Consider the following 72089-nt stretch of genomic DNA (forward strand, 5'->3'; position numbering starts at 1 on the left):
GGTCAGTTTGGTTCTTTTCTGTTGCAAGATAGTGTTCTGAACATCTTTCTGAACTAAGAAAAGAACTGCAAGTATTATAGTTTCTTATACATTCACATGGGGACATATTTTCTAAAGGGATGGTCACAGATAAATGGTTACAATTAAAAGACTGCATTAGGAAAGGAAAAAAAAAGGAGGAAAGAGGAGAGGGGACAGGAAGGGTAAATATCGACACATTTCAGAAGTATTTGAATTAACTATTGATTTTTTTAAATTACCTTCTGCTAGTCTAAATTTTGTGTTTTGTTTCTGTTTCTCACTGTACTTGGCTAACTCTCATGACTGAGGCCATTGAATGTCTTAAAATGTAACCACCTATCTCTTAAAGACTCCTGTTTTTGAGCCTACTTGGGACAATTGTGAGGTTCAATGTTTCGGATACATGAGGAATGACAAGAAATATTTATGTCAGATTGCTATGAATATTTCTTTTTATTTTTGCTATGAATATTTCTGCATCTAAAGCAAATTAGTCACTTCCAAGTCCTGATTTTTATGTTAATAAGTCTGTAGCATGCAACCCTAAAAAAAAACTATAAAGACAAATCTAGTAAAATATATACGAGATACGTTAAATTACTCTCTCCTCAAAAATGCCATAATATAGAAGCAAACATCAAATACAATCAAATCACCAAAGATTGTTTTACCCATTATACAACAAGAACAAGATTAAATAGTAAATGAAAATCAATTACTTGTTTCCAAGAGACGTTTTCCCCTATCTATAATGTCCTCATTCTGCTCTCTGCATATACCAGGTGTTTTGTAGAAGTTTTTCAGTGCTAATGATTTAATAGGTCGCCTTCTCAACTTCCAGATGCTTTTACATGATTAGCAGTCTTAAAGTGTTGTTTTGGTTCTCCCCAAATTTACATTTCTTCCATATAGTACTTATTTTGGGACACCGAGTTTCACACAAATGTGTTCCAATTCTATATTTGAAGACAAACCTCCCACTTAATTGTTTTTGTTACCCTCATTTTAAGATACACATTTTAACAGGTATGTCAACATAGAAAAAAATGGAATTATGCATACAATGTGGGAGTCAGATGGTATTTATTTTAAAAATGTGTGTTGAGGGCAGCCGCAGTGGCGCAGCGGTTTAGCACTGCCTGCATCCCGGGGTGTGATCCTGGAGACCCGGGATCGAGTACCACGTCAGGCTCCCTGCTTGGAGCCCGCTTCTCCCTCTGCCTGTGTCTCTGCCTCTCTCTCTCTCTCTGTCTCTCTCTCTTTCTGTGTGTGTGTCTCTATGAATAAATAAAGTCTTTTAAAAAATTTAAAAATGTATGTTGAGATTCTGAATGTCATATTTGACGCTTAAACCTCTAAGTAGCCCCCGCCATCCTAGGATAAATTGTTCAATTTATGCTTTCATGTTCCCTGTATAGTAATAATCCAAAGATTATTGTGAAATGTGACTTTTCTACTAATTTCTCTAAGCTGATTCTATGGTTTATGAAGTTCTTTATTAACTTCTTTAACTCTTACATTATCATTAGTGCTACTCAGAGATGCTTGTGCCATCAAGTTAGTTTATACCAAACCCTAAGAACTTAATGGTGAGACAGTGGAATAGATATCATTGTCTATTTAGCCAATACTATGTCTTCCTCAGTGGTACAGAATGAATGTCATAGGAGGCTTGGAAGTGTCCTTCAAGGAAACATTTTTAAAATTGTAGAGAGTACATAAAATTGTGCTACCCCCTTGCTACCATTTGGGATGGAGAACTAGATTAGTGGAGGAAAAGAGACATGAGGATGAGAAAGAGGAGAGTATATGGCAAAAAATAGTTAGAAAAAGAGACAGGTAAGGGAGATCAATAAGAATAATGGAGTCATCTGATTAAGTATCCCTTTGTGTACCTGTGTACACAGTAATCCTCTTGAGTTCCCATAAAATTTCTGTAGTATCTATAGTACATCCACAAACCATACTCTAATTGTCAAGAAAATGGAATTTACCAGTTGTATTAGGGTTCTCCAGAAAAACAGAACCAATAATACAGATGCTGCACATAAAGATAGATACATACATACATACATAGAGAGAATGAGAGATAACAAAAATATAAAACTTTACCATGAGGGACTGGTGTGTGTGATTCTGGAGACTAAGAAGTCCCATAATCTGCTCTTTGCAAGTGAGAAACCCAAGAAAGCCAGTGATATAGTTCCAGTCCAAACCCAAAGGCTGGAGAACCCAATGGTATATGTCCCAGTCTAAGTCTGAAAGACTGAATCCAGGAGCACCAATATCTAAAATCAGATGAAGATGGAAGTTCTAGCTCAAGTAGAGAGCACATTTGCCCTGTCTGCCTTTTTGATCTCTGCAGACCCTCAACAGATTAGATGATTGGTGAGGGTGATCCTTCTTCAGTCTATGGATTCAAATTCTAATCTCTTCTGGAAACACCCTCACAGATCAGACAGATCCAGAATTAATGTTTTACCAACTATCTGAGCATCTCTTAGTCCAGTCAAGTTGAAATACATAGATTAACTGCTTCAGCAGTAGTCCAGATTTACATGGTGTGATGTTGTTTGTTTGCACCTTGTGTAATCTTTTCTGGTTACTCAATACAAACAAAACAGTTCCTGAAAAAGCCTGAAATACAAAAATCAGAGAAAAGAAAAGACTAAAGAAGCCAAGCCAAAGGAAGCAAAGCAGGTATCTAGAAATATTGTTGCAGAAAGTAGATGCAATATATATATATACACATATATATACACACACACACATATATATGTGTATGTAAGTATACACATACATATATATACATATATAACATATATGTAGAATTTATATAGAGAGAGCAAGACATTTTATAAAATTTTATACTATAGTAAATATGTTACATATTACTTATAAAATACATTGTATATTATAAATAAAATTATATGTATGTATATATAAATGTGTTGCTTTTTCCAACGTTTACCTAAAATTTACTGAATGACTAGATTGTAAAGTGAAGTGAAGAAGATAGGCTAAATGTCAGCCTTCTTGGGGATTATTATTTAGGACTTCACTAGCCTCTAGGAAGATGAGATATAGCCACAAAAAACACAAATGCATCTATGGTAAAGATATGCTAAGTTAAAAAGCCAGATGAAATATCTGGCTTAGTGAGAAAAAGAGAACAAGTTGTGACATCAACAAGGTGGTAGAATAGGAGGCCCCAGCCCTCATATTCTCTTGTAAAACACCTATTTAAACAAAAACCTATGGACAAGGATATCTTTATGGAAACTCAGAGGTTCCAGTATCTCAGTAGGTGAAAAATTCTGAGACTAGATACATTGAAGAGAGTAAGAATTTGTTTCACTTTACTTCTTGGTCTGGGAGGGAAAGTGAGAGTGAAGTGCCTGCCCAGCTTCTCCAGCCCATTGAGATGTTGCTCAAAAAGCCCACTTCTGTTTTACCCAACTTAGGACACTAAAAGGATCAGCACAGTTGAGTAGTCTGGAGACAGAGAAGAGGAGAGAAAAGTAGCAAGTTTCACAACACACAGTGTGTGGATCTCAACAAACAGCTGCACATCCTATTAACTGACTTATGGATTCCACCAAGAACCTCATGCACAAAATTTATAAGACTACCTCCCCTGGGGACCTTGCAGTCAGTTGATGAAGGTCCTCAGCACACTTCATGATTCCCCTATGGCAGGTACTGCATAGCCTGCCATAAACACATGACTATGAGCCTCCATGGATGGGATGTCAGCTTGAGATGTTCATAGAAGCAGTCAGCTTGACTTTGCTGGATTGGGAGAGAAGCACAACCTTCAGCCCTTCAGGGTATAGACTGAGGAAAAATAAACTAGAGGCTCCTCAAGCACTAGGTCTGACATTGTGAGACTGAGAGAGAGGCACACAATCCTAAGACTTCCTTCTAAGACAAAATAAGAGGAGTAGAGCTAATACACTTAAAAAAAGTTCTGAGAGACCAATAATTGTACTTACTAGGTAAGAGTTACCAAATACTCTGAACTTATGTAGCTGATACTCTGCTAAGTGTATGCATTACCTTATTGAGTCTTATAAATAACTTTGCGTAAGTGATATGATCTCCCTCATCTTACAGATGAGCAAAATGAGGCTCATAAAAGTGATATTACCAGATAATATTCATGTACCTAAAAAGGGAGAGTATGGAGATTTGAAGACAAACATGAGAATTCAAAATCATTACTTTTAAATTCAGTAACATACAGCTTCAAATAATAGTAAATCTATGTTTGATGAGAGTAGCAAAAAAAGAAGAAACAATTCTGATTAGGCGTGTGTATTGGAATCTTCTATAATGGAATATAGGTAGTTTGGAATTTGTTGTTCAGGTAATGGGAAGTCATTGGACTTTTTTAGACAAGGAGTGGACATAGTAAAGTTTTTACTTAAATAAAGATAATATCATGCCATCATATTTCATCATATGCCAGAAGGTATTAGGGGCATAAGTAATGAAAGTGAAAGAAAGAGGACAGAGAAGATGTTGATAGTGGCAACTGAGGTAGGGAGAGAAATATGGAACCCAGAACCTCATGGGCAGGGCAAAAGAAGGAGAGGATTTCTACTCCCCAGGAGATAATTTTGTTTTTCTTTCAGGTAAACAGCTGATGTAATATGAGACTCCTCTCTTTGATGACTAAAGAAGGTAGTTTATTCTCATCTATGGTATAGTTGTAGTAAATTACTGAGTTCAAAATTAACAAGATTTAGGTCAGGAAAAAAAAAATTGCCTCTTGATTTTATCTGTATCTTCTTTTCCTTTATATTTGTAGCGAGAATTACTATCAAATTGTATTCATTTGGGCCAGAGACCCTTGTGGTGTTAGTGAAAGATTTGCCCCTTATGTAGCACACTACTTATATTTGTGAGTTTATCGACCAGTTTATCGACCAGTAAAACTATCACCTAACTGATATTTTCTGTGACATTTGAAATTAAAGTTCTTAAATCCAAGGAGTTGGGGGAAGAGGCAATATAACGTTATGTTTAAGAAGTTGGTTCCAGATCAGCTTCCTGGTTGCAATCTTCATGGAACCACTTACTAGCTGTATTGTCTTGAGAAGGTTACTGGCTATCTGTAACTTAAGGGGAAATTTCAAAAGGTTGTTGTGAAGATTAAATGAAGTAGTGTGGAACAAGCAGTAAGCTTATTGTTGGCACAGAGTCACAGCCTAAAAATCTTGGAGATACTCTTTTAATATATATGCACACTCAATCTTTTCTTGAGATTAAAATATTGACTTTCAATGTATCAACAACAAAAAATGATATGTTGATTCATTCAACAAATATTTATCAAGTGTCTATATACATAGTGGTCACTAGTAATAAAGATTTTTTTTAAAAGGCAAAAAATCACCCTTATGGTATTATATTTTTATTTCTTGAGTATTTAAAAAGTTAGTCACTGGGACTAAACTCTGGAAGGATTTCCAGAATGGCAGTAAATAATACTTCTGAAAATCCTCTCCTCTTTAAAAACAATGGTAATACTGGCAAAAACTGCCAACATCTACTTTTGGTACTCTGGAAATTAACCAAAAGTTTGTAACAATATGAGAAGCTTCTATTAAAGAAAAACAGCTGCAAAAAGAAGAGTGAATGTCACAGCATTTTAAGCTGCCCTATTTCCATCCTCCCATACCCAATACCATGGCAGTATCAAAAACTATATATGTAAATACATACATACCTACATAAGTACTCAAAAGAACCTGACAATTATAGCATCTGTGAAACCCAGCAGCTGAGCACCATCAGAAGATGAAGAACAGGTTTGGAGCTCCAACAAAAGCCCCAGTCCTCTCAAACTGTCTGTGTGGCTGTTCTTTAGAAATCCCACTTACAGGATGCCTGGGTGTCTGAGCAGTTGAGCGCCTGCCTTGGACTCAGGGTGTGATCCTGGGGGGTGCGGGATTGAGTCCCATATAGGGCTCCTTGTGAGGAGCCTGCTTCTTGCTCCGCCTGTGTCTCTGCCTCTCTCTCTGTGTCTCCCATGAATAAATTAAAAAATATATTTTTTTAAAAAAGAAATTCCATTTACTAGATTTGAACAGTATTTGAACTCTATGGCTATTCTTTAGAAATCCCATTTACTGGACAGGTCTTAATTGATCTGACTCAGACTTTATTCAGCGTGAATCGTCTTTTCCCTGGGCATGTCTTGAAAATAATCATTGGCAATTACCTAACTTTATGGATGTCTGAGGAGGCAATAACAAGATAAACAAGAAGCCTATCAAAAAAGTTAAACTAGGAGAAAGAGATGTCCATACAGGACTTTGAAAAAAGCCAATCACCAAGGGTCATATATATTATGATTCCACTTAAATGAATTATCCAAGGATGCCTGGGTGGCTCAGTGTTTGAGCATCTGCCTTTGGCCTAGGGTGTGATCCTGGAGTCCCAGGATCGAGTTCCACACCGGGCTCCCAGCATGGAGCCTGCTTCTCCCTCTGCCTATGTCTCTGCCTCTCTCTCTGTGTCTCTCATTAATAAATAAATAAAATCTTTAAAAATATGAATTATCCAGAATAGGCAAATCCGCAGAGACAGAAAATGGGTTAAGTGATTTCCAAGTGCTAAGGGGAGGCAGGAATGAGGAGTGACTATTAATGCATATTGGGTTTTTTGGGGGGGTTGTGGTGATAAAAATATGCTAAAGTTAGATAGTGGTGATAGTTGTATAACTTTGAACATACTGAAAAATACTGATACACCTTAAAAGCCAAGATTGATATTTTCGTTACCTCGATATCCTATTTTTTTTAAATAACTATAAAGAAAAGACACCTCAGGGATCATTTTGCTCTGCAGCTTTAATATTTTCAGCATGTAGATTAAAAAGCAAATGCTGCTCAATGCATTTTTTATAGAGTATCCAGTTTAATATTATGTTCACTTTGATTATAAAGGCAAATGTTATGTGGGAGTTTCAATCCTCATCAATATTAACTATTCCATCCTTCCATGATAACCCCTTGGTTCATTGATGAATGACTTACAAATAAGTCAATAAGTACAGAAATCCTTAAATTTTTTGTTCTTAAATCTGACCACTAAATGTCTCTTGGGTCAGAATAAGAGCTGTAATAACTAGGAGTGCCTAGGTGGCTCAATCAGTTAAACATCTTACTCTTGATTTCAGCTCATGTAATGATCTCAGGGTCTTAAGATTAAGTCCTATGTCAGGCTCCAAGCTCACTGGAGAGTCTACTTGAGTTTTCCTCTCTCCCTCTCCTGCTGCCCCTCCCTCCTTTAAAATAATAAATAAATCTTTAGAAAAAAAAAGAACAGTAATAACCATGCTACATATTAATCCTTCCAGTTTATATATTTTTCTGATTGTCTTTTGGGGATTTGTATCATAGAAAAGCAAGTAAAGAGAAGAGTAACTCACTAAGGATTAAGGATCTCAATTTCAAGAAACAAAAACATTCCTAATGCTCCATGATAGGTATACTTAATAGCCAAAAATCTTTCATTACTTAAGGAACATATGAACATAATTTAATTCCAATGCAACTTGGAATTCTGAGAAGGGAAATGTTGGATAGAATCTGGTAAAAGAGAGCATAGAAAGGCACCAGTCCCCTTCTCTCTTATTTCTGTCTATGAATTGGAACATTCTTCTGGACATATTTGGTGATACTGGAAAGTGTAGTTTCTGTCTTTCTCTCAGCCTGATATACAGTGTTTCCTATGGATGAATACTAAAGATGGTGAGACTGGAAAAAGGTTCTATACATACATTTTCTCATTTCTAGCATACTGGCCCGTGATTAGCACATTCAACTAGTACTCCTGTCTTCTATAAAGTAGGCATACTAGAGTCATAGCTGGATTTTGCTTACTGGAGGCAAATCTGTGGGCAAATTTCAATGTTGAGGATCCAGGTGCTATAGGGTAGATATTCCCAGTTATAGTTGAATCTTCTTCAGACACAAAATCTCTTTTATGTGAATTGTCCCAAGATGTAAATTAGAGGAACCAAGGTATTAGCAATGCAGAGGAACTCTACTGACCAGTGGAGAGCCATGTTCTTTTACAGCACTAGCAGAAAACAAAACAAAACAAAACAAACAAAAAACATGCACCTATGTTACAAATGATTTTGCAAATAAGGAGAAGAGGGTGGATATTTTTGAAACCCAAACACTAATTCAATTTAAAAAATAACATTATATTATAAATACACAATTATTGTGGGTATATTGTCTCAGTTCCTGGTAGCAAGAATTTAATGTCCATAAAAAGACCCAAACTTAAGATAATGCTCAGAGTATACATAGACATGCAAGGCGATGCTAGAAACCTAAGTATCTGAAGACATAATTGATCCTCTCTCTTAACAGGCCATGAAGTTTGCCTGACATCTGAACCTCCTTGTAAGAGTCATTTAGTCTTTCATTATTTAAGATCTTTAATCTGAGTTTTTTTTCTTAATTGAAGCAAACTATATCTCAACTGATTCAAAATAAGTTACCATCATGGGGGGGGGGGGGGGTTACAAGCAACAGATTCTAAAATATGCAATTCCTTATGGGGAAAAGTACAACTATAGGCAATAAGGACCTCACAATTCCTGTCTGAGAACTTAGTTGTGAAGTTGATTAGGCTCCTGCATATTCTACATTATTTCCAGGCCAAGAGCCAAACACGACTACAATATTTCTGAAAATGGTAGGAAAATTACAGAATGTTGGCAAGAGCTTACAATTTTCTTGTGTCTTTTGGCAAGTTTGTAAATGAATGGGGCTAGTTTCATTTAAAGGTGTCTATCTAAAAAATGAGAGTACAAAAGGGCGGTTTTGGCAAGAGGACTTTTCTGCCTGTGACTTCAATACAAGTTGACTGAAATTTTCATTATTTAAAAAATATTATGGAGAGGAAAAGCTTGATGGCATCTAAAACAATTGAATCAACAAACATATACTAAAGTTTGCCTGACTTCTGAAATCTCTAACTGGACCTAATGAGATCATTACTTATGAGGCTTCCTTGAGACTGGGTTGCTAACACTGCATTAATAAACGTCTTAATTAATACAAGAACAACAACAAAAATACAACCAAAAAGTTTATCTGCTTACATAGACAAGTTTTAACACTGGGGTTAGACTTCAAAATAATTGAGAGTTACTCCTTTGCCATATTTGCTTTTATATTTCCAGTAAGTCATATGATATTTAGAACATGGTAACTTAGAATATGGTAACATTCAATAAATGGTTGTTTAGAGGATGGATCTGGCAAGAATTTGGCAGAATATTAGAACTTCAGATAAAATGTAGAGGTTCTGTATCACTGAGACATAATCAGCTAAGATGAGGATACAAGAAAGGCTTCACAAGCCCTTCTAAGATGGCATCTGTCCCTTGATGATTGGCTTGGAAAGTAGAGATGGGCCTGTGACATTCAGAACTCATTAACAGATATAGGCCAAGTCAAGACTAAGGCAAGGAAATTGAAGTGTCTGAGACATTTGTGATCTTACCCTGATCTACATATTTAGTCCTACAGCTTTGGGATACTAAGGGTAATTAATCATCCACATTAAACCTTGTTGCAAAGTAGCCTCTACTGACATCCTTAAATAATTAATGCTTCTTGAATTTGCTGCTAGTTGCTATAGACCAGAGAGTACCTGGTCTATACTAAACTTGGTGGCAAGTTTGGCTTCCTATTAAGCACGAGTCCTGAGATACTGACACAACTTTGGCCATCACCAGAACCATGTTCATTGTTTACCACTGGTCTCCTCCCTGTTGCCTTCCCAATGAGGAAAACACTGCTCACACACATGGGCATAATTAGAACCCAGATAAGAAAATATCTTTGGGACAAAAAAGCAGCCCAGACATAAAACAATAGTAAGGGGTGAAAATCGTGTTTTATCAGTTGGCATTACTATTTAGTGAATTAAGTAGACAATGTCATGTGTAATACAGTCCTAAATTCAGGACACCAAACACTATGTCTCCTTATCTTTGTGTGTGTGTTGGCATTAGTGTAAAAAAAATATTTCATTGAAAAAAAGATAACTGGCAGAATGTAATTCTAAAGTGTGTTTTTTTTATTTTAAATTTTTGCTTTTAAATTCAGCTGGGTTAGTATTGTTCCTTTGTATGAGGAAGAGAACACTGTCAGTTTTCATATATTTTTTTTATAGTTCTAAGATAATACAGGCCCCTCTAGTCAGGAATTAAAATGGCTAGACCAATATACTAGTACATATTTTGGATGGTTTCATGTCATGGTTTCTTCTCTACCTTCCCTAAACTACCCCAACCCTTGTTTACATGTGAGTAAGCTATGAAGCCTCATATAGGAAAGGAGTATTAGATACTTCTTCTCCTTTGATTTCTTGCCTTTAGATTTATCCTCCTCTGGATCTGGCTCTGAACCTTTAGAGCTGGAGCATAGAAACAGTGAAGAGACAAGTAGGGAGAAAGTGCACAGCTAACAGAGAGTGTGAACAGCTATCCTATTCTATGACCTGGGGAACTATATAACCCCATGTGCTGATATGACTATTATCATTTGTTCTCAGAAAACCAAATACCAGTTGGGAACCTCTCACTTTCAATTTCCTATGGTTTCTCCCTGGTTCATTCTTTTCTAATGTATTTGCCCCTGTGTATCTAATAATACCTCTAGCTGCTGCTTTCTGGTGAGGTCTGTTCAGATTTGCTATTAGAGAAAATCCTAGATAGCCTCATGCTGATATCACTTGTGACTCATACCAGATTCATAGGCAATGTAAACATATAATCTGCCTTAATAAATATGAAAGTGCAGGATGATGAATCCAACCATCCAAATTTGGTTAATTCCTCAGCTAGACATGAAGCTCACTTGATTTTGGATTTGAAAGTTGAAGGATAGACAGAGTCTCCTTTTAGGAACAAAATTCAAGCTCTATTAATGATTCTATCCAAGTACTTTTTATTGGGCTTATTATGAAGAGCAGGAACAACAAACCATAACCCTCCTTAAAATAGTGAGGCTCACAGCTCAACAAAAAAATAATGTACTTTTTGCCATGCTTCTTTTCTCAGACTTTTCAAACTCTTTTGAGTTATGGTTGGTTGCTGCTGGAGGACAGCTTCCTTTCACAAACTTCAAGCGTAGAAGTCTGTTGACAGGTTTTCTGTCATTAACTTTTTGCAATTCCAGCACAGTGGTCTTAATTGGAATATAGTGTCAATTGTTACCAAGCCTCAGCTGAAACTGATCTTATGTTTCAGAATACATCCCTTTCTCTTTTTCTAAGTGTATATAAGTGAGTGTCTTCCCAAATATGAAATTCATCTTTACTGATATATTTATACCTAAGTGTCCTTAACTTCCTTACTGCCAGGATTCTTATACACACCTATAAAAATAAATGATCAAAGTTTCCAGCCAAGATGGATTGGCATTGTTAAGATTTACCCTTACTTTTGACACAGAAACAAACAAAATGGACATGATGTATAAAGCATGGTTTCAGGTGATTATGCATTAGACAATAACACAATTCCTGAAAAGAGATGAGCCCCAAAATTGCCCTGGCTCACTGCCTTGAAAGAGTGAACCAAGGATGAACCATATCCAAGGGAGGGTGAGCCCAGTCAGAGGCTAGTGGACTCCCTGTTTTGAGGAGATAAAGATGGAAGACAAGACAACTCAAGGTATCTTAAGGTCACAGGGCAGGGTATCAGAGAGGAGAGAGCTACACAGAAAGAACCTTAGAGTAATCAGAGGGTTCCCTTCAAATCTTCAGGTGACTACTTATGAACACATATATGTCAAGAAACTGCTTGAAGTTATGGGATGAACTAGAGAGAGAGAAGGAGGGAGAGGGAGAGAGAGAGAGAGAGAGAGAGAGAGAGAGGGGAGAGATATCATTGGAAATAATACTCAAGTATCTAAGAAGGCCATGAACTGTTTACATTCCTATCAGCCAGGATGGAAAATTTCTTATTTCAGTAGGGTATTTGGCGGAGTACACTAAATGATATTGCCTTAGTAGGGAAACAAAATTAGTCTTGAACTAAAGTGTGTCCTGATCTTACTGAACAAAGCATAAAACAAAATCTGTAAATGATCAAATTGTTCTGAAATTAATACTGTATTTTAAATAAAATATCAATAATATTTATGGAAAAATTTAATGCAGATTAAAACAAATACAAAAAAAATGGAATATAATGTGTAGGATCAGTCATGGATTAATAATAGAACAAGTCATAAAAATTATAATACTCTTCAGGGTTCCTGGATGTCTCAGTCAGTTAAACCTCCAACTCTTGATTTTGGCTCAGGTCATGATCCCAGGGTACTGAGATGCAGCCCCAAGTCAAGCTCAGTGCTCAGCAGGGAGTCTGCTTCTTTTCTTCTCTCTCTCCTCTGTCTCTCCCCCCACTAGGTCTCTCTCTAGCTCTCATAAATAAATAAATAAATAAATAAATAAATAAATAAATAAATCTTTAAAATAAAAGTTAAAAAAATATAATTATCTTATTCAGTCTCCTGTAATTAATACCTCTTTGCTTCATCTTGGGTTTGGAATTTTATGAATTAATTCATTTTCCATTAGAGTTTTAGAAATTCTTATCCAGTTTAGTGTTATATTTTTTTTAAAGATTTTATTTATTTATTTATTTATTTATTTATTTATTTGACAGATTGAGAGAGAGAGAGAGAGAACAAGTAGGGGGAACAGCCGCCAGACGGACAGGGAGAAGCAGACTCCCCACTGAGCAGGGAGCCTGATGCAGGGCTCCATCCCAGGACTCTGGGATCATGACCTGAGCCAAAGGCAGAAGCCTAACTGACTAAGCAACTCAGGTGCCCCTAGTGTTATTATCTTAAAGTTTTCAGAAAACTGTATTCTAGAGTTTAGTTCTTGTTGGGGTCTTTTCTGTGAATATCTTTGATAAAAAAGCATTTTTTCCTCTAATTCATTATAAATGTTTTCAGTCTCCCTGAAATTTTAAAGAGGGTTTGTCACTTACTTCCTGTGAGTGACAAAAGATTTAAAAATAGACATCCAATGAGAGTTTACAAAAAAATGCTGCAGTTGAGAAGAAAATTGTTATTTTTGTGATATACAATATTATAAAACAACTGGAATTATGACTGATATTATACTAAGACCTGGTAGAATTTTAGGAATTTCACATAATGTCTGGAGCACTCATACTAATACTAATACATATAGGCCCATCTAAATATTGCCTAAGAAGGTTAAACATTAGTTTTTATTTGGTAATGTTTCCCATGCAATTTTACATATCAAATAAACCTAAATAACTCACTATTTCTCCTTTTATAAGGAGTGAGAGCATTTCTTTTGAGATCTTCTAGGGAATCTCTGGGCAATCCTAGAGTTAGAGGTCAAATAGACTTCAGTCAAAATTTTAATAAGAGAGATGTTTGTTAAAAATGTCAAGAGATTTAAAGCCATTTGTCAAACAGGACCACAGGTTACGTGAAACAATTTTAGTTATCCACTCAACCAAAGTGACTTAAAAAGATTTAAAAAGCAAATAAAGTTATACAGTTGTAAAAACATAGCTCTTCTAATACTGAAAATACTTAGTTTTTCTAAGTAATCAAAGACCTGATAAAGACAAGATGAAATACAGAAATATTTCTTATGACACAAAATCTTTGTTTCTTAGGCAGATTACAGTAAAGGTTAAGAAAAACCTTTCACAATTTTTAAGAGCAGACCAATAAGCTGAGAAATTTTGTAATTTTAACACAGAGGAAATTAAAACTTAACGCTTCTGAGCTCATTTAAAATCCTTATAAGGAAATATATTCAGTTTTAGCCAGCTTTGACTTTACAATATAAAGTTGATTTTCTACAAACCTTCCATGACTTTGCATACTCATTTAAGTTTTGTCTCCCCCCACCCCTTTCATATTCTGAAACAACCACTCATCTTTTTTTTGTATTTTTTTTATTGGTGTTTGATTTGCCAATATATAGTGTAACACCCAGTGCTCATCCTGTCCAGTGCCCATCACCCAGTTACTCCATCCCCCCACCCACCTCCCCTTTCACTACCCCTTATTTGTGTCCCAGAGTTAGGAGTCTCTCATGTTTTGTCACCTTCTCTAATTTTTCCCACTCATTTTCTCTCCTTTCCCCTTTAATCCCTTTCATTATTTTTTATATTCTCCATATGAGTGAAACCATATAATGATTATCCTTCTCTAATTGGCTTACTTCACTCACCACTATAACCCTCCAGTTCCATCCACGTCAAAGCAAATGGTAGGTGTTCATCGTTTCTAATGGCTGAGTAATAATCCATTGCATATATAGACCACATATTCTTTATCCATTCATCTTTCAATGGACACCAAGGCTCCTTCCACAGTTTGGCTATTGTGAACATTACTGCTATAAACATTGCAGGTGTCTCAGCTTTTCACTGCATCTGTACCTTTGGGGTAAATACCCAGTAGTGCAGTTATTGGGTCATAGGATAGCTCTATTTTACTTCTTTGAGGGACCTTTACATAGTTTTCCAGAGTGTCTGTACCTGTTCACATTCCCACCAACAGTGCAAGAGGGTTCCCCTTCCTCCACATCCTCTCCAACATTTGTGGTTTCCTGCCTTGTTGATTTTCCCCATTTCTCACTGGTGTGAGGTGGTATCTCATTGTGGTTTTGATTTGTATTTCCCTGATGGCAAGGGATGTGGAGTATTTTCTCATGTGTTTGTTGGCCATGTCTATGTCTTCTTTGGTGAAATCTCTGTTCATGTCTTTTGTCCATTTCATGATTGGATTGTTTGTTTCTTTGCTGTTGAGTTTAATAAGTTCTTTATAGATCTTGGATACTAGCCCTTTATCTGATATGTCATTTGCAAATATCTTCTCCCATTCTGTAGGTTGTCTTTTAGTTTGTTGACTGTTTCTTTTGCTGTGCATAAGCTTTTTGTCTTGATTAAGTTCCAATAGTTCATTTTTTGCTTTTGTTTCTTTTGCCTTCATAGATGTATCTTGCAAGAAGTTGTGGCCAAGTTCAAAAAGAGTGTTGCCTGTGTTCTTCTCTAGGATTTTGATGGATTCTTGTCACACATTCAGGTCTTTCATCCATTTTGAGTTTATCTTTGTGTATGGTGTAAGAGAATGGTCTAGTTTCATTCTTCTGAATGTGGCTGTCCAATTCTCCCAGCACCATTTATTGAAGAGACTGTCCTTTTTCCAGTGGATAGTCTTTCCTGCTTTGTCGAATATTAGTTGACCATAGAGTTGAGGGCCCATTTCTGGGTTTTCTATTCTGTTCCATTGATCTATGTGTCTGTTTTTGTGCCAGTACCACACTGTCTTGATGACCAGAGCTTTTTAGTACAACCTGAAATCCAGCATGGTGATGCCTCTGGCTCTGGTTTTCTTTTTCAAAATTCCCCTAGCTATTCAGGGTCTTTTCTGATTCCACACAAGTCTTAAGATGATTTGTTCCAACTCTTTGAAGAAAGCCCATGGTATTTTGATAGGGGTTGAACTGAATCTGTAAATTGCCCTGGGTAGCATAAATATTTTCATAATATTAATTCTTCCAATCCATGAGCATGGAATATTTTTGCATCTTTTTGTGTCTTCCTCAATTTCTTGCAGAAGCGTTCTGTAGTTTTTAGGGTATAGATCTTTTACCTCTTTGTTTAGGTTTATTCCTAGGTATCTTATGCTTTTGGGTGCAATTGTAAATGGGATTGACTCCTTAATTTCTCTTTATTCCCTCTCATTGTTAGTGTATAGAAATGCCACTGACTCCTGGGCATTGATTTTGTATCCTGCCACACTGCTGAATTGCTGTATGAGTTCTAGCAATCTTGGGATGGAGGCTTTTGGGTTTTCTATGTACATTATCATGTCATCTGCAAAGAGGAAGAGTTTGACTTCTTTGCAATTTGAATATCTTTTATTTCTTTTTGTTGTCTGATTGCTGAGGCTAGGGCTTCTAGTACTATGTTGAATAGCAGTGGTGAGAGTGGACATCCCTGTCATGTTCCTAATCTTAGGGGAAAGGCTCCCAGTGTTTCCCCATTGAGAATGATATTTGCTGTGGGCTTTTTATAGATGGCTATTAAGATATTGAGGAATGTTCCCTCTATCCCTACACTCTGAAGAGTTTTGATCAGAATGGATGGACATTTTTTTTCAAGTATCACAATGTTTATTGATAGATACAAGTATATAAAATCAGGGCATGAACATGACTTGATAAATTAAGTAGACTTAATTTCAATACTATAATAAGAGGGACCAATTCAAATTCTCACCGTTTGTTTCACACCCACAAAGCCACTTCAAGGGCATTAACGATCTCTGAAAACTGATCAGTTTTGTGCAAGTAAACCATGTTTCTTTTAAAAAGACTTGTGCACTTGCCCAGGCTCAAGGATATTAAAATCTAGCACACAAAGCCCATTACTAGAGGTAGAAATACAGGCAATATACTATTACGGCAACAACCATCAATTACAGTTAAGAATTTTTCTGTAACAACCAAATGGATAATCAAATATTGCAACAACTCAAGTATTACTGAGCAAAGTGCATTTCTACAGTATTCAGTGTTGCTATTCAGTTTTCTAACTTAAAACAGCCTATGATAACTGGCAGCAAAGAAGGTCCTTGCAATAGACTGCCTCTGCTTGAGAACTTAGGATGTAATTATTGCATGCTGCTAATATACTATCTAAACATTAAAGATACTCCTAAAATATTTGATGGTAGACTATGATTAAGACATTACACTACAGAAAAACCTTATGCAGAAGGAAATCCTAACTGACATGCTTCTGCTTTAAATATTGTGAAAACATTACAGCGGAATGAATTTTCGCAGTGGTTAGGTCAAATGCAGTTACGTCATAGCAACAGTATGTTTTGCACAATTTAAGGCTTTGGCTGATTCTTTAGTCAGCTTCTTCCTCCGACTCTTCTTCTTCAGCAGTTTCTAGCCAGGTTAGCCACTGATTCCCTGGAACAAAGCCTTGCCTTTCCCAGGAAACTCTTGGGTTATATCTTCTTTCCAAGCCAAGAAAGCTTCTTCTTCAATAATTTCCATGTCATAAAAGTGAACAAAAAAGTGGAGTAACATGCCTTTGGGGAAGTTGCTGTTATAGCAGTGCATCTACAGAGCATACAGAGGGCACTCACTTGCAGATCAACGTGATCATGAAGGAATTTCTGCATTACTGGCTTGTCCATTCCTGACAAGCATTTTGTCAAACGCTTTCTCTGAATCTATTGAGAGGATCGTATGGCTCTTGGTTTTTGTCTTGTTGATGTGATCTATCACGTTGATTGTTTTACGAGTGTTGAACCAACCTTGCATCCCAGGGATAAATCGGCCTTGGTCATGGGGAATAATCCTCTTAATGTATTGTTGGATTCTATTGGCTAGTATCTTGTTGAGAATTTTTTCATCTGTGTTCATCACGGATATTGGTCTATAATTCTCCTTTTTGGTGGGGTCTTCATCTGGTTTTGGCATTAAGGTGATGCTGGCCTCATAAAATGAGTTTGGAAGTATTCCTTCCCTTTCTATCTTTTGGAACAGTTTTAGTAGAATAGGTATTATTTATTCTTTAAAGTTTGATAGAATTCCCCTGGGAAGCAATCTGGCCCTGGAGTTTTGTGTCTTGAGAGATTTTTGATGACTGCTTCAATTTCCTTGCTGGTTATTGGCCTTTTAAGGCTTTCTATTTCTTCCTGTTTTAGTTTTGGTAATTTGTGGCTTTCCAGAAATGCATCTATTTCTTCTAGATTGCCTAAGTTATTTGCATATAGCTGCTCATAATACATTTTTAAAATCATTTGTATCTCCTTGGTATTGAACAGTCATCTTATTTTAGAACAAAATTACTTTTTTCTTTAATAAAAACACATTTAAAAAAATAAAAAATAATAAAAACACATTTTTACATACTCTTCATAAAAAAATACATACCATTTTCCCCATACTTCATACAAAAAGTTCTCTCCTTTTGCTCATATTGCTTCTAGTAGTTTGATTTTTACATATTGATGATAAAATTTATTAGTAACCTTACTTTCTAGTGAAAACTGGGAAGCAGGCAATTGTGAAGTTTCTATCACACGTTAGCATCCTGTAGGTTAGCAAAATCATAAATACATAGTTATAAAAGCTTTTAATTTATTAGAGACAGTGTCACAATTTTTAATAGTATATTTTTTGATTTGGTGAAGACAGTATAATAGTCTCTGATATTCATTATCTATGTAAAAATTAAGAAGCCAAAAGTTGATGAATTTAAACCTACATTTAAACTTATTTTCCCATTTCCTTTATACAGAGAGGCAAGTTTACTCCAAAAATTTTAGGTGAGTTTTCCTACCACATTGCATGGGTGTAGCTCCATAACTGAGGTTTGCCTCAACATAAGGCCAAGGAAGAAAAAGTAGAACATCCCTCACCATGTCACACATGCACACGCACAAATGATGGTTCTGCTCCTGTACTGGTGCTGCTACAGCCTTTTTTCTCCTTTCTCATTTCTGTTTCTGATGCTCTGGTAAGAAAGATGGATTCCTTTCCAAGCCTTTGCTAACTACACCTGCCATGCATTTCCCTGGTTTAGCCTGCCCTTGTGTCAAAGCTGGGAGATAATGATGGAAACATAAGCTAGAAACTTTTTGCCACTGTTTTGTCTTGCTCTTCCAATATTAGCTTCCTTTGCAATCTGCCTATTAATATTTGCTTTTCAGAGTCCTTGAGTAGAACCACTTATATAGGTAGGAAAGTACTTTAGTTTTTCATTAAATGCCATTACTACTAGTTACCAATAGTCAAAGACAGGCAATTCAGAGGAATGTGTTCTCCAGGAACTTATTTCCTGATCTCTTCACATTTTTTAAAACACAGTCTTTTCAAGGAAGGCCCTTTTCAAGGGCCCTCTTTATCAGAAAATACTTGACCTCAGCTGTTTTTCATGAGATCTTCCCCACGACTTTATCCCTGGAGATGACTAGAGATCAAAATACCTGGTATGCTTTCTTCTCCCAACTTGGGAGAAGGCAGGGAGGCGGGATTTCACTCGATGAACTGCCTGAGGAAGCATGTGGAATGGAGCTTATTTCCTGAATTAAAGTTAGAGAGGTAAGTAGGTTATTAATTATAAACTACTCTAAACTTCCTATTACGTCACAGTTTCTCTTGTGCTTTACTCTCATGAAAGAAAGTTTATTTCAGTCATTATAAAGTAGTTCTCTTGTTTGTCTTTTAACTTTGTGTGCTTTACATAGTTTGAGTGTATGTTGGGGAAGATGTGGTTACATCTCATTCTGCTGTATAGAATTGAAAAAAAGTAAATTTGAAAATATATCTTAAAGCCTAATATATGTGATGGTTCAAAATTGTTAATTCAATCTAGCATGAGAAAACCGTGATTTAATAAAATGTTAAATGTGGTAATTTTACCACATCAAAATAATTATTGTATATAAATCCAAATACTCAAAATGGGGTTGTAAAAGTGTTTTCTGTCATGAAGCTAACATTATATGCTCTTATTTACAAACTTTTTCTCTAATCGTTGCCAGTGTTTTCTCTCCATATCAGGTAATTAACTTGACTTACTCTGTAGCATTGTGTTTACTGCTTGGTTACTCTTCATTGAACAGTTTTTAAATGCATTCCATTTTCCTTATTGGGATTCAGCAAATTATCCTGTTAAATGTTCTTTCAAAATGACCTTTAAAGGCCTCTAGTATATCAATTTCTTCACTGTATTGATTTTATTATGCATTAGCTGAGCCTACTATTGCAAAGCCATCAAAAACACAGGTTTTTTGTTTATCTGTTTGTTTGCTTTGCTGCTTTAGTTTTGGTATAATCAACAAAAGTATTTCTGCCTTAGAGTTTACTCCAATTATTAAAATTGTCATGATGGTAAGCAATTATTCACTGGTTCTATTAGTTTTTTGTTGAATATATATTTTCTAAGTTAATAGTTTAGGTGAGGGGTGCCTCTGGGTGGCTTAGCAGTTGAGCATCTACCTTTGGCTCAGGACATAATCCTGGAGTCCCAGGATCGAGTCCCACATCGAGTCCTGCATGGAGCCCGCTTCTCCATCTGTCTCCTCCTGCCTCTCTCTGTGTCTCTAATGAATAAATAAATAAAATCTTAAAAAAAATAGTTTAGGTGACCTCTTTTAAATAGGGGAAAAACTAAGATCATATAGACCAAAACTGCATTTATTTTGTTGCTGTAAAAAACTGATCTTAAATATGGAACACAATTTGGAATATGATAATTACAACTGAGTTATATTCTAATCATAAGCACATTTTTTCTGTTCTATAAAAATGAATTTTTATAAACAAATTAATGAATCTAAAAAAATGATGTCAAATGTGTAGAGACTATCTTTCAAAATATGACTGATTAGGATAAATTTGGAAAATGTTCAATATTATAAAACTCCCAACAAAAGAAAACCATAAAAAACACCACTTATTATATCATTATTTATTAAAAAGAAAGAAATGATCAGGACTGTGAAAATGTGAAGAAATAGGCATTATTACATAATAAGAAATTTAAATTTACCTTATTTTTTAAAACTTTTTTAAATTTTAAGATTTATTTAAATTCCAGTTAAGATACAGTTAATATTAGTTTCAAGTGTATGGTATAGTCATCAGCCTTTCCATACAACTCCCTGTACTTATCACAAGTGTACTCCTTAATCCCCATCACCTATTTAATCCACCTCTCCCAACCAAACTCCCTTCCAGTAACCATCAGTTTGTTCTCTAGTGAAGAGTCTGTTTCTTGGTTTTCCTCTTTATTTTCCCCCTTTGCTTACTTTTGTTTCTTAAATTCCACATGAGTAAAATCCTATGGTATTTGTCTGTGATCGACTTATATCACTTAGCATAATACTATCTAGCTCCATCTATGTTGTTGCAAATGGCAAGGTTTCATTCTTCTTCTGATGGCTGAATAATATTCCTGTGTGTGTGTGTGTGTGTGTGTGTGTGTGTGTGTAGTGTATGTGCATGTATATACCACATTTTCCTCATCCATCAGTTGATGGACACTTGGGCTGTTTCCATAATTTGCCAATTATAGATAATGCTGCCATAAACAATGGGGGTGCATGTATCTTTTCAAATTAGCATTTTTGTATTCTTTGGGTAAATACCCAGTAGGGCAAATGCTGGATTGTAGGGTAGGTCTATTTTTAACTTTTTGAGGAAAATCCATACTGTTTTCTGGAGTGGCTATACCAGTTTGTATTCTAGCAGTGCAAGAGGGTTCCTCTTTTTCCACATCCTCACCAACACCTGTTGTTTTTTGTGTTGATTTTAGCCATTCTGACAAGTATGAGGTGATAGCTCATCGTACTTTTCCCTGGGGATCAGTGATGTTGAGGATATTTTCATATGTCTGTTGGCCACCTGTATGTCACCTTTAATAAAATGTCTATTCATGTCTTCTGCCCATTTTAAGTTGGATTATTCATTTTTTTTGAGTTTGATAAGTTCTATATTTACTTTGGACACTAACACTTTATCAGATAAGTCCTTTGCAAATATATTCTCCCATTCCATAGTTTGCCTTTTAGTTTGGCTGATTGTTTCCTTCACTGTGCAGAAACTTTTTATTTTGATGTGGTCCCAATAGGTTATTTTTGCTTCTGTCTCTCTTGCATCAGGAGACCTATCCAGAAAGTTGATATGGCCAATGGCAAAGAAGTTATTGCCTCCATTCACGTTAAGTCTTTCATCTATTTTGAATTTATTTTTGTGTATGGTGTAAGAAAATGGCCCAGTTTCATTCCTCTGCATATTGCTGTCCAGTTTTTCAAATAACATTTGTTGAAGAGACTTTCTCCCATTAGATATCCCTTCCTGCTTTGTTGAAGATTGACCATGTAGTTCTGAGTTCATTTCTGAGTTTTCTAGTCAGTTCTGTTGACCTATGTGCCTCTTTTTGTGCCAGTACCATTCTGTTTTGATTACTAAAGCTTTGTAGTATAACTTGAGTCTGGAATAGTGATGCCTTTAGCTTTGCTTTTCTTTTTCAAGGTGGCTTTGGCTATTCTGGGCTTTTTGTGGTTCCATACAAATTTTAGGATTCTTTGCTCTAGTTCTGTGAAAAATGTTGGTGGTATTTTAATAGAGATTGCATTAAATATGTAGATTGCTTTGGGTAGTATAGACATTTTAACAATATTTATTCTTCCAATCAATGAGCATGGAATTTTTTTTCATTTCTTTGTGTCCTCTTCAATTCCTTTCATTAGTGTTTTATGTTTATTCCTAGGTATGTTACTTTTTTGGTGCAATTGTAAATGGGATTAATTCCTTAATTTCTCTTTTTGTTTTTTCATTATTGACTTCATTGAATTCTGTGACTTTACTGAATTTGTATTTCAGTTCTAACAGTTATTTTTTTGTTGTTGTTGGAATCCTTGGGGTTTTCCATATATAGTATTAGGTCATCTGCAAATAGTGAAAGAGTGGAGAGAGTGGAAAACCTTCTCATTCCTGACAGAGGAAAAGCTCTCAGATTTTCCCCAATGAGGATGATACTAGCTGTGGGTTTTTCACATATAACCCTTACTATATAAGGTATGTTCCCTCTGAATCTTCTTTGTTTAGAGTTTTTATCATGAATGGATGTTTTACTTTGTCCATTTTTTTTGCATTTATTGAAGTAATCTAGTTATTATACTTTTATTAATATGGTGTATCATATTGATTTGCAAATATTGAACCACCCTCCACAACCCAGGAATAAATCCCACTTCATCGTGGTGAAAGATTTTTTTCTACGTATTGTTGGATTTGGTTTGTTAGCATTTTATTGACTTTTACATTAATGCTGATCAAGGATATTGGCTTGTAGTTCTTAATTTGTGGTGTCTTTATCCCATTTTGAAATTAGAATAGTGCTCACCTCATAGATTGAATTTGAATGCTTTCATTCATCTTATACTTTTTGGAATAGTTTGAGGAAAATATATATTAACTCCTTTTTAAATGTTTAGCAAATTTTGCCTGTGAAGCCATCTGGTCCTGGACTTTTGTTCAATGGCAGATTTTTGGTTACTGATTCAAATTCTTTGCTGGTTATTGGTATGTTCAAGTGTTGTATTTCTTATTGTTTTTTGATAATTTATGTTTCTAGAAATTTATCTATTTTTTTTCAGGTTGTCCAACTTGTTGACATATAGTTTTTCATAATATTCTCTTATACTTGTTTTTCTATGATATTTGTAGTTGTTTCTCCTCTCTCATTGTGTATTTATTTGGATACTTTCTCTTTTATTTTTGTCAACTCTGTCTAGAGGTATAGCAATTTTTTTTTTTTTTCAAAGAACCAGCTCCTGGTTTCATTGATCTATTGTGTAGGTTGTTTTTGTTTGTTCTTTAGTTTCTATATCATTTCTGTTCTAATCTTTATTTCCTTCCTTCTACTAGCTTTAGATTTTTGTTAATTTTTTCTAGCTCTTTTAGGTATGAGGTTAGGTTGCTTGTTTGAGATTTTTCTTCTTGAGATAGGTCTGTATTTCTACAAACTTTCCTCTTAGGACAACTTTTGCTGCATCCCAAAGGTTTTGAAGTGTCACATTTTCATTTTCATTTGTTTCCATCTTTTTTTTTTTTATTTCTTTGATTTCTTGGTTGATCCATTCATTATTTAGTAGCATGCTGTTTAACCTCCATGTATTTGTGTTTTTAGATTTTTTTTCCTTGTGGTTGACTTCAAGTTTCATAGCATTGTGGTCAGAAAAGGTGCATGGTATGATTTAAATATTTTCATCTTTTTTGAGGTCTGTTTTGTAACCTAATACGTAACCTATTAAGGAGAATGACTCTCGTGCACTAAAAAGAGTTTATATTCTGCTGTTTTAGGATACAATATTCTGAATATACCTAAGCCAATCTTGTCCAGTGTGTCATTCAAAGCCATTGTTTCCTTGTTTATTTTCTCTTTAGATTTAGTTCATTGCTGTAAGTTGGGTGCTAAATTCCCCTACTATTATTATTAGTTAGTTCCTTTAGGTTTGTTATTATTTTATATATTTGGATGCTTCCATGTTGGATGCATATGTATTTTCTGTTTTATCTTGTTAGATTGTCCCCTTATTAGGAGATAGTGCCCTCTTTGTCTCCTATTACAGTCTTTACTTTAAAGGTTAATTTTTCTGATATAATTGTTGGTACTCTGGTTTTCTTTTGACACTTTTATGATAAATGTTTCTCCATCTCCTGACTTTCTATCTGCAGTTGTCTTTAGGTCTAAAATGAGTCTAAGTAGCATATAATGGGCTTTGTGTGTGTGTGTGTGTGTGTGTTTAAACATTCTGATACCCTATGTCTTTTGATTAGAGCATTTACTCAATTTACATTCAAAGTAATTATTGATAAACACGTATTTATTTCCATTTTATTACTTGTTTTTGTTTCTGGATATTTTCTCTGATTCTTGTCTTTGTCATTTTTGGACTCTCTTTTGCACTCATAGTTTTCTTTAATATCTCTTGCAGGGCTGGTTTTAGTGGCCAAACTCCTTTAGTTTAGTTTAGGGTTTTTTGTTGTTGTTGTTGTTGTTGTTGTTTTTAGGGTTTTATTTATTTATTTGAGACAGAGTGAGTGAGAGCAAGAGCAAAAGAGCACAAGTGAGGTCAGGGGCAAAGGGAGAGGGAGAAACAGGCTCCCCACTGAGAGGGAGCCCACCATGGGTCTTGATCCAGGACCCTGGGATCATGACCTGAGCTGAAGGCATGAAGGCAGACAGTTAACTGACTGAGCCACCCAGGTGCCCCAGACTTCTTTAGTTTTTGTTTGGGAAATTCTATCTCCTCTCCTGAATGATAGCCTTGTTGAATAGAGTATTTTTGCCTCCAGATTTTTCCCATTCAGTACTTTGAATATATGCCACTCTCTTCTGACTAGCCAAATTTCTGTGGATAGATCTGCTGCTAGCCTTATTTGTCTTCCTTTGTAAATTAGGGACTTTTGTCTTGCTGCTTTTAGGATTTTTTTTTCTTTATATTCTGTAAGTTTAACTACAATATGTCTTGATATTGATCTGCTTTTGTTGATTTTGGATAGGAGTTCTCTGTGCTTCCTGGATCTAGCTCCCTGCTTCCTTCCCAGATTAGGAAATTTTCAGCTATTTCTTGAAATATATCCCCCACACACACACTTTTTTTCTTCTTCTGGGAATCGTATAATATGAATGTTATTATATTTGATAGAGTAATTGAGTTGCCTAAATTTATTTTTGTGTTGCATAATTCTTTTGTTCAGCTTCATTGCTTTCCATTACTTTGTCTTCTATGCCATTAATTCTTTCCTTTGATTCTTCCAGTCTTTTGTTTATTTCACTAACTCTGTTTTCAATCTCATTTTTGCATTCTTTATCTCTGATTTTTTTAAACACTTTTATGTCTGTAGTAAGGGCCTCATTGATGTCTTCTATTTTCTCAAACCCAGTAAGTATCTTTATAATTGTTGCTTTAAATTCTTCATCAGACATGTTACTTACATCTATTTCACTTAGATCTTGGGCTGTGGCCTTGTCTTTTTCTTTTGTTTGGGAGAAATTCCTCCATCTTGGCATTTTGTCTAAGTCTCTGCTTTCTCCTGTGTGGTGGAAAAGCCAATTATGTCTCCTGCTCCTGAAATAATGTCCTTCTGATGAAGAGGTCATGTGGTGCCCAGGGCCTGCTGCTTCAGAGATTATCTCTGGTTTGTGCTGAACATACTCTGTTGTTGCATTTTGGTTGCTCTTTCCTTTAGGCCAATTCTTCTCTCCTGTGGGCAGTGTTTGGTCCCTGGCCTGAATACGCTAAGTTTTAACTTGGTGTGCTCTAGTCTGCTTATGAAATGAGATGATCACTACCTCCACTGGAACTAAGGCCCTGTAGTACTCTCTGCTTGGGAGATGTGGTATGGGCAGGGGTTTGTGCTAGTCTTCTGGAGGAGGTTTCCACCTTGCTGGGACTGAGGCAAGCATCACTAAGGTAGGCAGTCCCACCAGAGTGCAGGGGGATGGGGCTCAGTGTAAGCAAGTTAGGCAGCCTTCCAGCAGTTGCCAAGGAAACAGAGGATATAAGGGACAGAAATAGGCTCTTGGGGCTCAACTTTTTCCTTCTGTATCATCCTGGTCTGGGGTCCTGGATATCACCCTCAGTGAGTGCTTGAGGCACCCACTGAGCTGCAGGCCTTGCCCCCTGGCTGTGTGCTGTTGTGTCCTCAGTGCCATCTTCCCCCTGCTGTGCTGCCCACTGTAGGGTGGGGGTTGGGCTCCCAAGCAACATGGACCCTTCTTCCCTCGTCCCCTCCCCCAAAGGGACGTGACTTTTTTTTTAAGTTAAAAATGCTTCCTTTATTACATAAAGCCAATACTGCCACTTCTAGGTTCAACTGCATGCATCTCTATATTGTTCAAAGTGTCATGCCTGTGATGTTAAAGACAATCACTTCCAAGTGTCATCAGGTAGTAGCTTCCTTTGGATGTCATCACAATCCCTGCTCCCTGTTCCACACACATTCAACAACCTGTTCTAGGGAATGAGCAAGTTCTCCCAGTCCCCGGCATAGACATAAACTCAAGGTTCTTCCACACTTTCTTGTGCCAGAAGCACACGACTCTGAAGGAGACACAGTCAAAGATGCTGCATGTGCCCCAGCTGGTCACTACACCATTTTATCATCTTCATTAATGAAGTGTTGTGATCACAATGGAGCCCTAATCTGCATTATAATAACAAGGTATTGCACATTCTCTGAGGACAGACACACCATGATTTTATGTCCAAGATGCAAGGTTACTCTCCGAACTGTCTCCCAGCTAGCAAGTGGAGAGCTCACTACAGGTGCAAGGAGCTGCTTCCTGTATTCCAACTGCATGCTCAAAACAGTGCTTTGCAAGATCAGTGCTAGTTAGAAGTGTGCACAGTTCTGAGGCAGTCAGAGGGGTAGAGGAGGGAACACCTGAAGTTCTAAAGGTCAGCAGGCTTGGCTGGGATAGAGCCCTGGGGGAATTGCCCTGCTCCTGGAGAGAAGGCAGGCAAAGAGCCCAGAGGAAGACAGCATGGGAATAGCTACTTAAAGAATGACTATGGCACACAGTAAGGAGATCATACCCGCTTCTCAAGGCATGTCCCTGGGAGGCAGTATTCATGCAGATGCCTCTCCAGGATGAAGAAACTGGCTAGCACCATTTTCCTTCTCCACCCCTCAGCATAATATTATAAATATTTCTTACATATGATAAATTCTTTGGTCTCTGCCAATCTCCTTTGAGCAATTGATCTCCACGCACTATGAAACCCATACACTTATTTCAAAGGCTGTTCAGTGTAGTTTTAGCCATGGTAAAGATGAGTGAAAACAATATTAATGTCCAATAACAAATAATTGGTTAAATATGGCAAAGATGGTGGTTCTATTATGGACTAATATGAAAAATACTAAGCTTATATTTTAAAGAGCATATACTATAGTAAGAAGTAAAATAGTAAAATTATAAAGCAATACATGCATATGGTATAATAATATGCACTAACATTAACACTTCTATATAAACAAAGTATATATTGCTCATATATTAGCATTTCAATTTAGCTAAGAACTATAACTTTTTAGGTAACTTATTATTTTTTTGTTTGAAGGTTACAATTTTTATTGTCATTATGCATAGCCATATGTTTTTCACGTTGAGGTGAGTTTTTAATTTGAGATAACTGGAATTGAGCTTTCTTTCAAAGTATATCTTCCTTTTTATTCCTCCCAGGAAGCTGTGCCACATGGTTATATGTCACTATGAACTTACATGCATTATCTTCTCAAAATTTTAGTTTCCCTCGGGATTCTCAAGAATGAACTCTTCAAATATTCTATTAATGCTCTCCATTGCTTTGTAGGTATTAGATATCCCATGGACAGTATTTTTCAAAGTACTTCTTCCAAAGTGAGGTCAAATAGAGCCTGGGAACAGTAGTTTTGCCTCTTCTGGCTCTATGGGACCCACCAATTGTCTTCAGTCTGAGACAGCATTCCACTTAGTCAGAACCATGACCAGAAAACATTTGCAATACATCTTCATGAAAGTCTTTTCCTTTATTTTTGAATAAATTTGTCTGCTTCTTATTCACTTAGGAGTATTTCCTTACCTGTGTTATTTCAAATCCAGCCTCTCTTATAAGTTTAAAGATATCCTCTCTTTGTTCCTGTGTTATATGAGGTTTAATCAGTGCTAAAGTATGTTGAGAAGGAAAGAAATACTGTATTTCCCTTTTGGCTTCTTCTAATAAATCACTTCCATACAACTGGTTGATAGGAAAATATTCCATTGCAAATTATGCACATAAACTGGCCATCTTTTCTATAAGGCTTTCAAAATAATCATCATTTTCATATTCCTTGCATGATGTTTGTTCTTCCTCTTCTGATAATATAATTTGTCTTTGCATCAGTATTTTAAAACCTTCATCTTCAATAATCTTCAAAATATCCTCTCTCTTTTCTTGAAAGAGATCCAGTCAAAGTAATGCCAGGGCCTTCTCTAATTTGAGCTTTTTCATGTTTTTAAAATCAGGGAAGGACATATTAATAAAGTGATTAACATCGATTAGATTCTCTTCAATATCACAAAACTGAGATATATATGTTGTCTTTCCAGACATTCTTATAAGATGTCACACTTCTTCCTCACCACTGGAGTCCTGACCACCTCTGGTTATCCTCATATATTTTTTTAGCTTCCATCTCAGGATTGGGTTCAGGTTCCTCCAGGGAAGGCTGTTCTTCACCTCCTTGAGATATAACTACAATATGGCCTAGGCAATTTGTCATAAAAAGACAAAATCTTCAGTCATGCTTATCTGATCTCCGACTACAGAAATCCCTTACTTGTTGTTCTGTGAGGATCTTGTCTTCAATTTCTACAACAAATCCTGCCTTTATCATTCTTTCTTTAATCTCTAGAGATTTTCTAGTAATCATAGCACAGCATATTGTTTGGTAATGGCAATTAGGTATAGTTGTTCAGTACTTTCATAGTGTGCTTCCCCAGCATCATCTGCATCTTAATCTACAAACACAATTTCATGATAGTGAGGGCAAACCATTTCACCTGCTGCAATTTTTTTCTCTTTGACCAAGTTAATAATTTTTTTGATTAACAAGTGGTGCATTTGTACCATTGATCTTTGCAATAATTTTGGCATTAACACTAAAGAGAAAAACAGGTTCACATTTATCTCTAAATGGTTGTAAAGTCACAATGTTGTCAGCTTCTGTTATAACAAATGAAGAAGTTCATCTTCATTCAGCTCATTTTTCAATTTTCTGAATAAAGTTTGCATTGCTTTGCAAGGTCCACACCAGGCTTGGTAAAAATTGATCACTGTTACGCCTTTTTTTTCTGCAACATCTCATCCCACAGTCTTGGACTATTCACGAATGCCTGTAACTGGATCTCTGGCTTTGTGTCTATAATTTAGCCACTGGGTGTGGAACAGGTGCCTGGCTCTACTGTGCTGTCTGCTGGTGCTGACCCCATGAAAGAGGCCAAATGAGCTTAAGTAACTTTTTTTTAGTTTCCATAGCTCCTATTTGACAACAGATGACTTATTAAACAAAATCAACTCTAAATCTACACACACGCATACACATTAAAAATAGCAAGACAGTTAATTTTTTTCTAAGGATAATTTTACCCTTAAAATTTTCTCTAGTTTAAATGCCTAGATAAGAAAAAATTACTGCTAGGATGGGAGATTGCCTTCCTTTCTTTCAATAAGTAGACGCTACAACTATCTAGCTAGAAGAGGTGATCCCACTTTAAAGAAATTGTACTTGATTTTATCAGTTTTTGAAACTCAATGATTATACCCGTTAGACAAAACAACAAATAGAATTCTTGCAAGTGAAAATTGTGTCCCTTTAAGGCTCAAAATGCAAGATAGGGAATGAATATCTCTCTTTTCTGGTATGTAGTGTAGTGATGCTTTATTATAACAAGAATTGCAGCCTCAGGTTAAATGAGTAGGGTAAGAAAAGTGAACCAGTTTTCTGGAGAAGACACCACATTATATTACTCAGAGATGGAGGGCTTCATAGAAAGATACATTAATATGAGAAGCAAAGATGCCATGCTCATTTTGAAGTTGTATCATGTGTCACTAAAGGAAGATACAAATTTGTATGTAAATTGTGATGAGTTCAGGGCAAAGTAAATGTAATTTTTATAAATAGTAGCTTATATACCTTTCAAACATCTAGGAAATTATTAATCTGATTGAATGTGCATTTTCATCATATTCTAAACACACAAGTATATATTAAAACACTTTTAGTTCTAAAAATCTTAGAATTTTTATGGTCAGCATGTTTAAGACACATTTGTAAAGTAGAACTTCAAGGTGGAATGAAGGAATGCAATTTTGATGTTGGAATTATCAGCAATTTAAAAATTAATGTTCTGCATTTTGTGAACTGTAATATATATTTGCTTTATATTATTAGAAAGATGATACTTATTAAAAATAATAATTTTGCAACTTGATTTATTGAAGTTATCACCCTAATTCCCTGATCCATTTTGGATCCATTTTGGATATTAAGCAACTCCTCATTATATTGGTTTAAGGTGCTAAGGATAGAAGTAGCTTGTATAATATCAGCAGCTTCATTCAGTTTTGACTGATGAAGTTTCTTCAACACTAGCTTAAATAATATCAAATATGTGGTGATTTTACTAAAGCAGGGTATATGTTTTATGGAAACATAGAATATCTGAAACTCAGATAAATAAGGGGCATAAAGCTGTGTTCTGTTTTTATTTTTTTTTTTTACTTTTCCCCCACAGCTTTATTAAGAAATAACTGACATGTAACATGGTGTAATTTAAGGTGTACAATGTATTGATTTGATACTTGCATATCAAATGATTACCATTATACCATTAATACCTCGATGTACCTGTATCACCTCACCTCCCACAATTACCGTTTATTTTTTGTGGTGAGAACATTTAAGAGGTCCTATTCTAAGTGATTTTCAAGCATATATAACACAATCACTTTGCTATAATAATATCCCCAGTAATTATTAATTGTGTAGCTGGAAGTTTTTGTTCCTTGACAATATCTTCTATTTCCCTCCCTCTCTCAGCCCCTGGTAACCACCATTTTAGGTTTGTTTCTTTGTATTTGGCTTTTTAAGACTCACATATAGGTGACATCATACGGACATCTTTCTCTGATTATGCTGATTTACCTCAGCATAATTCTCAAGTTCCATCCAAGTTGTAGAAAATGACAGGACTTCCTTCCTTCTCATGGCTGAATAATATCCCTTTGTGTATACCACATCTTAAATCATTCATTCACAATTAGGTTTTTTTCATATCTTGGCTGTTATCAATAATGCTGCAAGAATCATGAGAATGCAGATATTCATTTTTTACCACCTTTGAATATATAACCAGAAGCGGGATTACTGTTTTTAATTTTTTTTAATGTTATTTATTTATTTATTCATGAGAGACACACACACAGAGAGAGAGAGAGAGAGAGAGAGAGAGAGAGGCAGAGACACAGGCAGAGGGAGAAGCAGGCTCCATGCAGGGAGCCCGATATGGGACTCAATCCTGGGTCTCCAGGATCAGGCCCTGGGCTGAAGAAAGTGCTAAACCGCCGAGCCACTAAGGCTGCCCTGTTTTTAATTTTTGAATGTTCTGTTTGTTATTTTTTGAGGAATCTCCATGCTGTTTTTCATAGTGGTTGCAGTGACTTATGTTCCTACCAATAGTGCACAAAGGTTCTTTTTTCTCCATAGCTTTCCCAACACGTATCTCCTATGTTTTTGATGATAGCCATTCTAATTGATATGAATAGCTCATTACAGTTTTGATTTGTGTTTCCCTAATAATTAGTGATACTGAGCATCTTTTCATGTACCCATCTTTTCATGTACCCATTTAGAAGTTTTCTTTGGAAAAATGTCTATTCGGCTCCTTTTTTTAATGTTGCCTGCTATTTGTCTATTGAGTTGTATGAGTTCATTATATACCTTGAATATTAACCCCTTGTAGAATGAATGGTTTGTGATTTATTTTTCTTATCCCAAAAGTTGCCTTTCATTTTGTTGATTTTCATCACTATACAGAAGCATTTAAGTGACAAACATTTCTTCAAAAGAAAAGATGGTTATTAATCACCTTAAAATATACTATATACATTTTTAATTTTAAAAAAGTTACCTAGTTGGTCGTAATTTTTCCTTACAATATAACTTATATTTTATAAATCTGATCACAATTTATCAGTAGATATAAAACTGAAGATATTTCTTTTTTTATTTTTATAAATTTATTTTTTATTGGTGTTCAATTTGCCAACATATAGAACACCCAGTGCTCATCCCATCAAGCGTCCACCTCAGTGCCCATCACCCAGTCACCCCCACCTCCCGCCCAACTCCCTTTCCACCACTCCTAGTTCAGAATGCCTGTATGGGTTGCAGCCGGTTTCCTATTATTGATATCTTACATCACAATGACTCCTTTGTTACAATTCATGAGCTACTAAAGTTGTTATTTTTACCTAATGTCCATTGTCCAAAAATTTTTTTAGCTTGCATCTACTACCCTTACTTCATTCCAGGATTCCAACCATGATACCTCATTACATATTGCCATAATCTCTCCGTAGGCTGCAACAGGTTCTTTATATATATATATATATATTACACTAATTTAGCTCTTTGAAAAGCACTAGTCAAGTACTTCATAGAATGTTCTTTAATTATTTTGCATAGGTTATTTACTTCTTTCTTTGGTAATTTTATCAATAAGAATTAATATATTAATTTAATACATTGAGTCATAATCAAATAATAGCATATTTATTTAGCTGCTCAAATTAGTCCAGCTTTGGCTATTGGAAGCTCTTTCAGTTTACTCCTGTGTTCCTTCAATATATCCCTATCCTGTGGAACACTATTTTTACTGGAGCACTTTACTTTCTGACTGCACAAAATAATCTTGACTAATTTGTATATTATTTGCCCTGGTCCTAGAATAATCATTTCTCCAAAGAACTCTGGTTCCTTTAACTCAAGAGTTGTGTGAAAAACTACTATCTAGGCTCTAGATGTGCTCAGTACTACTGGAATGGAAGCTTTCTCAGCTGAGAGAATAGGGAAATATTGTTTCCCAACCTGTGTTTATATACACATTTATTGATATTTCTGTCTGTAGTCATTTCTATCTAAAGCTAAACTTGAATTCATACTGCTATCTTCAACTCTAATTCATTGGTTGGCAAATGGATCATCAAACACTCCTCCCTCAGCCCTCGGTAACCACCATTAACCCCTGTAACCTACTCAACAAGTCAAAACCTGACTTGTATCATCTGCTATCCTTTTAATTGTTCAGTTCCTATACATATTTATTGTGGTTCAGCCTTATTAACCCCTATCTCCACAAAAAGGGCCTTATCAACTAGAATATGGTGCTTACTTATAATTTCTTTTGAGTCCTATAGATTTTTGTTCTTTGATCTTACAGATTTCATTCATTTATAGAGTAATTATTTCCATAAATTTAATATTTTGGATGTGAGGGACAACTTCCTTGAAGGACACATGCTACCAAAACTCACAAAAGGAGAAATAGAGCTATCCGTAATAGCTCTATAGAGAAGAAAGCAGCAAGCCCAGATCATTTTACTCACATACTCTACCAAATATTAAAAAATATATAGTAGTTCTCAATATTTCAGAAAATAGAAATGAAGGGAATATTCCTAATTCATTCTATAAGGCCATTATTACCCTAACACCAAAACTAGATAAAGACATTGTAAGGGAAAGGAAAACTATAGACCAATATCTCTCATAAGGAAAAATACTCAAGAAAATATTAGCAAATTAAATCCAAGAAGATATATTTTTATTAATTCGTTTCAGTGTTTAAAAATCCTGTCCTTATATCTGCCTGTTTTATCAGTATTTCATTTCTTCCATAAATACGTGAAATCTTTCCTCTATGAAAATATGAAATCTTCTGTGAACTAATTTGGCTATGATACTACCCTCATGCTGCTACATTGTCTGACAACTTAACCCAGGGCTGAGCCCCATTTCCTAAAAGTTTGTTATCTAACAGGCGTTGTCTTGTTACCTGAGCAGAAAACTTGGCATTGTGAGGCAATCACTACAAACTCACCAATCTTTGACTCCTTGGAAATTATACCAATACTCTAATTTTTGCAATTTGAGACTGGCTGCTATTCTATGATATTTGGCATTGTGCAAGACAGATTAATTATTTTATCTCATTTCTCCCCTTTGCTGCTTGTTCTTTTTCATCATTGCTACTGTCTTGATATGTCTTGAAACTAAGACCTTAAATATGATGCCATCCTATTTTTCTAAGGTAACCCAAAACAGTAATTTAATGTACTGTTTTAGAATTTTCTCTCTTTTAGGTTTACTTCTAGGCTTATCAGCTAGCTATCTAAAACTATATTTATTTCATTAAAAAAATACATATATCAGCCATCTTTAGTTTTCTGACACTTATCCTCAGTCCTTCCGGTCTCCAATATTTCAGAGTTTCGTTGATCACACCAAAAAAGTCTTGTTTTTGGTCTTTTGAATTCATGTTTCTTATGAAACATTTTGTTACAGTAATCAATGTAGAAATTTTTACTTCTATTTTTACCTTTTCAAATATATTCAATACTACTCTTAGATTTATATCATAGATGTCCCCTTTAATTTTGAAAACTAATATTTGCAGCCATAATTCTATTTTCCAGGTTAAAGTATCTGGGCTTCTACTCAAAAAATATGATAATTTTGATTAGATATAAAATTTTCTTTTTTCCAAATTTATCACATGCATGTATGTACATACAGCACCACCATCCTGGCCATGTGTCAGGCTCATCAGGGAGTCTGCTTGAGGTTGTCACTCCCTCTGCCCTCCTCTTTCCTGAACTCTCTCTCTCTCTCTCAAATAAATACATAAATAAATAAATCTTAAAAAAAAAACCCACCATCACCAATATGATTTGGATGGCTTACATCTAATAGCCTATTTCAAGAAATTTTAAAGAATCCTCTTGTACAAGACACCTTTTGTTGAATCAGTCTCCTGATAATAGTTTCCTTTCCTGAAGAGATCAATTGTTACCTATTTAATGAATCCAGCTTCTAGCTTTGAACACTAAAAGCTTCATGTTCTTTCTTGAATGCTAAAGGCCTGCCTGGTCCTGCGACACACTGCTGCCATGCCAACAGGCTAGCAAACATCTATTTTCAACTGATAACAGGCACACATCTCCTGCTGATTTTGCCCAAAGCTGTTCAATTCTTTTGATATTCAACATAAATGTATACAATTAGAAATTAATATAACAATTAAGAATTATATCCCTTCTTAATCTCCAAACTTATTCTAGAAGAAATGTACAGAAAATTTGCTGCCCTAATATTTATAATTTCAAACTCTTTACTGTTGTGTAATTATTCCTGGGGGGTATAATGTGTGAGCTGTTTACATGAGATGAATGGAACCATGAATTTATAAGTACATGCTCCATTACACTCATAGTGTATTGCTTCTTAATTTACGTCTTGCTTTGGGCCATGCAGAAGATTATTCTGGCTATTTTTAAAGAACTGTTCCAAATTCTGTAGATACATCTCCCACAGGTCCTTTTTATTCTGTGATTTGAAAATCATTTGGTGGGCAGAAATTTCACCATGCATTTGTCAAATAAATTTCCCACTTATCATATTTGGCTGATGGCAATATGGTTGTTTTCAGGAGAAGAAAGTGTAAGCCATGACTTATTCTATCTAATGGGGCAGGAAAATGTAGAGCTAGAAGACAAAGAATACAATAACACTTTTATGAGCAACCATGTAAATATATTACTAAAAATGTTCTTTTAAATAGCATAGTCAAGTGGAGAAAGAAGAAAAGGCATTAGAAGCCAGACTGGAAAACCTCTTATCTGACTTCTAGACTGCTTTGTTTAATAAGTTGAAAGCATCAACTTTATGTATCTGCCTTATATTCACCTAGTTAATTAAGGGTATAATTACTTAGGATCTTATGAGGAAAAAAAATAAAAACTTATGAAGCTTGAGAAATGTTGCTTCTGAATAAAATATTTTGATATACCAAAATCAGCATATTTGTTAATGAATTCTTTTTAAACAACTCAGAATTATTAATATTTTCTGTCAAAATGGGAGAAATCTGGGAATTCTGATTCTCCTCATGTATAACATCATTAAACCAATCAAAATTTAAGACACCAATTGAATTCAAAAATTAGAAAATAACACTCAGTAACCTGAGTTTTTCACAAATTAATTGCATATGTTTAGGAAAACTTTTTAAGCTTCCCGTGTTTCTGATATGTAATCTGTAAATAGTCAGAAGACCATTCTTGAAACTTCTGAATGTTGTTTCTAACCTATTACCAAGCATATTTCCTACAAACAGAAGAGTAATGGAATTTTTTTCCAGTTAATGACTTTAAGTAAATGTATTATATAGAAAATAAGTAATTTAATACTTACTCTTATTGTAATTAAATTACTTCAGTTAGTAGGTCTTTCAAATGGAAAAATGCCTCTATAAATGGTTTAGGGAATGCTTCCCAAATTCCCAGAGGCACATGCTCCCTGCTCTTTTCCACAGTTCAGACTCCTGAAGATTCTCTGAAGGAGGTTTGTGGGGAAGCAATTGAGGGCCGTGTGTATTTTGGAAAGCTCACCACCATTATGTGGGCAGTATTCTCCTAACCTTCCTAAAACATTATCAACCATACATAAAAATGTACATGTTTTACTAATCTATGAACTTGTGTACATAGAATTCTTGAAACTCAGTCACTTTTAGTTATGGCTTTAGTGTATTCCCACTCTTGAATTTGAAAAAAAAAATATGTAATTAAGGCTAACTTGAAGTATTTTTTCTCTATAATTATGGATGACCTATCTTTATATGCAACAATTTTATGTCCTAAATACTCGCTAAGTATTTAGAATCTCTCCAACATATAGAACCTTTACTGCATATACTTGTTGTCTTTCTCCTTTACATGTTTGTGGACATAGGCATAGGAGGGAAGAGTTCCTTCAGAAAAGATGCACTGAAGCCATGGAAGGTTTATTGCAAAAGAAGCCAAATGAGATGATAGGCTACACTATCTGGGGCTTTGGTGTAGGCTTAGATGTTTACCAGGGCCCATGAATGAACAGAAAATGCACAGGTGACTAAAGAAAACACAAATATATACAGCAATTAAATGTAAATAAAGTTTGTTAAATGTATAATATAGCAGACAAAGCATTAAACAGACCTAGCTTGATCCTTGCCACAACCCTGGGAAATAAATTAGATGGTACACATATTTATTTCTGTTCTTCCTTAGATAAGATCTATTTACTATTTATTTTGTGTTCCTTCCATAGACAAATACATAGACTTTCTTGACCTCAAGTATTAATATATTGGTATAAATGATATTGATGAACTTTAATATGTATTGATTATCTCAAATTTTATTTCACTTAGCTCTTTAAAATCTTTTAAGTCTTTATTTATTTATTCATGAGAGACAGAGAGAGAGAGAGAGAGAGAGAGGCAGTGACACAGGCAGAGGGAGAAACAGGCTCCATGCAGGGAGTCCAAGGCGAGACTCAATCCTGGGACTCGATCCCGTGACTTGATCCTGGGACTCCAGGATCACTCCCTGGGCTGAAGGCAGGTGCTAAACCACTGAGCCACCCAGGGATCCCCTCTTTAGTTTCTCCAGGCTCATGTTCAATCACTCTAACCATAAAAGGCTTTTTACAGTTCCTTGGAAGTTTTTATATCTTTCCTACCTCTGGCCTTTGAACACACCTTCCTCTTACTAGGACACTTCTATTTCCACTGGTTTTGTAGCTAAATCCTATTCATCTTTTAGTGCATACTTCATTATTTTTCCAGTAAAGCTGAACTCGGAGATCAGTAGTCTCATATAATATTCTATATTAACATATAATGCTTAGACTTTGTTAGAACAGAGTTTTTTTGATAGCTCCAATGACTGATACATAATGTTTTAAATAAAAGAATTAATGAATAAATGTTTCTTTTTCTATATGTTTATTCAATTCTAAGCTCATTTTAGAATACATTCCCCCAAACAATCTAGATGAAGTAACATCAGGTATAAGCCCTGTTGCAAAAATTACTTGGCTTCTTTTAGATGATTTTTCATATTAGTATTTTTTAAAATATTGATTTCAGTATTGTGTCCTATTTTTAAGTAACAGACATACCAAACAGTAAATCTACTCAGATATATGAATACTAACATTACAATTTAGTAGGTTTCAAAATTTTTTCCATGTTTTTCTCATTTTTTTACTGATATTTTAATTCCTTAAGGTCATGAAACATTTCACATTTTTTCTATACCTCACAACATTTAGTATTGAAACTTCCCTTCCCTTTATTATTGCCATATTATCTTTATTGTTCACATGGATAGAGTGCTTACTTAGTGCCAGATGCAATCTTCACAACAATTCTGAAATAACTACATATACTAACTTCATTTAAAAAAATGAATAACCTTAGTATCTAAAGTGAATTCTTCATGTAGGAAACGTTAGGGAAAAAATTGAATCCAGAAATCCCATCCATGGAAACTTTTCTATAATTAGTATTCAAAGAACATATGTTTTCATGATTTAAGATTGCTTAAGTAGCTAGTAATCTCTGTGTATTCATGATATGCTGGTATCAATCCATTCAAAAGCAAGAGACCCATCTTGGATAGACACTGGACAGATCTTTAGTAGATATGCTCTTAGGTATGACCTGGAGAGAGGTTACCAATGCTAGCCAACATAGTTATCAATAATTGAATGCTTTATTAGAATCATGTCCCTTTCTGATTCTGTCTTTTCCTTATGGCAATGCCTTTCTTAGCAACTCACTCAGATAACTAACATGAAAATCAGTTATCAGTGTATGTGTTAGCATTTCTCATGAAGTTTAGTAATTTTCTGCTTATAGTAGTAATTTGACTGTTTACATTTTTTATTAACTAGTAAGTAGTTCAATTTTTTAATCACTAAAGGAAATGGTTGTCAACTATATCTGATATTTTCAAATGTGAAGAACAAGAATTAATATATTTGCAAAATGTCATCTATTTTACAAGTTTTAAAATGTTAATAAATGATTTCTGAAGTGTGCTAGGCTGACTCAGTAGGTTAAGTGTCTCCCTTTGGCTCAGGTCATCATTCCCAGGTCCAGGGATCCACTCCTGAGTTGTCCTCCCTGCTCAGCAGTGAGTCTGCTTTTTCCCTCTGCCCTTCCCCCTGTTTATGCATGTGATGTGTGTGCATGTATGTGCTCTCTCTCTTAAATAAAATCTTTTAAAAAATTTTAAAAGTTATTTGAAAAATATTTAAGAAAGCTCTGTAAGTTATGATTTCTATATAAACTCAAATAAGTGGCCTTGTGTTCTCTTTCTGTCTTGAAAGAAAAGTTTGATTTGATGATTAACTTTAAGAAAATTAGATATTTTTTCAAAGTTTTCAAAAAGTGTAATTGGAAATTACATATTAATAAAATAGCTGGGGAATTTTGCCTCTTTTTAAAAGAACTAAGGGATTTTTTGCCAAAAGTGAAGAACCATTGAAAAAGAATGCATATTGTAACTTGACCCAGGTTGATCTTATTCTATTCTTTTACAGTAATTTGAAGTAGGAAATGGAGAAACAAGTGACTCAATATAAGTTAGACATTAAAGTAGTAAAGTTAAGTGGTACCAGGCTGGAGTTGGCACCATTGGTTATCAACCCTGAGCAAGCTATATTTGAGTAACTAGAAACCAAACACTGAGCAGAATTCATATACATAAGAGAGAATGAAATATTCCTACAGTAAGGAATATGGAATAGAGATCATGCAACCCTAGACTTTAGGACAAGATCAATGATCTAAAGACTTTTTTTCAGTTTTGTGGTAGCTAATAGTACTTTCTAAAATTGGGTATCTGGAGAGTGCTTTGTATGTTCTCAATTAGCTACCTTTATAATTTGGGCTTGTCTGAAAGATTCTTGGTCCCTGGAAACCAAATACTCTCTTATTAAAACAACATGATTCTGAAAGAATTACCAGAGAGTGTATTTTTATATAATCAAATTTCTTTATAAGTACATAACCTATGCTACCTAGATTTGGATCCATGTAATACATAGCAAGGATAATCCTTCCTAATGTATGTTCAGGAATTGGTTCTTTGGTGCAGAGTATTTTCTGTCAAATGAAATGTTTATTTCTAAGACTTCAATTAAAGATTTTTCAAATCAAAACATAATTACATTAAAAATTTGATAATGAAATGCATTGTATAGTGGGAAATATTTGTATTTTTTCTCTAACTCTATAAGTATTTCTAATAATGTATATGGTTATGTTTGAAATTATAAAAATGGAATCTGTGTTCTAGTTTATCTTGGCTAAAATTCCATGTTAAACTTTGCTAGTGTAGCTGATGGCTGTGGTACCTTCAAGAGGGTTGGCTTTGAGAGGGTAAGGACCACCAATAAACTTACTAGAAGTGGCCACTGTTCTGAGTGCCAGGCTTGGGAGTGCTCTATCCTGATCCTTCTCAGTATCAACCTTTCCCATGGGGAAAAAAAATACCTAAGCCTCAGGCATTATAGTCACCTGGATCCCATGTGCCTCTTTCAGGTCACTCTCCTGATACTTAGAATCTGAAAACTCTAGTTTAAATGGTCCAGAACTCAGTTTTGGGACCAACATGAGCATGAGTCTCTTTCCTAGTGTGTCCCTATAAGGTGGACTAAATTTCCAGCATGTTCAACTCTAAACTGGGGTGGGAGTGGGGAATAAGAGGTGGCCAAGGGATGGTTCTTGTCAGACACTGTAGACAAAGCTTGAATTAACAGGCTGATATACCAATACCCATGTGCAAAATCTCCTCATTACAGGTGACCTGCCATGGATTCTAGAGGAAATTGGTCAAGGGTCAGGAGATGCCTTTTCCCTAACTACCAGATTCAGGAGTATAAGAATGTTGTACTCGAATCTTGCCTTCCGAGTCATTATGAAGGTATATTTGTTGAATTAGGAGGCTAAAAAATATTTTATTGTCTGGTTTATAACTTTGGGGTATTAGACATATGGTATATGGACCTCTATTTGTATTGTTACTGTTAAGGTTCTGGTGAATTGGTGATTGGTGTCGTAAACTTCTGGTCTTGTAGCTCTTGAGCTACTACTGGTCTTGGTGGCTCCTGATAAGTACTTTTGGGGATACCCAGGGGCAAAAGTCCCTCACTGCATCCCCTCCTCTAATCATCAAATTAAACTCAGGACACTGATCTGTTACTCTATGATTTTCCTAGAGTACATTGTCTCTGGTCCAGTCAGCACTTTTTTTTTTTTTTAATTGAAGGAGCAAGGGAAACCTTTATTTATTTAGGAAAATGTGTTTGCTATTTGTGTCTGAGTGGAAATAGTTCCCCTGTAGTGTAGCCCGATGATTTTTTTCCACCCTTTATAATGAAATCTATGTTCCTCCATGAACAGTAGTTAGGCACAATGTTGTTAAGTCATTTAATGGCTGATTCATTTTGAATGCAGGTTTGCATTGAATTATACATATTCTGGTTATAAAATACAAGAAATAGTGACAAAATAATACGGAAATGGTAGTTTTCTCTCAATGCATTTTTTTTATTTTTTAAACATTTTATTTGTTTATTCATGAGAGACACACAGAGAGACAGAGACATAAGCAGAGGGAGAAACATGCTCTCTGAGGGGAGCCTGATGCAGGACTCCATCCCAGAACCCCTGGATCAGGACCTGAGCCAAAGGCATATGCTCAACCACTGAGCTACCCAAGCGCCCTAAATGTGTTTATTTTTAAAACACTTAGTGGCTCTTTTTTGTTTATTTTTTTTTTTTTTAATTTTTATTTTTTATTTTACGATAGTCACAGAGAGAGAGAGAGAGAGGCAGAGACATAGGCAGAGGGAGAAGCAGGCTCCATGCACCGGGAGCCCGATGTGGGATTCGATCCTGGGTCTCCAGGATCGCGCCCTGGGCCAAAGGCAGGCGCCAAACCGCTGCGCCACTCAGGGATCCCTCTTTTTTGTTTATTTATGTGTATATATTTTTCTATTGAAAATGTCTTATGGCAAATTCACCAAAGAAGGAAACATGTTTCTTTGTCAAAAACTGAAAACAAAACAAAATGAAAACAAAACAACTTTCACTGTATTAAAAGCTATTTCTTAAGGTTTCTGTGAACATCAAGTTTTTCTTGTTAATCTAAACATTGCATATAGTCAGTAGCAGTAGACATTCTCTTCTTCTTTCCTACTGATACTTCTTTATACAACTCAATAAATATTATAATTGTCTTACAACTCCAATAATGATAAAAATATCATTTTAGAAGTAGCAATGCATCATTAGTGTACAGGGTAGAAGTATTTTGTGAGGTTCCCACATTTAGATATTGGTTATAGTGTATAGTGTATATGATTGCATTTCAGGAAATCTGGAAAAATCATAGATTGACTTGATTATCTATGGCTAAAAGGCTAAAAGCTGTTGAGCCTTAAACAGCTTATATAACTGATGATAGAAATTGTGAAATACAAAGTAATACACAAATTCAGATTACAGATCACATTTTAGAATTCCTACTCAGCCAAGAGGAAGGCACATATCTGGCTTTTTATATGGGGAAAAAAATCTAAACTGAATTTTCCATGTTTTAATTTAAAATAATCTAAATTTTAAACAAAATGCTCATTTATCTAGTCTGTGTTATAAATCTTACAATCCTTATTGGCATTTAAAAAATGAACTTTTTTGGAACATTTTATGAAAAAAATCTATCATCTAAAATAAGGATATATGGATATTTTTACTATTGAATTTAAAATTATACATAGAAACACAGGAGTTAATTTTAAGGTCCTTATTAGTGTAAAGCAATAAATAGAAAATAATATTGTTCATGTCAATTGTAATGCTCATGTTCTCATCAATATTACCTTATATGCAAAAAAAATTCCAAAAAAATCACTGGACTGTAAGAAAGTTTTGTTTTGTTTTTTTAAGATTTTATTTATTTGAGAGAGAGCAAGTGAATGTTCATGCATGAGTGGGGAGGGGCAAAAGGAGAGGGGCAGGCAGACTTCGACTCAGGGCTCTATCCCAGGACTCTAGGATCATGACCTGAGCCCAAGGCAGATGTTTAGCTGACTGAGCCACCCAGGCATCCCTGGACTGTAAGAAAGCTCTAAAGTAATTTATAAAACATATTTTATCAGTTAATAAGGATAAATGGTGTAATTTAGATTTAATTTATTGAAAATACTTGTAATTATGTGTCATCTGTATTCCAGTCTTATCCCTATGCTCATGTTATCTTTTTGACCCTCAGCATCCTCATCCACCTCTTTTGGGCCCTGAATTAGAGCTGGAGCATTGTTTCTAGTTCCCTCATTAACTGCTATGTGACTAGGTAAGTCATTTTTCTTCCTTATAAGAATGAACATATTATAAATGAGCTGTAATCCTAAAATTAAATCTAAAACCTTCTATGAAGTCATATTTCTGTAAAACACAAATTTAGGACTTAAGCTCTGTTTGTTTTCCTGAGAGAATTTTAATACACTGTTGGTGATTGCTGATTATTATTTCAAACTTTTTCAAGAATTTACATAAAAAACACACAGTTCTTCATCGAACAAATATAGCAACCTATAGGGTGGCTTCCGTTTTTTAATTTCTGAGAGGTTTTTGAGTGAAAATGATGGGTTATGCATGGATGCCTTTTCCACATTAAGTGGAATAATCTACTAATTTTTCTTAAACATTGTTTGGTAGCCTATGAAGGAAGCCCGAATATGTCACACCAAAGTGTCTCTTTGACATAAAAATTAGTTTTAACTGAAAGCAATTATGAAGCAAATCAAGAAAAAGCTTTATCTTTTCTGTACAAAGGATCATATAAAGTTTCCTTTTACTGGTGACAAATTCTTATCAGGCTAGAGATGGCACCAGAGGAATCTGCAAACACACCCGACTCCATTAGTTTCCACCCATATATTTACCTTTCCCCAGTTTGCCACTCTTGGAAGCCTAGAACTACTTTTCTTTGCCCTGTCCTTTTTTCTACAAATTTGTTCTTAGTTGAAGATGCTATGTAAGCTGCAGTTATAAGCTGCTACTTTGAGTTACTTTAAAAAAAAAAAATTTCCCCTGGATGATGTCTGCTGTACACATTAATAAACTATTTTATTATTTATTATTTTTATGTTTTATTAACCTTTGCGTTAGAGTCCAAGCTGAAAACATAAGATGGATAGAGGTAAAGCTTAGCCTCCTCTACATCTACATGTCTTTTACAATCTTAGACATTTTTCTTCAATGTTATTTTATAGCCTACATCTCTATTAGAATCCCAGTTGTTTTTCTCTTAGACTATTGTCCATCCATCATGGAAATTATTTTCAGTTTATTATAAATAGCTGGAAATCTTTAAATAAGGAAATCTTCCATTTGTTTGTCTGAAGTAATGCTGAGATCCAGATGATATGTCCATGGACCTCACTAGGTTAATTGGAGATCTTGTCTATTCTTTCAGTAGATATATCATAAATATCTCTACATCATAACTGAGAAAGTAATATAAAAGATGCAATGAAATTCTTTGGTACATTACCAAATATTGGTACCCAATATAAAGTAATATAAAAGATGCAATGAAATTCTTTGGTCATTAGAATTATATTTCACATTATGTTTCAAAAGAAATCTAACGACCTATGAAAGGCAAATTTTAATGTTACATAAATGCCAGAGAAGAAAAAAGAGCTTGCTTCCAAATTCCCGATATACATTGATGAAGAATGGTGGTGCGTTTCCTTCCTTGTTGTTCAAGCCTCGGCAAAGCTGTTCATGTCTCTGGTTTCAGTGATGATAGGAATGATAAACGTACTAATGAAATGTAATTTTTGAGCTTCCTTTGATAGTGTGGCAATCCTTTCAGAATAGAAATTCAGAAAAAAAAATTATCTCCTTTATTTCCTATTGCAAGTATTGGCTTCCTCCCATCTCTCTTCTTTTGATGTGTCCCCATTAATGTAATCTTCCCTTTCATTCTTTTAGCTTCCTTTCATTTCATTTATTTCATTCAGTTTAAATACTTAAAAGTACAGCCATTTAGATTTTCTGAAACAAATTCCTTGTGACTTCCTGATTGAAACTTCTTTTCCATTAAGGAAAATAATAGATGAACATCCAATTATATAAATACCAAATAGATGTAGTTCTTGTATTTGCTATAAGAATAGCAAAAGCTACTCATTTTTTTTCTCATTTCCTCATATGACTATTTTTCCCTAGGAACCAATTTGCAAAGTTCAATAAAATTAAAGTGTGGAGACTTAAACATTCTTTCATCAACTTGCATTTCTTTTACCTATCACTGTACTAGTTGCAATCTCTGACATTCTTATTTCAACTCCTTTGTCCTATATGAAAATCAGCAATTCTGTATATACTTCCCATTCTTTCCTTATTGGTTTTGATCTAAATTCACAATAAAATTCTACTAAAATAATGTACATTTTTTAAAATTTAAAGTATACTTACAAGGACTGTAATATACACAGTTTTTAATTATTATTCATTTTATGAGAAACTAATATGAAGCATCAGAATCAAAAGCATCAGAATCAAAACTAATGTCCTTAAGTTCTAAACCAACAAACTTTATTTTGCTTTAAAATAAATTTTTAAAATATAATAAAAATGGAGGCTACTGATACTGTCAACACCTAGTATAATCTCTTGTTTATTGTAGTTACTTGTTTGTAAGTACAGGTAAAGATTCATTTTTCAGAAACGATATTGTATTCTGAAATAGAGTTGTGCCATAGCCCTTTGGGGGAAGATTTTTAGAACTTCAGTTTAGATGGTAATGTGAATGTGAAAAACAAGTGAAACTGCCTTCTGGGTACAAAGGTATCAAAAAAGTTTTCACAAGTTTCTCAGAAATAGAAGAAAGAAAGAAGAAAGGAAAGAAAGAAAGAAAGAAAGAAGAAAGAAAGAAAGAAAGAAAGAAAGAAAGAAAGAAAGAAAGAAAGAAAGAAAGAAAAAGAAGAAAGAAAGAAAGAAAGAAAGAAAGAAGAAAGAAAAAGAAAGAAGAAGAAAGAAAGAAAGAAAGAAAGAAAGAAAGAAAGAAAGAAAGAAAAAGAAAGAAAGAAAGAAAGAAAAAGGAAGGGAGGAAGAAAGAAGAAAACTTTTTAGAACAATTATCTCTTAGTAGATGGTAAAATAAGTCAGAAGTTTTCAAAGGAAAGGGAAGACTGAACATGATTGACAGCTTATTATGTTCTATGGAATTTTTAATACTTTTTTTTTTTGCATTTACCACCTCAGATATATATAGACTGCTGACAAAAATAAAACTTAAGAAAAAAAACAATATTTTGAAACATTGTAAATTTTTGTAGCCACTTAGATTTACTACTGGACTCTACAACCAAAGTACAGAACCCTTTTTGTTTTGTTAACAATCATAACATTTTTAACAAGTGCCTAGCACATTGCAAGTTATAAAAATTATTGAAGGAATGAATATTAAACCATATTAATATATCACAGTGCAGTTAAATGAATACTGATGATCTTTATCCTGCTTTGTCAAGAAAGGTTAAATTTTATTGAATGTACTCTATTTTAAACTTTATCTTCAGTTAGTTCCTATGATAATGACATCCATTCTCAAATTCCCAAGCAACTAGGTTTTAATCTACTGCTCATCTTCAGGCCTGTCCACTCAAAATGAACAAAACGTTAAAAACAGTGTTGTTGTTTTTTGTTTTTTGTTTTTTTTTTTAAGAGAAAATTTTATTTGACCTCTAGTTAGGATAGCTGCCCTGGATATGTAGTGTTCAAAGAGAGAGAGTACTCCAGGAAAGGAACATTTGGCTTATGGTTATATATGCTTTTTACATCAAGAGTCAAAATCATAAAAAAAAGAAACAAATCATCACAACAATAGACATTACAGAAAGTAACAGATTTTATGATTTTACTATATGCAAGGCTGTGGGATTTTAATCTTCAGGGAAACAGGAAGATTTTTTTCTTTATTTGGAATGCTTTTTGGTTATCATTATTATTTTTTTATTTATAAATTTATTTTTTATTGGTGTTCAATTTGCCGACACATAGAATAACACCCAGTGCTCATCCCATCAAGTGCCCCCCTCAATAACCGGCACCCAGTCACTCCAATGCCCCGCCCACCTCCCCTTCCACCACTCCTAGTTCATTTCCCAGAGTTAGGAGTCTCTCATGTTCTGTCTCCCTTTCTGATATTTCCCACTCATTTTTCTCCTTTCCCCTTTATTCCCTTTCACTATTTTTTATATTCCCCAAATGAATGAGAACATATAATGTTTGTCCTTCTCCGATTGACTTATTTCACTCAGCATAATACCCTTCAGTTCCATTCACTTCGAATCAAATGGTGGGTATTTGTCGTTTCTAATGGCTGAGTAACATTCCATTGTATACATAAATCACATCTTACTTATCCATTCATCTTCTGATGGACACCGAGGCTCCTTCCACAGTTTGGCTATTGTGGACATTGCTGCTATAAACATTGGGGTGCAGGTGTCCTGGCGTTTCATTGCATCTGTGTCTTTGGGGTAAATCCCCAACAGTGCAATTGCTGGGTCGTAGGGCAGGTCTATTTTTAACTCTTTGAGGAACCTCCACACAGTTTTCCAGAGTGGCTGCACCAGTTAACATTCCCACCAACAGTGCAAGAGGGTTCCTCTTTCTCCACATCCTCTCCAACATTTGTGGTTTCCTGCCTTGTTAATTTTCCCCATTCTCACTGGTGTGAGGTGGTATCTCATTGTGCTTTTGATTTGTATTTCCCTGATGGCCAGTGATGCGGAGCAGTTTCTCATGTGCATGTTGGCCATGTCTATGTCTTCGTCTGTGAGATTTCTGTTCATGTCTTTTGCCCATTTGATGATTGGATTGTTTGTTTCTTTGGTGTTGAGTTTAATAAGTTCTTTATAGATTTTGGAAACTAGCCCTTTATCTGATATGTCATTTGCAAATATCTTCTCCCATTCTGTAGGTTGTCTTTTAGTTTTGTTGGCTGTATCCTTTGTTGTGCAAAAAGCTTCTTATCTTGATGAAGTCCCAATAGTTCATTTTTGCTTTTATTTCTTTTGCCTTTGTGGATGTATCTTGCAAGAAGTTACTGTGACCCAGTTCAAAAAGGGTGTGGCCTGTGTTCTCCTCTAGGATTTTGATGGAGTATTGTCTCACATTTAGATCTTTCATCCATTTTGAGTTTATCTTTGTGTATGGTGAAAGAGAGTGGTCTAGTTTCATTCTTCTGCATGTGGATGTCCAATTTTCCCAGCAGCACTGATTGAAGAGACTGTCTTTTTTCTGGTGGATAGTCTTTCCTCCTTTGTCGAATATTAGTTGAAGGGTCCACTTTTGTATTCTCTATTCTGTTCCATTGATGTATGTGTCTTTTTTTTTTTTTTTTTTTTTTTGTGGCAATACCACACTGACTTGATGACCACAGGTTTGTTACTACAACCTGAAATCTGGCATTGTGATGCCCCCCAGCTCTGGTTTTCTTTTTTAATATTCTCCTGGCTATTCGGGGTCTTTTCTGATTCCACACAAATCTTAATATAATTTGTTCCAACTCTCTTAAGAAAGTCCATCATATTTTGATAGGGATTGCATTAAGAAACCATACCTATTCTACTAAAGCTCTTCATAAAGATAGAAAGAGACCGAATACTTCCAAACTTGTTCTATGAGGCCAGCATCACCTTAATTCCAAAACCAGACAAAGACTGCACCAAAAAGGAGAATTACAGACCAATATCTTTGATGAACATGGATGCAAAAATTCCCAACAAGATACTAGCCAATAGGATCCAACAGTACATTAAGAAGATTATTCACCATGACCAAGTAGGATTTATCCCCGGGATGCAAGGCTGGTTCAACACTTGTAAAACAATCAATGGGATTCATCATATCAGCAAGAGAAAAACCAAGAACCATATGATCCTCTCAATAGATGCAGAGAAAGCATTTGACAAAATACAGCATCCATTCCTGATCAAAACTCTTCAGAGTGAAGGGATAGAGGGGACATTCCTCAACATCTTAAAAGCCATCTACAAAAAGCCCACAGCAAATATCATTCTCAATGGGGAGACACTCGGAGCCTTTCCCCTAAGATCAGGAACAAGACAGGGATGTCCACTCTCACCACTGCTATTCAACATAGTACTAGACGTTCATAGCCTCAGCAAGCAGACAACAAAAAAGAAATAAAAGGCATTCAAATTGGAAAAGAAGAAGTCAGACTCTCCCTCTTTGCTGATGACATGATACTCTATATAGAAAACCTAAAAGACTCCACCCCAAGATTGCTAGAACTCATACAGCAATTTGGCAGTGTGGCAGGATACAAAATCAATGCCCAGAAGTCAGTGGCATTTCTATACACTAACAATGAGACTGAAGACAGAGAAATTAAGGAGTCAATCCCATTTACAATTGCACCCAAAAGCATAAGATACCTAGGAATAAACCTAACCAAGGAGGTAAAGGATCTATACCCTAAAAACTACAGAGCACTTCTGAAAGAAATGGAGGAAGACACAAAGAGTTGGAAAAATATTCCATGCTCATGGTTATTATTATTTTTATTGAAGCAGACATACAATGCGTGCTTGTGTGTTTGGGACGAAATAGAGTACATGTTTTGAGGTTTTGGGAAGTCATTTTGATCTTGGTAAATGTTAAAGTCTAGCTCCTCTAGCACCCCAGGAACAGAACCCACAAACACTAAAAGTTGAAAATTTTATGAGATCGATAATCCATTTGTTGACAAGATTACTACAATTAAGTATTGGATGTGAATAGTGTTGACAGGATTACTAAAATTAAGTTTTGGACGTGAATAGTGTTATTTAAAAATAAGAATACTCCCATCAAACAATGAAAGAATAGGGAAAAGAAATTTATTGAAGATCTAAAAAAAATATTAGAACTTTTGCTAGGATTGCATAAACTATTAAACCAATTTTTCCTCCTACTTAGCCTCTTATTCTGTGGCTTTATTGCTCTGATTTTATACATGAGAAAATTATGATTCAGAAACATGGAAGATCATACAGCTAGTTAAGTGGTGGCATTGGATTTAGCTTCTATGTGACTTTCCGCCCAAGATCTATTTTATTTGAACACTTTGCATTCATATTGCACTGTATATTTGCCTATAATTTTTTTTAACCTTTGTCAGTATTGTGCATTCTGTTTGGATCCTGTATGCCATTAATTTCTCCTTCCAAGATCTGTCAGAAAATTCAGCTTTAATATGAGATTTTCTTAAATATGTAGTATTTTTTTAAAACAATTTTATTTATTTATTCATGAGAGACATACAGGGAGAGGCAGAGACATAGGCAGAGGGAGAAGCAGGCTCCCTGTGGGGAGCCTAATGCAGGACTGGATCCCAGGACCCCCAGATCATGACCTGGGCCAAAGGCAGATGCTCAACCAGTGAGCCACCCAGGTGCCCCAATATGTGGTATTTTAAAGCAAACAGTGCTGATATATTTTATTCTTCAATATACATTTCTTGCCCTCTTGTGCTATAACTAATTATCCATATATTTCTCTATTAAATATCATTACTGTCTAAACTATAATGAAAGATTTTTATTTCCTTTTTGTCTTTTTCTATTTCCTTTTTATTCACTATGTATTCTAATATAGACTATTTACTTTTAAATTTTTTCATTTTATTAAACAGATACTTTGGGAAACTTTCCCTTTTAGTTCTGAAATGTAAGAGCTTGGAAGTCATCACTCCCATTCTAATAACAAGATAAAGCTTAGCAAACAGAAAATCAAGGATTTTTCTTGGGCTTCCCAGAGAAATGAGATGCAGGACAAACTGCTACTCTGAAATTTGAAGAGGTGATTCCAGATAGTCACAGATAAGATCTGTTTCTCAGGAGCAGAAGCCACTTGAACCATAAACTGATAGGAATATGTAACTGGAAATTTTGATGAATTTCTGGAAGGTAAGGATTGACTAGCTTGAATGTGGGAGACTATTAGGGCCTCAGTTTGAAGGGGAGTCTTAAACTTTGTAGGTCTAATCCTCAAAAATCCCACCAGGTTTTTATGGTGCAGAGCCAAGAGATCAACTCTATAGTCTGGCAAGCGGAGGGAAGGAGTAACCACTGTTAAGTATACATCCAGAGCACTCTCCATAAGAGAGGTTACTCTCTAGGGTAAAAGACTTTATCAGAAGAGCCTTATCTTTCCTTGGAGAAGGCCATTTCCCTGACTCCAGGCCCCTCTATCTTTCCTATCTCCCCATAAGAAAGAAAGGAACACTAAATGAAGAAGGTCACAGCCTGAGGATACAAGCTCACTATAAAGCTGAGAATTAATAATAAGATTACAGAAGCTTCCCATTCCACATATCTTACCACCACTACTACCTTGTCAGCAGGATTCTTCTTTAATTATAAGTGTATTACACCTGAAAGAACTTCAAAGTGCCAACTCTGAGGAGAAATTCTTAGGGAAGCCCAAGGATTCTGTGGGAGAATCAAAGGGTACTAAAGGAATTTGAACCCTCTAGTAATGATGGCTATGGCAAATACTGAACACAGATCAGATAGTAGCCAGGTTAACATATAACCTTATAGATAAGGGCCTCTTTATGTCAGTTACTGTTACCTAATACATTATATCTGACTTTAAATAAAAAATTGCAAAGCAAGCTTAAAGGAAGGGAAATCAATCTAAAAAGACGAATTAAGCACTGAATCAGACTCAGATATGACACAGATTTTTGGAATTATCTGGCAGGAAATTTAAAGTAACTGTGATTAATATTTTGTTAATGGAAAAAATGGAGAACATTTAAGAACAGAATAATAATGTAAGCAGAGAGACAAATTCTAGGGAAATATCAAAAGAAAGAGCTAGAAGTAAAAAATACAACAGACATGAAGAATACCTTTGATGAGCTTGTCAGCAGAAAGGATGTGACTGAGGAAAAATAAGTATGCTTGAAAATATGTCAATAGAATCTTAAACTGGAATACAAAGAGAAAACAAAAAGATGAATATAACAGAACATTCATAAACTCTAGGACAACTTCAAAAGGCATTATAGACATGCAACTGGAATGCCAAAAGGAGAAGAAAGAAATATGAGTAGAAGAAATATTTGAAGTAATACTGGATAAGAATTTTCAAAATTAATGGTGGATAGCTAAGCCACAGATCTAGGCAGCTTAGACGACATTAAGCATAAGTAATTTTGGTTAAGGTCACAGTGTAATTTATACAACTATATCAAATAAAGTAATTCTTATGGTGGTATTAAATGAGAGGAGACATTCTGATTCCTAGTCAGACCTATGGAATATGAACCAGAGTTGTGATAAGAATGGTTTTTGATATTGAAGTCAACTTTAATTATAGAACTTGTTTCTATTTTGGTTAGCTAATAAAAAATCCTTTAGTGATAATGGTAAAAAAATGTGCAATAATTTTAAAAATTTGCTTATTTTCAATTTTACCTATAATTTAAATATTGCATGGAAACATGAATTTGAAAAACTCAAATGCCATACTTTATTCTGTTGTTAGTAGTTAACAAACAGGGTTTAATTATATTACAACTATCTAAAAACTAATAAAATGAAATTAAATCATCAGTTAAGACTTCCTACTTTGGCAAATCTTCTTAATCTCAGATGCATTGCCAAGCACAGAATGGAAAATCAATTGCTCTCTCTGCTCACAGAAATCCAGGGAAGTCTTTACTTCTGTCTTCACCTGGAAAATTTTAAGATTTCCAAGTTATTTTCATGTTTGCTAGTTATGCTGAAAGAAAATCAAGAAGAACATACCTGAAATTCTTGTTGGGATGATTCTATTTCTTTTTCTTTCTTTCTTTCTTTTTTTTTTTTCCCCCTTAGGATTTGATGCCAGGTGGTCCTTATAGACAGAACATACAGAATTACACCATGTTTTAGATTAGAAAAAATTTTATTCACAAAAAAAAAAAAAGATTTTTTTTTTAAAGGTCATTCTGGGAACACATTCAGGAGAAACTGACTTAGTGAATGTCTTTAAGAATTTCTGGTACTCTGTTAATAGCTGTAGTGACGTGTTAGAGAAAGACACAGTCCTGTCCTTGATGATAGCATTTGAGTAATCATCTAATTGTTTGTTGTTTTCTCAGTAAAACAGGTGCCAGTAATTTCCACCAATCATAATTAAGGACACTGAGATAAATGAAATTATGGATAGTCGCCTAAAGTGCTCCCTGGCCCCTTTGCCATCTGGAAATTGGGACCCTAAGTATATCACTTCTAAGATATCTTGTCTCAGCTCTTGGGATAAAAAGTTTCTGACATGAGACAATTTGAAATCTTCCATAATCAATCAAAACATCCTCTATTGCCTATTTAGTGATATTTGTTCCATATATTTAGCAGAATTGATGCTAGTAATCAGAATAAGATATCCTTTTATCATATGCAAATAAGCAAGCCAAGAGACACTTTATGTGACAGTGCATATTGTCTGTACAACTGACTTTTATTTTTGTGTAAATTGTTCAGCTTCTGAAACTGACACTGATGCCACAAAGAGGAGAGAAGTGAAATAATTATGGAAGTATATAATCAATAAGTAATGAACAGTAATTATTTATTGGACAGTAAATCAATAGGAGCAACTTGTGCCCATTTTCATATTGTCACACACATAACAGATAACTAGGCACAATCAATAGAAAGCTAATTCTTATAGCCCCAAAGAAATGGCTGCTTTCATAAATATGTATGTGTTCAATACATCAAGTTGGCACAAACTCCTTCTAAACAAATTAGAAATGTCCGATACTGTCCAATTTTCCATAGCATATTTGTAAATATTTAAAATAGCAAAACAGTATTTTGTACTAAATGTAATCATCCTGGCATAACCATGAACATATATTTTTCACTTATATGTGCCAAATTTTTTACAAGTGTCACATCATTAAATATTGGAAAAATAATCAGTTATCAGCAGACTGGCATGATAAAATATATTAAAGGAACTTCCCAAGGGAAGGTCTCCAGACTGAAAGAAAATGATCCTAGATAAAATTTCAGATACACAGGAGTATTTCAAGGCAAAAAATAAATATATGGGTAAATTATTTTTATTGATTTTTTTAAAATAAAGAAATTGAGTTACTTAGTGAAGAGATAAGAAAAAATGTACTTTGAGGCTTATAATGTAGAGGTAGAGAACAGTGATAGAACAAAGGATGGATGGATATCAATATAAGTTTGCTTCAAGTTTCTCATAAGTAAAATGATAAACATATGATAAAATGGTATAACTCATAATAATGGTAAAATATACTATGACTCTTAGAGAAGCCAAAAGAGGGAAGCAAACCAAGAAAATAAACTCTTAACTATAGAGAGCTAATGGTTACCAGAGGGCAGGTGTTGGGGTATGGGTAAAATAGGTGATGGGGATTAAGGAGTGCACTTGTGATCATTAGGTGAAGTGTTAAATCGTTATATTGTACACTTGAAACTAATATTATACTGTATGTTAACTAATTTGAGTTTAATTTAAAAAAAAAAAAGGTCAGAGAGGGCATAATGATCTTGCTTCAGACCTTAGAATAAAGGCTTTCAATTTTTCATCATTGAATATAATGCTGGTGGTGAGTTTCCATATATAGTCCTTTTTATGTTGAGCTAAGCTCCTTTTTATTTCTTTTTAGCTAACTCCTTTTAAACCTAATTTGCTGAGAATTTTTATCATCACACATTGTTGATGTGTGATGGCTGTGTTGAATTTTGTCAAATGCTTGTTCTGTATCTATTGAAATGATCATATGATTTTCATCTTTCTGTCGATGTGGTGTATCACATTGATTAATTGATTTATGTATATACTTTAAGTGAGCTACCCAGACACCCCTAGTGATTACCATCTTATGATGCCTGTTTCAGGACTAAAATACACATGTAGAAAATAACAAGAAGATACACTTAAACTATATCAATAATGACATTAAATCTAAAAGGAAGAAAAATTCTAATTAGGAGACATAGATTGTTAGATTGGATAAGAAAGCAAGATCCAAATTTATGTTGTCTACAACAACACATAGGTTGAAAGTAAAAGGATGAGAAAGAAATAGGGCTACAACACAAATAGCTGAAGGAAGTTGATGTGGCAATATGTATGTCAGACCAAATAGATATCAAGCCAATAAGTATTATGACATATAAAGAAGGACTTTCATAATGATAAAAGGGATAATTCATTAGGAAGAAGAGACAAATCTAATTTAGTATGCCCGTAACAATAGAGTTTCAAAAGATGCAAAGAAAACCCTTATGGTATGAAAGGGAGAATTAGACAAATCCACAATATTAGAAGCACTCTTCTCTCTTTTTTTTAAGATTTTATTTATTCATGAGGGAGAGAGAGAGAGAGAGAGAGAGAGAGAGAGAGAGCAGAGACATAGGCAGAGGGAGAAGCAGGCTCCATGCAGGGAGCCTGATGTGGGACTCGATCCCGGTACTCCAAGATCACGCCCTGAGCTGAAGGCAGACGCTCAGCAGATGAGCCACCCAGGCATCCCTAGAAGCACTACTCTTTTATGATTAAAAGAAATACACTCTACACTATGTAGAAGTTGTTTTCATTATTGCTGCCATAACAAATCACAAGTTTAATGGCTTAAAACAACACAAATGTATTATAGTTTTGGAGATCAGAACTCCAAATAGGTCTCACTGGACTAAAATCAAGATGTTAGCAAGGCTACTCTCCATGTTGGGTATCCTAAGAGAAAATCATCCCACCCCCCACTTGCCTTTTCAGCTTCTAGAAGTTGCTTACTTTTCTTGTTTTTTGGGGCTCTTCCATCTTCAAAGGCAACAATGGATGTCTGTGTCTTTCTCATATCTCATATATCTCATGAATCTGGCACCAACTCTTCTGCTTCTGTCTTCAATATTTAAGCGTCCTTATAATTACATTGGTTCAAATGGATGATCTTGAATAACCTTCCTATGTTAAAGCCAGCTAACTAGTAAACTTAGTTCCATTGCAATCCTAATTTTCCCTTACTATGTATGGTAGCACTTTTACAGGTTCTGAGGATTATTATGTGTACTTCTTGTGTAGCCACTGTTATGCATACCACAAAATTATACCTCAATAAAAAATAATGAAAAGAGAAAATAGCATTAAAAAGACTAGCATGAAAGAGTCCAAATATGTTTAAACAAAAATATAAATCTTAAAAAGTATTAAACAGTACTTAATATTTTTAATATAAATTTTCATGGTTTATCTTACATGATGGTTTCCTGTTGCAAAGCTATCCATTTTGTTACCTACCAGTTTCCTTTCATTCAAGACCTGTTTTGACATGAAACAGATTCAGACTCCTCCTTTCACATTAGCTTAACAGGTACATGAGGTTTTACCAGAAACAGCCTATGTTGATTTCATGCCATGGTCTGGAAGATTATGTATTTCATACCTGAGTGCGTGTACTAGTAGACTATGTGATGTTAGTCTGATTGAAACTGTTGTTTTTTGTCAAAGTTTCCCAACTCAAGTGTCCTTTCCCCCAACTGTCAATTTTTGTTTACCTTGGCAATGATGTTTTTGAGCCAGAAACATCACACCAATGTGACCTATTTATTTAAGGCAAACAAATATGATCTTGTTTGCTGTTGTTGTTTTTGTTGTTGTTGTTCTTGTTGTTGTTATCTTTATCCTGTGGAGTTTTTTTCCTGATAAAATTTCTGGTTCATTTTCTGTTTTGAAGACAGTGGTATTGGTTTTAACTTAGGAAAAAATTACCATACCTATTAACATGTTGGTACCAGCCCCAACACTGTAATTTGTCTCTTGTCTTTTTGTGGTTGCTAGTGTTTCCTATAGTTGTCTTTTATAAAATGTTTCAATTATTAGTAATTATCACATCATTCTGATTTTCTATATGGCTGTCTACTAGATCATTGCTGTAATTTATCTTTCCTTTTATGCAGTTTGTCTGCCATTGACTTCAACTGCAGTTTTCTTACTATCCACTTTCAACATTTATCCTAATATTACTGTTCAAAATCTGTCACTGGAAAAGATTGTCAGTAACTCTTACTATTAAGGAAAATCAGCCAAAGTAAGTAAACTTATGTTGATTCTCAGGTTCTACTTTTTTATATTTGTGTTATCCCAATTCACTTAGGCAGGAATAGCTCAGCTCCACAGTTAGATAATGGTTAATATAAACTGGAACATAATTTTCTTGCTCTTACAATAAGCAATGCAATGCGAGAGAGAATACTGGATTTATTTTCTAGAGGAGTGTGTTTGGACTCATGTGGCTTTTTGAGGACGTGTATATGTAATCTTCCTTGGTCTTCCTTTCTCTTAACACTTAAACTTAGGAAGAAACACTGCATCATCTCTGTTTCCAGACATCTGTAAACCCATCTGATTGGAATCCAGCTGGTTTTATGAATAAAAAAATACATTGGTATAAACTATAGATATGTAAATCAAAGTAATTAGATTTTTTAAGTGAAATTAGGGATAATTAGATCACATCTCACCTCTTTTGCTATAGAGATTTGATGGTCTTTTGCTCTAAGAGTACTGTTCAAATCATAGAATAAAGAAATATTTTAGGGATCCCTGGGTGGCGCAGCGGTTTGGCGCCTGCCTTTGGCCCAGGGCGCGATCCTGGAGACCCGGGATCGAATCCCACATCAGGCTCCCGGTGCATGGAGCCTGCTTCTCCCTCTGCCTGTGTCTCTGCCTCTCTCTCTTTCTCTCTGTATGACTATCATAAATAAATTAAAAAAAAAAAAAAAGAAATATTTTAAACTACATAGGTCCTAGATTTGACCAATAAAGATATCTCTTATATCCTTAGTTTCTATTAAAATATTATTCAAGACTTATTTATTAGAAAATTATATATGTGTATATAGTATATATTTATTTGAAAATAAAATAACATTTTATTACTAGCCATTTATTAATAGCCATTTTTTACTCTTGGAGGTAGGTAGATCTCTTTCAATAGTTTATCTACTTTCTCAATGGAGTTTATCCACATTTCTTAAAGCAAATTGGTAGAAACTGTAAATAATTTATTACATTTTAAAAATTCTTTTTAAATAATGAAAAACATAACTTCCTTGGGAAGAGAATCAAAGCCAGCTGTGGCTACTTCTAAAATTCCATGTCTCTTGCAATTATGAGAGACCACTATCTGTTCAGTGCACACAGTGTTCACAAACCAAACATTTGATCCATTGTACTTTGCTTCAGAAGCACAATTAAATAAAATTATGGAGATGCTTGAGATACCCATCTACTATGTACTTTTGGGATTAATTTCTCTAAAAATCTTGACAACATCTAAGTTTTACAGCACTGAGGTCTTGGTTATTACCTAATATGTATGATTCCCTTGGCCATTCATAGCTTTTTATGCTCTCATTACCACATGGATTTGTCTTTTTCTCTCTGTCCCCACATCCTCCTACTACATCCTTAGGAAGTTAAACATACAGACCAAACTTCTGAGCCATATGGAAAACTTGTTCTCTAATAGACAAATGCTCTCATGCATAGTTGATCACATTACTGACAATTTACTGCATGCATTTTACCAAATGAAACTTCTTTACCTTTGAGGATGTCATTTAGTCTGGCTTCTCAGGGCTACTGATTCACTCATACTCCACATACCTCAATATTAAGATGTGAGTTTCATCATCCTCACTTTAAACTGTCATTTCATAATTATTGATCTCTTTTATGCTTGTGTACATCTTTTTCTTAATGTATATATTCTTATCTAGGTAAAATTACCCCCTCCAGCCTCAGTACTGTAATGGGATCTATCAGGTGGCAAATATATGATTTACTGAATATGTTAAAACCTGAGGCCTTGACTTAAAGTCATTCTTTTAATCTTCAGTCTCAGATCCCAAAAATCTAAATTTTATAAAACCACAAAATTGATAATATCACTACCAAATTAAAATATTTCAGTAGCTTAGAAATACACTGAGAATAAGATAAACAAACAAAAATAAACAGCCTTTTTAAATATGACTTTGTTATTGGTGTGAGAAATCTCTAATCTAGACATATATATATATTTATATATTTAGTGTTTATTTAAATTCCAATTAACATACAGCATAATGTAATATTAGTTTCTGATATACAGTATAGTGATTCAGCACTTCCATATAACATCTGGTGCTCATCCCCAAAAAGTGTACTCCATAATCTCCATCACCTATTTAAGTCATTCCCCCACCTACCTGCCCTCTCATAACTATAAGTTTTCTATAGTCAAGAGTCTGTTTCTTGATTTGCTTCTCTCTATTTTTTTTTCCTTTTGCTAATTTTTTCTTAAATTCCAAATGGGCAGAAAACACAAAAAGGTATTTTTCCAAAGAAGATATACAAATGGCCGGCAAACACATGAAACAATAGTCAACATCACTAATCATCAGGGAAATGCAAATCAAAACTACAATGAGACATCACCTGTGAGAATTGTTTAAACAACACAAGAAACAACAGGTGTTGGTGAGAATGTGGAAAAGGAGAACACTCTTACACTGTTGGTGGGAATGTAAACTCGAAACAGCCACTTTGAAAAATAGTATAGTATAGAGTTTCTTCAAAAAGTCAAAAATAGAACTACCCTATGATCCAGCAATTGCACTAGTAGGTATTTGCCAAAGAATACACAAATACTAATTCAAAGAGGTACATGCATCTGATTTTATGGCAGTATTACCTACATTAGCCAAACTATGGAAACAGCTCAAATGTCCATAGACCTAGATATTTTTAAAGAAATTTTGTTAAATTTTGTTGTAATAAAGACAAGTTAAGACAATTAAGACACTACATTAATTGAGCTAGTTGCTGTAAGAGATGTGTCAAAATTTCAGTACTTTAAACAAAATTTTACTTCTCCCAAAAGTTAATTCCATAATTAATTTTTATTAATTTTAATTTTAATTTTAATTTTTCTTATAGGCAGTAGAAAGCACATTTATAAACAGTGATTCAAAGATACAGGAGACCCCGCCATCTTCACCACATGTTATCTGACTTACTCTGGATGCCAACATCCAGTGATAGACAAAAGAAAATGGAAATGGTGACTTGGCCACTTCTATAAATAGAATATATCACTTCAATTTTTAGAAATATTTTATTTATTTATTCATGAGAGACACACAGAGAGAGAGGCAGAGACAGAGGCAGAAGGAGAAGCAGGCTCCATGAAGGGATTTGATCCAGAGACCACATGATCACACCCTGAGCCAAAGGCAGATAGATGCCCAACCACTGAACCACTCAGGCATCCAATCACTTCAATTTTTTTAAAGTGTCAGACAACTTCAGAAATTCTGCAAGATGAAGTCTAGCTTCATGTCCATGAAGAACAAGGTTTGGTAATCAAGTGATTGTTTTTGTTCATGCTTTGGCATATAATGAGGGATAGTATACCCAACTCCCCTTTCTCATGTTTGCCATTGTGATAGAGGATTTAATAGCTCAATCATTCATGTCCATTTGGTTCCATTGTCATGAATGAATCATAATCAAAGACTTGTAGAATTATTCCTATCTGCCTCTTCCCTCCTACGTTAAGCATTTTTATGGTGGCTCAATCTGTCCCAGCCATCTGATGCTTTTTAATGTAAAGCCAAAAGAATCACAGATTTGTTGTGCCTGATAACATTGCACTGTTAAACATGTAAATACCTACCTCTAGACTTATGTCAATAAGTAGAATCTGATCGCCTTAAGTCAGTCTTTTCAGGTATTTTATAACTTGCAGTAAAAACATTCTTAACAGATACATCTGCCATCTGGGATCTTACAATTTAGAGTAGTTTTTTTGTTATTGTTCTTAGGCTATTATTTTGGCAGTTAATGTTGTATGTATATTCTGTGTTCAGATTTAATGAGGAAAAAGTGATGCATTTGTATTTTATATGTTAATAAAATGTATATATGCTTGCTAGGAAGTAGAAGAAGTGTGAAACTGTGCCATGCCTATGAATTTTAAGGGTTTTTTTTATTGTATTCTCTAAATTCTGTGATTGTTAACTTGGAAGTTTAATAAATAAACTTGAATAAATTCATGACTGAATTATTAAAGAGTACTTTTTCTTCAAATATTTCCTTTTATTTTAAATTTTTATTTGTAAAAATTATTTTATATATGGTGACTATTTAAAACCCATTATCTGCTAATGGTTGATATGTATTGCTACCTATTTATGGGTAGAGGATAATACATTTTTAAAATTATTGTTGAATAGGTGGAATATATTGATGATATGCAAAGCTAGAAACACAGGTTGATTAAAAATGCAGACTAAATTTCTATTATGTCCTTTTACACCAACCACCTAGTTCTTTCCAAGGGCAAACAATAATATCTGCTTACTGTATGCTATTTTTAAAACTCTATACACATGTAAGCATTTGCTTATTACAAAAATGTAATTTCCTTCACTATGGCAATTTCATATTCTCACCTGCATTGCCATTTATAGACATTAGAAGAGAGAAGATATGTATCAAGCTATTGTTTAAAAAATAATTGTCAAACTTTTCTGCAGCCATAGATGTTTGCAAGGTAGTTCATTTTGGTCTCATTATACATTCTTAGTCATACTGTATCACTATTGTGCATAGTTTTATAATTTTCTTTTTGTGATTTGTGTATGGTCTAGAGAAAACAATATGGATACTTTCACTGTCCTTGGTCACAAAAAAATAGGACCTCAGACTTCATCTGGAATGAGGGAAGCAGAATTTCATAGCAAACTGCTGTAGGTGATACTGCGATCAAACTGCTTTCTAACTGAACAGCCTTCCACCAATCTTATGTTACCCACCAACTATTTGGCTCTAATTTCAAAAGGACATATTTGTTGATAGTAGTTCCCAATCTTTTTTCTTTTTAGATTTTATAACACAAAGAGAGAGAAACACAAAGAAAGAGACAGAGACATAGGCAGTGGGAGAAGCAGGCTCCCTGTGGGGACCCTGATGCAGGACTCAAACCCAGGAACCCGGGTTCACAACCTGAGCCAAAGGTAGATGCTCAACCACTGAGCCACCCAAGTGCCCCTACAGTTCCCAATCTTTTTGAGGGTTTTTTTTTTTCAGTTTAAATCAACTTTTGCCCATTTTTGGTTTAGAGTTCAGCTATCTTACAGCTGCTTCTGGTTATATTTTGTTTGCTTCCTAGCTGACAATTTTGTTGCTATTGTCATATCTCCAGAATCTCTATCACTGTGGCTTTATGCCTTAAAAATAGTTCTTTTCACAATAACTACAGTGAGATTTCATGATGACACAAAATTAAATGTCTTTATTCTACCTTCTTAACCTGGAACCCTAAGTCAAGTTTTAAAGTATTCTTTTTCTTTCCAGTATTTAAAGAGATATAGGATAGTACAATAGTTGTTCACAAACATGGTCTTCAATTGTACTAATTTATGTTGTCTTAAATAGTTTCTAGTAAGTTGAAACTAAAAATACCTAACACTGTGGTTAGGAACATGGGTCTTTTCTTACATATATAGGCTTTCTTTGTAAATATGAGCTAATAAGTAAACTGAAAAGCAGATTCATTTGGTTTTATTTACATTGATTGTGACAGAATGAAAACAAACAGCCAAAGTAAATAAATATATAAAATTATATATTTTAAAGATTTATTTATTTATTTACTCATGAGAGACACAGAAAGAGAGGCAGAGACATGGGCAGAGGTAGAAGCAGGCTCCCCTCAGGGAGCCCAATGCAGACTCGATCCTGGGACTCTGGGATCATACCCTGAGCCAAAGGCAGATGCACTGAGCTAGCCAGGTATCCCTAAAATTATATTTTTAAAGCATCTAACAAAGTGAAAGAGGACAGAAAATAAATTGTAAAATGTGAAATATTTGTTTTGAATTAAATATTGGGCTAATGCCTCTGGAACTTTATCTAAATCTAGATTTACATGATCACAAAGTATATGTCCATTATACTGTTGAAAAGAGAACCATACAATTATGAGGCATCTCATGAAGCCAGAGATTCATCTATCTTGTGTATTTGAAATGCAAGGAAACAAACCCTCTGTTAAGTGATTTTAACTACATTAAAATTCTGTTTCCTAATACCTTGTTTACTCATGTTGAGATAGTGGTTATTAAAGAAATGGCCTTGTTATATCTCTTAACCATGAGAGTAAGTGAAACTACTGATGTCTATCAAGATAGCTAACATTTGTTTAATATTATTTAAGGAACTAAAAAAGTTGATAACTTTGAAATAGTTTGTGACTTTTTGGTCAAAGAAAAGCTAAGTTGGAAGAAAATTCTTGGTATTCTATTCACTTGTGAAACTGTTTGAATTGTCACAAATGATGGGTTTTTATGGATTTTGTGAGGATAAAAATACCACGCATTGTGACGTCCCATTTGTTTCTGCATAGTATCCATAGTCCAGCATTTTTATATGATTCTTACATTGTTTTTTGTTGTTTTTTCCTACTGCCAGGAGAGTGGATCTTGATGAGCTAAACTTTGAACCATTACCTTTTCAAGTGAACTTATGAAAATAAGGAGAAAAATACAGTTTTTAAACTATGTAATATTCACTGATTTCATTGACCATGTCCTGAAAGAATTTTTAATATCCAGCAAAAATTTCACTTTTTTAAAGATAAGACAATGGACACTTTCAGAACAATTTAAAAAAATAGAGTAAAACCCTTTGTGGTGCACTTAAGTCACTCATACATTCTTTCAAATGTGTTTCAAATTTCAATTCCAAATTTAGATTCCTGCAGGTCACCATTCTAAATACTGCTTTGATCAAGCTGATACTTTATACTAAAGTTACTTGAGAAAGACAACTATGTAAATTTTCCCATTTAATTTATCTACAGGCAGGAATCTGCAGATACCTAAAACCCTAAAGAAAATTGTCGAAGGTTACTTTTGCTCAGATGACCTTAAAATTGAAACATGGATTTGTAATCCTTTCTTTACTGACATGGACAGCAAATCAATGATTCAGACCTTGCCAAAAATGACCTCACTGACTTAAGGACAAAGGGAATGATGCTTCATGAATTTCACTCAAGTCTTAGAGAATTCTGTTGTTCCTTGACACAGACTTATCCTCATTTGTCAAAGTGAACTATGGGAGTTTTGATTCTTTATATGTTCTTTTGATTCAGGATTTCAGCACTTATTGCCATAAAAATGAAAAGTGAAGAATTAATTGGTCATCAAATATAATATTTTACCTTATAAAAGACCATTCAATATTTTAAACTATGTTTCAAGCTTTTCCAACACAACATTTCAACTGAAATATATAAACAGAAATAAACTTGACTTTTTACATTTGCAGTTTCTTTTTCTTGGAAGTAGAAGGTAATTAATGGGCTGCCTCAACATCTTAAGCTCTCTTCCAAATGTTTCCTATAGCACTTAGCTTTAAACAAAAATTGGTACCTCACAAGATTCTGCTTTCTTGAGTCTCTTCCAAGTGAAATTTGGTCATTTTATCAAAATCCATATATAGTTATATAAATTGGAAATATCTCTTTCTTCTTCCCCTCCCTAACCAGTGTCTTTTTGAGACCTCTGTCCCTTTGTGGTCTTAAAAATACAATTAAACATGCCTTTGATCTTTAAGTTTTATATAAATTGTTTATATATCCTGCCCCTTTACACATTTTCTCAGTTCTTTTCTCACATTCTAGTCATTCTCTCTCATTCTTAATGATGTTTGCTTCACAACCTAAAGTTTTAATAACTTTATGTATTTGTAAATGATCTATCCAAACTCCTGTCCTCTTGCTTTCTTGACCTCTTTCCAATGACCTTATTTTCTATTTATCAAAGACCTCTTTTTTTTTTTTTTGGCCATACAATAGAGTTTTTGATTAATCTAAATTCTTCTTTGAATCACAGTTCATATATCCCAATTATTTGACCATTCTATTCCTCCAACTTTCTGATATCTAATACTTGGAATATATGCAATACAATTTTATTCAATTGAGTTTAAAAATCAAGTAAGACAAGCATATTTCATTACAAAGTATAATATAAAATAGTTCAATAGAATTATAGTACAAAATTAAAATAGTTTGTATTTTTAATGTGTGAGTTCAATATAATTTTTAAAAATTCTGTGATCTTAAAAAAATATATTAGTCATGATTATCTGTGTATGTATGTACATATATGTATTCATATGTGTATACATTTACAAACCCATATACACACAAAGACGACATTTTTCATGAATTTGTGGATATTTTTCTCCATTGAAAACAAGAGGGATATTAGCTATTTACTCAATTTGTTATTTCCTCCAAATTTTTGATATTCCAAACAGGTTAAATACTTTATGCTTCCTTATATCTGCAACAAACTCCGTGTATGACAAATGCTCAATGAAACTCCTAATTTTAAAGTAATAAATATTGAGTTCCTACTTTGATTTTGAATTGGGAGATAATTTCATTATCAGAATATATAATTATTCTAAGCAGAAGAAGCCTTACTGAAAATAATAGTTGACAACAAATAAAGAATGCTTACTGGAAAGAGTGAAAATAAAGACAAGAGCAGAAAAATGTGAAAATATGCAATTGTTCATAGCTAAACCTGTAGAAGAAAAGCAAGCATGTCAAATTTCATGAAAATAATACTTGCATCCTAGAAAAAAATAAGCAAAAGAAAGTGCATCTAAGCCATGCTTTCTTAACGTCCAGGCAGTTGTTATATTGGGATCAATAATTCCTTGCTGTAGGATCTGACCTGTACATTATAGGATGTTAGCAGCATCCCTGACCTCTAGGGATGACTGACTAGGTGCCAGTAACAATCTTTCCTAGTACCTGTAACAGACAAAATGTCTCTAGACATTTCAAAATCTCCTCTAGGAGATAGAATCACCCTGGTTGAGAACAACTGATTTAAACAAAGGCAGTAAAGGATCTTGCACTTATTGGAGGAGTCTAACTTCTGCTCTTGAGAATAGTGAAGTTCCAATCTCCTTAGCCTTAACCGGCTACTGGATGTCAGTGACACTTAAGAGGCATAAGGCCTTAGGAGAAAGATGTAACATTTATTGGTAATCAGGAAAATAACAAGGAAAAACAATGCAGAAAAGACAAAGATTTTTTATGAAGGAAAATAAGCATATGGCCAACAGAAAAAATCAACTATATGTCATTTATAGTAATAAAGTGTGCCCCCCAGACTTTAGAGATAAACAGCTGACCCTTGAGCAACATTGGGGTTAGGGATGCTGATTTCTGGACACAGTCACAAATCTCTGTGTAACTTTTGATTCTCCAAAAACTTAACCTATTTTTTTATCTGGAAGCCTTACTGATAACATAAACAGTTGGTTAACACATATTTTTTGTGTTCTGTGTATTATGTACTGTATTCTTATAATAAAGTAAGCTAGAGAAGGAGCATCTGGTGGCTCAGTGGTTGCGCGTCATCTTTTGGTTCCGGTCATGATCTTGGGGTCCTGGAATTGAGTCCTGTATCAGGGTCTCTGCAGGGAGCCTGCTTCTTCCTGTGCCTATGTCTCTGCCTCTCTCTCTGTGTCTCTCATGAATAAATACATAAAATAATTTTTTAAAAAGTAAGCTAGAGAAAAGGAAATATTATTCAGAAAATAATAGAACACATTTATAGTACTGTACTGATGGAAAAAAATCCACGTAGAAGTGGACCCACATAGTTCAAGCCCATGTTCTCCGAATGTAAAATGTATTTATTTTTATTTTTCTTCTTTCCTTTTCAAGTACTTAATATATACAATTTCAGTTGCTCTTTTTCTCAGAAAAAGAAAATCCATTTTTTATAGTTTTGAAATGTAAAGATTTATGGAAGGCATTACACAGCAAGCCTTACCATTTGCATTTCAATATATGATTGAGAATCACTATATAACTTTGCTCCTGCTGTTTTGTATTGATTGTACACTACATGTTTCATTAGGCTACTTTGAAAAACTTTATTCCAAGTGCTTTATAGATTTGCTAATTTCAGTAATTGCCCTGAGACTGTGACTCTATAAGTGACTAAAAATGTGTACTACAGGACGGCAATGCTAGCTAGTGATTTGACCGTATTAACAGCTAGTTTGAAGACTCAGTAAGGCTTTAATGACTCATATTGATTAAGACCACTCTCTGAGTTGAATAATATGGATGGATTTTTGATTTAAATGTATGTTGGTTTATCTAGTGTTTTTTTTTTTCAGTATGCAATATGCATTCCATGAAATTTGGTAAATTTATTTTTTATCTTTATCCGTGACAATTGTAGCATAGCTAGAATCCTGTGAGTACACATGGAAAATTCATTCTTGAGTGAATGAGTTATTTATTTATTTATTTATTTATTTATTTATTTATTTATTTATTTTATTGGTGTTTGATTACATACTTGAGTTATAATAGAGCAGAATAGAGCGGGTTCTACTTAGCCTCCATACTAGGGTTAAAGGTGACATAATTCCATTATACATTCTTCTTCCCTCTGAAAAGGACTCAAAATATAAACCTAAGTGTCAGTTGTATAGCAAAACACTAGTTTGTTTGTTTTTTCACATAATTTAAGCAAAGAGACATAAACATTTGCCAATAGAGTGGGTTATTTCATATTGTTTGACTACTCATTCAATTTTATATTTATTGACAAACTCTTTTGTGAAAACACATTAATAAAATAATTTGTTTCACTTGTCTAAAGCTGTGATGGATCAAATATGTTTGTTACCTGTGGTTCTTTAAAAGTTGTAACATATTTAATTTCTGCTAACAAGAAAAGGACAGTTTTCTGACTGCCAAATAATGAATATGGCATATAAATTCAGTGAAAAAATCCAGGGGTAATATTAAAAGAATACATTTAATTATTAATAATAAAATTCTTTAGGTAAATACTAAAATACCCAAATCACCTTATCTTACTATTCCACAATCTTTTTCCCATATAAGTAGACATAAAACTAAAAAGAACTAAATGTATATTTTCTTCTATTTCACAGTGATTTTTTTTTTTAAGATTTTATTTATTTATTCATGAGAGACACAGAGAGAGAGGCAGAGACAATGGCAGAGGGAGAAGCAGGCTCCCTTCAGGGAGCCCAATGTAGAACTCCCTCCTAGGACCCTGGGATCACAACTTTAGCCAAAGACAAAGGCTCAACCACTGAGCCACCCAGGCATTCCTTTATAGTGATATTTAATTATCTATATAACTGAGATATTTTTGGAGCCATGACTTCATTTAAGAATAGATTGATTATTATTTTCTGTTAATGGTAGCAGAATTTATTCCTTACATAGTAAATAAGGTTAAAACACAGTGTTAAAAAATACATGAAGCTGTGGTAAAACACTCTTCTTGAAAGCCGCTCTTGTCTTGAAAGTTTATGCATTGATAAGTACTGTTATAACTCGTCCCCAATACATAAAAATAAAAAATATAAACATAATATACTTGCCCCAACTAAGACTTGTCATACTATAGTACTCAATGTCAGATTAAGAAATGATAAGGCCAACCTTTCTGTAATGGTATTGTCCAGTGTAAGAAAGCTTGTGAGGAAAAAGTTCACATACACATCTCTCAACTAATAATAATTCTAAGACCTTGAATTTTGTATTTTATAGAAACTAAAAGATTTTTAACTTTGGAGAGACATAGTCTTGGTAAAGTTATGTCTAATCTTCTTTACTGAATACAGCTATTAGCATATTATACTGAAACATCTAGATTTAGATTAAAGGTATCTCTTCTATTTTATCTACAATGAAAGAAAAAAATCATTTTAGTAACTAAGAAGTCATTCTCTTGGTTTATAATATCCTATTTCACCTATCCTCAAAATTATGCTTCCAGAGTACTATTTGTACTATTTTCTGTTTCATGTGCAGATAATAGTGTGTTAAAATCTTCAAATGCATTTGTGTACTTTGTGTATAACTGAATTTCAAACACTTTCTGCATAATATACTTTAATGCTCTGTTATTTGGCTCATAAAATTTTATGACTGATATTTTCATTGTAGATAGTATTTTGTATGAATATACTATAACATTCTCTGTCCCATTGAATGCTTCTTTTGCCTTAATTACACCTTGCCTTAAATTAGTATCCCAACCTCTAATTTTATCCATTTTCTTTTTACATCTTTGCTCATTCTTGTACCTTCAAACTTTATCAGTTTGTTTTAGAAATGCTTTTAGGGTACAGCAAATAGTTGATATTATTTTATTATTAATCATTTTGATATTATATTTTTCTTTGCATTTAATTGAGTGTAAATCATTGATATATGTATTGTTATAACTGATGTGTTTGGTATTTGTGTTCTGCTTAAATAGATATTTGAGGGGTTTTTGTGATTATTTTGTTTTTGCTTATTTCTAAGTGATTAGCTACAAAGAAAATGGACATTCTATTTTAATTGCATGAGCTTTCTTTTTATTAATATCTGTCTAGCCTATTTTCTCATATATTTACTGTTAATCTTTCTATACCCTGCCATAGCTTAGAAAACTTATACATTTGAATTTTCAAAATAATATCATAATCTCTGCCACTTAACTAGAGAAAACAGTACATATACATTCCTTGTAACCGCTAACATATTTTTATCTCTATCATTATATGTGCTCTTATTTTCCTTGATTTATTTTCCTTTATTTTTCTATGCTTCACTTGTTCTACTTATTTTCTTATTTTGCATCATGGATGTTTTTCACTTTTTCCTTTTGTAGTAGAGAAATTATCTTTTTAACTTTTTTTGAAGCTTTTAAAAAAGATTTTATTTATTTGAGAGAGAAAAAGCGAAAGAGAGAGCACAAGCCAGGGGAGCAGCAGAGTGAAAGGGAGGAGCAGACTCCCCACTGAGTAGGGAGCCCTATGTGGCTCAATCCCAGAACCCTGAGATCATGACCTCAGCTGAAGGCATACAGTAAATGTATGAGCCACCCAAGTGCCTCTCTTTTTAATTTTTTAATGAATACTCTTTTTTTATAAATTTATTTTTTATTGGTGTTGAATTTGCCAACATATAGAATAAACCCAGTGCTCATCCCATCAAGTGCCCCCCTCAGTACCCGGCACCAGTCACTCCAACGCCCCTGCCCACCTCCCTTTCTACCACCCCTAGTTCGTTTCCCAGAGTTAGGAGTCTCTCATGTTCTGTCTCCCTCCCTGATATTTCCCACTCATTTTTTTCTCCTTTCCCCTTTATTCCCTTTCACTATTTTTTATATTCCCCAAATGAATGAGACCATATACTGTTTGTCCTTCTCCGATTGACTTATTTCACTCAGCATAATACCCTCCAGTTCCATCCACCTTGAAGCAAATGGTGGGTATTTGTCCTTTCTAATGGCTGAGTAATATTCCATTGTATACATAGACCACATCTTCTTTATCCATTCATCTTTCGATGGACACCGAGGCTCCTTCCACAGTTTGGGTATTGTGGCCATTGCTGCTAGAAACATCGGGGTGCAGGTGTCCCGGTGTTTCATTGCATCTGAATCTTTGGGGTAAATCCCCAGCAATGTAATTGTTGGGTTGTAGGGCAGTTCACATTCCCATCAACAGTGCAGGAGGGTTCCCCATTCTCCACATCCTCTCCAACATTTGTGGTTTCCTGCCTTGTTAATTTTCCCCATTCTCACTGGTGTGAGGTGGTATCTCATTGTGCTTTTGATTTGTATTTCCCTGATGGCCAGTGATGCAGAGCATTTTCTCATGTGCTTGTTGGCCATGTCTATGTCTTCCTCTGTGAGATTTCTGTTCATGTCTTTTGCCCATTTCATGATTGGATTGGTTGTTTCTTTACTGTTGAGTTTAATAAGTTTGTTATAGATCTGGGAAACTAGCCCTTTATCTGATATGTCATTTGCAAATATCTTCTCCCATTCTGTAGGTTGTCTTTTAGTTTTGTTGACTGTATCCTTTGTTGTGCAAAAGCTTCTTATCTTGATGAAGTCCCAATAGTTCATTTTTGCTTTTGTTTCTCTTGCTTTTGTGGATGTATCTTGCAAGGAGTTACTGTGGCCGAGTTCAAAAAGGATGTTGCCTGTGTCCTTCTCTATGATTTTGATGGAATCTTGTCTCACATTTAGATCTTTCATCCATTTTGAGTTTATCTTTGTGTATGGTGCAAGGAGTGGTCTCGTTTCATTCTTCTGCATGTGGACGTCCAATTTTCCCAGCAGCATTGATTGAAGAGACTGTCTTTTTTCCGGTGGATAGTCTTTCCTCCTTTGTCGAATATTACTTGACCGTAAAGTTGAGGGCCCACTTCTGGATTCTCTATTCTGTTCCACTCATCTCTGTGTCTGTTTTTGTGGCAGTACCACACTGTCTTGATGATCACAGCTTTGTAGTACAACCTGAAATCTGGCATTGTGATGCCCCCAGCTATGGCTTTCTTTTTTAATATTCCCCTGGCTATTCGGGGTCTATTCTGATTCCACACAAATCTTAAAATAATTTGTTCCAACTCTCTGAAGAAAGTCCATGGTATTTTGAAGAGGATTGCATTAAGTGTGTAAATTGCCCTGGGTAACATTGACATTTTCACAATATTAATTCTTCCAATCCAAGAGCATGGAATATTTTTCCATTTCTTTGTGTCTTCCTCAATTTCTTTCAGAAGTGTTCTGTA

The 72089-nt window shown here is 34.5% G+C and overlaps 1 pseudogene; it reads right to left on the minus strand.

The window, feature by feature from the left end:
• Positions 1-27919: 27919 nt before the first annotated feature.
• Positions 27920-40795, minus strand: LOC112913850 (thioredoxin domain-containing protein 3 pseudogene; annotated as a pseudogene).
• Between the last annotated feature and the right edge of the window lie 31294 nt (positions 40796-72089).

The sequence above is a fragment of the Vulpes vulpes genome, chromosome 1 (assembly GCF_048418805.1).
Source record: "Vulpes vulpes isolate BD-2025 chromosome 1, VulVul3, whole genome shotgun sequence".
Lineage (NCBI taxonomy): Eukaryota > Metazoa > Chordata > Mammalia > Carnivora > Canidae > Vulpes > Vulpes vulpes.